Here is a 72,089-nt window from a genome sequence, read left to right as displayed (position 1 = left end):
CCCTCATTTGAAAGGTCCACTTCTACCATTGCGCATGCAAGCACACCTTGTAAGCCGCTCAGTCTGACTGCTCGCTTATGCTAAAAAAAAAAAAAAAAACACACACTGCAGAAACCGCCTTAGATGATTATCTAAGTCAATGCGAAGCATTTATTCCCTGCACGTGGTGCAAAGCCCGAACGAAATAACGTCCTCCCGGGGAAACGCTCACTTGATGACCGCCACATGCGCAGGCCGCGACACCCCGACGATGTACGATCGGAACCAGAGGTGGTTTCAGACCCTACCAGCCGCACCAAATTGGTCTTGGACAAAGTGCTTTCGAAAGTACGCTTCTGCGTCCCAAACGGGGCGGACCACCAATTGGCAGCACTTGGCCCGTTCAGCGGCCGTTCGCTTGGTGTGCCGCTTTTCTTCGACACGCGTCGCTTCTGTTGTTGCTCGCGCTCCACGGCGGCGCGTATCGCGTCGGACCGTCACTTTGCCTTTTTCCCTCGCCACTAGATTACGCATCGCATACCTCTGTAGTCTCTGCAGATCATTTACACTTATACGCCCGTCTTCCGCTTGATACTTTCGAGGGCTTATTCTTGTATCTGCAAGCGCCTAAGTGCAACATAGCGCAACCGAGCCACGTCTATCTGTGGCGCGCGCAACCGAACGGGCGAGGGCATCAAAGAGAGGATGTGGTGGGGAAAAACTTTTAATTGTACGACAAAACGTACAAGGAGGTATGCTCGGGACAACCCTGAAGAGGCCACCCCTTACAAACACTAGGTGGACTCCCTAGTACGGGACCCCAGTGGCGGTAGCCGCCGCTTGGGCGCGCTTAACCAGGGCCTTTTGGGCCCGTAGGTCTGAGCAGCCAAGCAGGGCAGCCTCCCAGTCCTCCCGGGTATAGTTGGGTAAGGGGGAAAAGGCAGGGTTGGATGGGCAAGCCCACACCATGTGGTAGAGGTCCGAAGACTTCTCCGCACAGTGCGGGCAAGCTCAAGTAAAGGCCGGATCGAAATGTTTAAGAGCCGCCGGGCACAGCATAGTGTTCGTGAAGAGGCGGAGCAGGAGACGCTCCTCCTCCTTTTTGAGGCCTCTACACGGGCGGGGGTAGAGTTCGTGGCCGGATTGATAATCAAAGAGAGGAGGCGCCAAGCCAGTAGCGGCGTGCGAGCGGGCGCGTGGAAGAGCGCGCTCAAGTGCGTGGAGCAACAAGGGACTGAGTCAATAGCGGCTAACGAGCGGGCGAATGTGGGTGCGCGCGCATCGGCGACAAGCTTTGTGACCTTGGATGGCTTCGCGTGTAACCTTGGCTCTGACTAGGCTAAGAAATGCTTGCGCGTCAACTTATATATCAACTTATATATATCAACTTATACGGTGACAACATCAACATAACCACGAAAACCTCTGGCATAATTAAAACATCTCGTTAACCAGCAGAACCGAGAAACCGAATTTGGTTGTTCGGCTGCTTGTGTAGAGCGTACAAAACTTTCTTTTTAACATGCGCAGATATATGCCAAGCTGAAAAGCTTGAACATTAAAGGCCTCAACGTGTTCAAGAGAGAGGAACTGCCTGAGTTGTACCACCTCAAGGAGACGTACTTGACGCAACCCATTGTCCTCACAGCAGATCCGGGTTACCAGATCAAGAAGGTAAGCTGTGTTGACTAAGCAGCGTCTTGTCCGAGTCAATTTCTTATGATTTTTTCTTCGGCAGCGGCGGCGGAGTGCACTAGGCTACTGGGTAAAATCGCGGACGTGAAATACGTTCCTGATAAACATAACCTGTTAATGTTATCCCTTTTAAGATATCTGAAACCTGCAAAGGAAGTTCCGGGTTCGAACCCCAGCTAACTGGTCCCGGCCCTTCCTGCGCTTCACTTCAGCCTCTTTTAAAGACAATGTCACTCTTGGCAAGTCCACTTTTCTTTATCGGGTGTGCATATTTCTAGCCTCTTTCATGGACTGATCCTGGAGATTGTACTGTCAAAAATGGGGCCGGTCCCGAAGGTAGTACAGTCTGAAGCCGTGCCCGTGAATTTGTGCTGCTAGTGCACAAATTGTGCGGAAGGTAGTGCAGTCTAAAACTGTGTGCCGATCCCGAAGATGTGAAGTAAAAACAATTACGGAGTCCGATGCACCTCCTGCTCTCCTCACACGAGGGGTGACGCGATAGAGTGCCGTGCTTAGTGACTGCGCCACATTTTTATCCCAACTCTCTCACGAAGACGTCTTTGATCGATGTGTATTAGAGGTTGAATCGCCTTTCAACTTTTGTACTTGGTAGCGATGTTGATTTTGCTGTTCGGCGAGCGGGCTTTAGTGGACACGAGCTCGTATAAACCTGGATGAATGACATGTTCGTTTTTTAACGTTGGTACAGAGTTCTGAAAGCCAACTGTGCCAAAAGTGACAAAAATCTTTTTTGATCCCACTTTCTCCGAACGTCTTGTTTTTTTTTTTTATCAGCTTCAAGAAACTGAGAAGCAAGTACCCCGGTCAAATAGGATATACAACGGTAATCACGGCTACGACCCCATGAAGCTCGAAGACATGCGTGCCATCTTTCTGGCCACCGGTCCAGGTATATGCCGTTGGAAAAGATTGTTTATTTGGAACGCACGGTTGATGAGCACGTTTCTACATGTACAAAAATTCTGGCCGCTCGTATAGCGACGCATACATATTCTCTGTGCAGGACTAAAGCAGGGCTTTCAGAGCGGACCTGTGCGCATGGTGGACCACTACAACGTCATCTGCCGGCAACTGGGCATCCAGCCGCTCGAGAACAGCGGCAGCCAGGAGAGTGTGCGGGACATGTTTGCCGGTGGAGCCAGCGGCAGCGCGGCCGCTTCACTCTCTCTACTCCTAGTCCCGAACATCCTACTCGCGGCGCGCGCTTACTTATATCACTGATGGTACACTGACCCACTGGTCGAAGAAAAAAAAATTGTTGACCGCTGGTACGGTCACTTGCCGTGTCGTACAAGCGCCTCATTTTTTTTTTTATTTTAGCAGTCGCACTTTGCATCCAGCGCTCAACGCGTTTTATTTGAGGTTCTTCTCATTGTGATCGATCTTTTTTTTTACCATTTGTCTCTCTGTGTCGTAGACTTTGCCAAACTGGCCTAAACAGGCCCCGAACAAAACGCCACAGCTCCTTAAGCCTATCGAACAGCCACTTTTCAGAGGTATGCCATCTTTATCTTGATGTTATTGTGAGAGAACTATTTTCATGTTTAACTAAGCCTCAGAAAATGATGGGAGATAAATCATACTTCGGTACGCGAGTTTTCACAAGAAAGTCATATTACTGGTGCCAAATCTTGCAACTTCAAGAAAAGGTATTATGAAGTGCAGAATGCAATGAATTTTTCAAATTAAGAAAGCATATATAATGTTTCTAAACGAATATAAAAAGAACAAATATGCAACAGGACTCATTTTATCGATGTGCAGTGCAGAATATTTTCACTGGTGACATGTTTACTCACGAAGTCACTCATTGCAACGCTCGGTAGCTTTATTAGGGTTCGTATGCATTGACTCTCACCGGTGTGACAGATATTAGGTCCGTTGGTTTTTAAGAATGGAAAGCTCTTGCTCACCGACGCTGTCAAATTTCGCTCCGTCCTCCCCGTACCTAATTTTGACCCAATGTGAATGCATCGCATTCGCAATCCGTTTCATTTCTTTACACATTGTCGTGCAATCTTTAAAACTATTGCACAGGTGATTGTGATCTCTATTCCTCTTCAGAAATCACTGGTTGTACAAGAGATGCTATCGTTCGCTGTGAATTTTTGTATTTTTGCTATGTATAGTCTGGTGCCACAATGACAGTTTGAAAAAAGGTATAATCAGTAAGGTAGTTCATTGAATTAAACCAGTTTACTATTCTTTTTTCCTACAGTGGCTCAAAATGAAGCTCAAGACAAGTTTGAGGGATGCGATTTCAGTTTGTTTTCCGATATTGATGATGTTGACGTGGTACGTCAAGCAGGCTTTGTAGCTCCAGACATCAGTTTACTTGGCCGTGATATATTTGAAAGAGTAACATATTGACCGCCAATTTACTAGAGAAATTATGTGTTCTGTGTGTCAAATAAAATGTTTTTGTGTTTTTAAACACGCTTGGTTTTTCAGAAGGGTCACGCGTCGAAATAACTGCTCGTCGAATATTTTGATTGTGTTAAGCCTGCGATAGCGTGACAATATGCTATCGTACCTTGGCGCAATTTTTCACGCTCAAACTGCAAGTGTTTTTGTACAAATTATTGCTTGCGAACTTCGAGATCGCTCGTACATTACAGAACGTTTACTAAGGCATCTCGTCTAGTCATGTCTATGAAGACTTTGCTCGTATGGCTGGTATGTGCGACCGGGTGAGCACTTATTCATTGCTAGGGTTAAACGAAACAGTGTTCATCATTGTTGGAAACTGTATATATTTTTAATCTTTGAACACACATCTTTCCTTCGGTTCTTTCGGATCATTCGTAGCACCGATTAGAAGGTCTCTGCAATAGGGGTAGCGTGAGGGCCTATCAAGTACCTAACTAGTGAAATGTGGCGCAATATACCTACACGCTTACTGGTCTAATACCATTGTAATTCTTGTTTCGTTTAGAGAGGCCCTGAACCACCATTTATCGTAGTGTAGAAAGACATTTGAAGTTCAAATAGGCTATTTCAGAAATAATTTGCCGCAAAACATTACTTCAATGCGTTCAGTAGAAGCGGAGTTATTGGCAATGAAACACGGCTTTCGCAGTGCTTCCGCTCTTTCTTCAATGCCCTGCAGGCGCTGCTAAGGCTACGGCCGAGCGGGACGTGCCCACAAGGCTTTGCCTTCTACATGTCACCGTGGCGCGCAGTTCAAATTTGATTTTGGATGTTAACGTAGAAGTCACTACTTTCGATTGTGACGCCTACGACGCGAGCCGCAGTGCGCTTAGCTAGTGGACTAGCGGCCGCACCCCGCGGCGGCCGCGGGATCTACGCTCCGTGACTGGCGCTCTTCGGCCATTCCAGGCCCTTGCGCCCAAAACCCCGATACATCATCTACGCTCCATAGCAAACCGCAGCTGTATGCAACTGTAGTGCGTATGCGCAGCGTTTGCTTTATACACGACATGAGCATAAATGCTCCAGTCTGACCATGCTAAGTGGTGCGAACAGGCTTTGTCATTCGCCAGCTTGACCGACCGGATAGTGGCCACATCCAACTTGCGCGTTTTTGAAGCGCTATCAAATAGTCTGCCAAAGCGTCTAACCAGTAGCGGCCAGGAGTGAGAACGCCCAGGCTATCTTCTTGATTGACGTCACAGGCTATCTTCTTGATTGGCGTCAGCCATTGGCCAATGTCATCTGCGTATGGGAATCTGCTGTATTGCGAAATGAAGCGTCCAGATGAGAGTAAGGAGCAGGCTTCTGTTGAAAAGAGAGCGTTTGAGAGAAAGGTGACTTCGCGCTCCGATTGCGAGCTCCTCACGTCGTGCACGACCGCAAAACTTGGCTGAGATGTTCACATCAGCGTATGCTGTCGGTGGAACAGGTTTTTTTCACCAAGCCCGAGGGGTGGTTCAGGACCCCTTTAAACAATGAACTCTGTATATTTTACTATTGCAAGGATGAGAAACCAATTTCGCGCAAGAAGACGTACACATATTTATACTTTGGTTTGGCGCACGAAACATACGCACGAAGGGAGCGACTAGGTGACACGAGCGCATACACTGGTACGTCGAAACAGCAACCGATTGAAATCATAATCGGCGCACAGGAAGGTTCCCGAATATCTCAAACGAAACTGCAAATTAACAACGATGTTTATGCGCAAGAAAGTCATAAAATCATAAGATACGCAAACAATCGTCCATCTATTCGCGAGTCGCCATCATCTTCGGCTAACATAACTGGTTTGTGAAGATTAGACTGATTGCTTTCAGTTCATTTTGTGGGCGGAGTACCTGAAAACGGCTGCTTCAATTCAAAGCCATGCAATTTGTGTCGGACGCATCATTAAGCTAAAATCACCATAATGCCTAAACGGCTAATCTGACAAATCTGACAAATCTGGTAATCTGACAAATTCGGCTGTTACAATGTAAGAATGTAAAAGGGTCATTTAGAGCTTTAGGCAGTGCTATTTCGATCGAGCGACCTGTTCTCGCCTCGGTGAAAAAAGCGCCTTACTACGTAAATCGCACCCACTTCTGTCGTGCAATTTATTAAAGCAGCGCCCGTGTTCTAAGTTATCACCAGCATACCCTAGGCAGGGATACCGACTCTAGATTATGGGGCTCTGCTCTTATTAGGAGAAAGACGCAAAATGGATTAAAGAAATATAAGGTGTTTCTAATGGAAATCAACTTTCACTCGTGAAGAACAGGGGGCTGAAAGTCACGGCGAGGCCGCGCGCGCTAAAGTGATTGTTTTCATATAGTCGCCGACCTATGTGCGCACGAAGATTTTGTCGGGTGCAGCTCCTTGAATGAGGAGAAAGGATAGAATACTCTGTAAGAATGTAACCCCGCATTCAGAAATGCGCCTTAACCTGCAGTCCATGCTTGACTCGCTCAAGATAACGCCTGGTGTGAACGGCCCCACGATGCTCATTGCCTTTCCTTAGGCGCCTTCACATTAGGCGTTCATTTTTTTTTTTTTGCGATAAAGACTTGCCCTTAAGGCATAATTCTTGATGTGTATATGTGTATTATATGTGTGCTGTGAGGCCTGTGTTGTGTATGAATTGAAGCAGTGTTTTGTGGAATCTGTTCTCTTGACGAAGTCAAGCATGGGCTTCAAGTTAAGTCGCGTTTCTGAATACGGGGTAAGACAGTGTGTCCACTCAAAGCGCCAAATACATCTTAAGCGCAAAATTGTTCAATCAATTCTGCATATAAGCGTGTAATGTACAGGAGAGAGATTCATGATAAAATTATCTAGCACTTAGAGCTCGTTTACCGTATTGAAGAAATAGCTGCCGATCACCTTAAATTCACGAAGGCAAGAGCGCGCCGAACGCTCTTGTGGTAATGTTGCATACTAGTAACGAACTTATGGCCGTTTTATTTCTTATCCAAACTACGTGTCTGCAAGAGCGCAGACTGGTTTGCGCTACCGGAACCATGAAAGTAATTAGAATGAGATCTGTTCAAGTATCACGTGATTGGCGATTGCCCCAGCATGCGCGCGCGGCAACAGCGGTCCTTGCTCGTATAGAAGCGATAATTCCCGCTCGGATTTGAAGTGCGCCTGGTATACACTACATCGCGCACACCGGCTGTATCTGTCGGCGTAATAAGGACAGAAAACACAAACAATTCATGATTTTTAAATGTAGCTCCGATTTGGAGGACGGGCAAAGGTAGCAAGCTGGACAAAAATCTTATGCTGACAGATGTGCTTTGACAAGCTTAACCGCATTACAAATGTGTACTGCGGTGAGATTATCTAACATGCGAAAATTAAAATCATACCGGCAAACGGAGGCCACGGGAGTGCGCCCGAGATTATAATAAAGCGGGCGGCACGGAACCTCTAGGGCACCCAAGGGGCAGCGGGGGCATCAGAGCTTGGACCCGGGTTGGTCCGTGGATCGGGGCCGTCGTGGCCGGAGCCCTGTGCCGGAAAATTTTCGCCTACAAGATATCGTGGACAGCCAATCGTCTACACACTCGGCACCCGGAGGCCTTGGCGAGCCCAGAACCCACGGGCCAGCCCAGGTTCCAGCTGTGGCGTCCCGGTTTAACCTTTGGTGTCCCGGAGGTGCCGCCAATGTATGCAAAGTCATGGCACGTTGTTTACTCTTGGTACCTGCAAATTCTCACTTCCCTTCACCGCAACACACTATATGCTTCACCCCATTAAATGATGTACTGCAGTGTAGCCATTAAGAAACGAGAAGTAAATAAATAAGATGATCGGTGCAATTAAATGCTCCGTGCACTACGTGGCACTAGGTCGCACTACGGGGCATTGCGTGCACGTTAAAGGACTCCAGGTGGTCAAAACTATTCCGGACTACCCCACTATGTCGTGCCTCATATCACATCTTGGTTTTATCACGTAAAACCGCACAATTTCATTTATTAGGCAGATGATTCGCGCGATGTCCTAATTTAGGACTCACGGGGCGGGGCGGCTTAACCCCACACATAAAGCCTGTTTCGGCATCATAGTGGTTATAGATACTTGCTTCCAACCAGAATACAGAGGTTTACGATATTTTTCGATTTTTCGATGGGCACAAAACCTACATCTGGTGATAGCCACCATATGCGCACGGTAAAAGTGGGGCAATGCTTTCTCGCAATACTCATATGACGTCTACGCAAATGACATCTTTCGAGAAGATTGTCTGTCGTATAACAACATGGTTAATTGAATAAATTTCGGTAAGGGATAATTAAACTGCTTCCTTCGTTACCTCACGGAAGTGGAAGAGGAGGAGGAGGAGGAGGAAAAAGAAGAAAGGAAAGGCAGGGAGGTCAACCAGACGCACGTCCGGTTTGCTACCCTACACGGGGGAAGGGGATTAAAGGGATGAAAAGAAAGAAGTTACCTCAACGATGTGCGCGATCACCGCCCCTTTGTTTGCGTCAGTGGGACCACGACTGCTACTTGTGGAGATTTGTCATTTCATTGGTATAACGTAAATAATAATAATAATAATAATAATAATAATAATAATAATAATAATAATAATAATAATAATAATAATAATAATAAAAAACGCTTAACCTTGCACTCGGCCGCGCAACGCCTGAAACAGCGAAGCCGGGCGATCGTAGCCCAGCATTTTCCGGGAGTGCGCGGCAAACTTTTCATCTTATTACTCATGATGATGATATTTTCTTTTCGCTTGTCTCGGACTTGCGGCCGTCACTGCGCGTTGCATAACGCAGCTTGCAACACCGACACCGCATTGCCATGCCGACAACGCGTTCCAGCAGAACCGCTCTGTGAATGCGTGTCTCTCTCTCTCTCTCGGACTTACGACCGTCACTGCGCGTTGCATAGCGCAACTTGCAACACCGACACCGCGTTTCAATGCCGACAGCGCCTTCCACCGCGTTTCAATGCCGACAACGTGTTCCAGCAGACCCGCTCCGTGAATGCGTCTCTCTCTATCGCTCGTATTTTCTTTATCTCTCTCCCGAGCATAGCGCGCAAAACCTCTTCTTCACCTCGGAGAGCATTGGCACGAGCGCGTGCCAATGCTCTGCCAGCTGTGGAAGAAGACCACGACGCCCAAACGCAATCATATGGTTCGCATAAATGCATGCTCTGCAAGCGTGGCTGTACAGCCACGCTTGCCTCTGGAGAGCTAGAATGTGTGATCGCCATGCCGATCAAGCCCGCGATCTACAAGATCATTCTTTCAGGAAAGTGCAGCTTATGTAAGAAGTGTGTACACTGCGCAGGAACCTCCACCTGACTGGATGCACTTGTTAGGCGCATGTGTGTGTTTGCCCGAGTTTTAAGTGTGTAGCTATGTCCGCACTGTAATATACCTTCAGTTTTGTGTTCCACGCATTAAAGAAAAAAAAATAATTACTCCATCTCCCGCTAAAGGAAACCATGTGTGGATGCGAAGCAGCTGGGAGATGGTTAGCTTGAGAGGGAGATGGTTTCGCGGCAGCGGCCCTAGCGCTCATCGCGGCGCTGCACAGGAGAGAGAATGAGGCGTGCGCGCTCCGTCATTTTCATACCGCGGAACTACCGTGGCGCCCCCAGCGGAGTATGCAGCTGTTGCACCACCTGTCGTGCGCGCCGCTCCGGAATCCTAGAGGAGAGAAAGGGGGAGGCGACGCCGCGCGAGGGACGGACAAAGCCCCCGCCATAAGCTGCTTCGCAAAAAAAAAAAAGTGGCTGTACAGCCTAGTGGTTACGACGCTCGCCTTGGGACCGTGGGTATACGGGTTCGAATCCCACGTCTGCAAAAATAGTTTACTTTCTTTTATTTATTTCTTCATTGCTGATGATGATAGTTTCTTGATACGAACCAGAAATTACGGCTGGCTTACACAGCTTCGCTATTCATAAAGCCATAATCTGAATGGGGCTCAACGCGCGTGAAATCTGCGCGTTACGCAAGGAGTGTGGCAGAGGACACCGCATACATTCTGGTCAACCGAGAATCATTCTGAAATTGGAAGTTACGCATCGCTTGGAAGGTTCGGGGCCGTCGAAAAGCATCTTTATTATTATTATTATTATTATTATTATTATTATTATTATTATTATTATTATTATTATTATTATTATTATTATTATTATTATTATCTGTGTTAGAGAACATGTTGGCGCCTGTAAACGGCGCCGGCTACTCCGTTTAAATGACATACACACACCACCACCACACACACACACACACCACACAACCACACAACACACACACACAAACCACACACCACACACACACACACACACACACACACACACACACACACACACACACACACACACACACACACACACAACACACACACACACACACACACACACACACACACACACACACAACACACACACACACACACACCACAAACACACACACACACACACACACATCCCCCACAACACACACACACACACACACACACACCACACCACACACACACACACACACACACACACACAACCACACACACACACACACACACACACACACACCACACACACACACAACACACACACACACACACACACACACACACACACACACACACACACACACACACACACACACACACACACACACACACACACACACACACACACCACACACACACACCACACACACACACACACACACACACACACACACACACACACACACACACACACACACACACACACACACACACACACACACACACACACACACACACACACACCACACACACACACACACACACACACACACACACACACACACACACACACCACACACACACACACACACACACACACACACACACACACACACACACACACACACACACACACACACACACACACCACACACACACCACACACCACACACACACCACACACACACCACACACACACCACACACACACCACACACACACACACTATTCCTGGAAACACGAATATGCGCAAATGCTGGAAAAATGAAGCACATTCATGAAGACAACGTTCTGACGCAATAAACTTAGCACAATGAGACTTCAAGAAGCTGGGCTAATGCACGTGAGTCATTGTGCTGCAGTTTTTGTTCCATCCTGTCTCAATCGAAGCGTTTCCATGGCGCTTAGTAACACTATTGGAGGGAGATTTCATCTCGGGACGACTCAACGTACTGAAACCCAACGTCGCCGAGCCCGGTCAGCCGCGTTTGTGTTCTACCCATCTGCTGGTGCACAAGAGCGGCGATACGCGCACGAGCGCGAGGCGGAAACCGTTCGCGAGCCCGACGACACGCACGAGTCAGCTGCGGGAGCCGCACATAGAGCGACGGTGGAGGAGCACTTTATCGCACAAGGCGCTGTCGCAGCAGCACAGATAGCTCTCCTACATTCGCGTGGTGAAAACGAGAAGCCACTATGTTCATTTGTGGTGATAGAGGCAGTGGCATTTTGTGGATTATGCTTTTCAAGTGCAGTGCGAGATATGGTGGCGCTGCAAATGGCGTCTGCGGTGACGTCAGCTATGGCAACGTTACAATCTAGTAACGTTGAGCTAGGGGAATCGCCTTTGTCGCGTGTACGCTTCGGCTGTAATATAGTGAAGCGCCTTGGTAACCATCCGATTGGGACCTCCAAAATTATTCCTTATACAGGTCGCCTTGCTGTCAAGATCGCGTCACTCGTAACAGAGCAGCATAAGCCCGTTCAGCGAAAACAAAAACTATATTTAACATAAGTTCAAAAGATGCTTAGAAACCACCAACGCTTTAGTGCACACTTCGTTCGACGAAATGTGCTACTGCCGCCGACCTTATGACATCTAAGTTATGGCATACTCTGCGGCGAAACCCAGCAATGCGCAAGGGAAAGCTGCAGGGTGTCGAGTGCTGTTAATGGCTCTCTTGTCGGCAGAATTATTGATTCGTGTACATCTTCTTCATGCCTTCTCATTTCGTCGCCTGCTTCTCGACCGTGATGGTTTCTACAATGTTGATCGTCGGTTCCGAACACATCCTCGCGTTGTGGTCGACCGCGACGCATATTCGTCAGCCGTGTCACCTGCTGCTGCTGCTGCATGGCAACAAGCGGCGTACAGGTGCGGCAACTGCGCAGCAGGACTGGAACACTCGCTGTCATCGGCACCCTCATCAAGCGCGTCGCTACAACTGTCGTGTGTTGTAGCAAATCCTGTCGTCCGCCAGAAAGTATTCGCGCTCCACTAAGCCCTCGTATATCATTTCAAAGGCTTGGCGAACATTTATCTTGGAAAGCTCATCCTCGTGCTCGGGGGGCAGGGGCGGCGCCACTACGTATAAGCAACATTCTTTGTACAAATAAATAAATTCGTTGCAGTGGCCTTTGCTGTAAAGTGGCTGGAACATACGAAATCCTTCGCTATACAGGTCATTTCGTTGTAGAGGTATTCGAATGTAGCTGCATTTTCATTCATTTGCTCATGCTTTCACTGCGTGCTCGCGAAGCATGTCAATCTCCGATCACTGTCTATATGTTTTTGAGTGTCAGTTTTACATGTATTGTTAACACGAGGCCAACTACCTCATATCTTTTATGTACCTTCCATAATAACAAAGGCGTCGAACTAAAAACATAATCTCTTGTCTCAGCCGCAAAACGTCAAGCCGAATGAGAAACTGGAGTCTACTAGTTTTGTAACCAAAGAACAATCTTGCGGCTCAAGTTCAATCACAAAATGACGCGTTGACTAAGTCGCAGCGTAGTTGAAAACAAATTTTACATTTTGTTCACAACTCCACTCATTTGGTGCAGCATAACTAAGGCTACATTGTTGCAGAGAAAAACCTCGTAAATTCACTGACACACGGTTACTGTCGAACTGTAGTTGCATCACATTTTATCATGTTTTGCAACCGTCAGGCATGCTTTACACTATCCTCCTGCAAAGAAATCTCATAAATTTTTGCGTAAAAATGTAATGTTAATTTGCATTAAAATGATGGAACTATTTTTGTTCAATGCACGTTTAAACATGTGTAAGCGGTCGAGAAGCTACGCTTCTTCAGTGTAAGAAAAAAATATTTTATTGTGGTAAATGGAATGAATAAGAACCTATTTTCAAGACTTGGAGTCGTGTTTGCGTAACAGTTATTGTTTTTGTGTGTGTACGCTTCCTTGATCTCGCCAGTTAACGCTTCAGTTGCTTATTTCATCGTGTGCAGAGAACCAACAACTTTTCAATTGGATCATTCTAGTTTAACAACACCCCTCTTAAAAGCAAAGAAAAAACTTTTAGGACGAAGCAGGCTGCACAAAGTATATTTGGCCTGGGTTTAAGCCTGTTTTCTTACGCGATAGTACTTTTTCGCATCGTTGGACAAATCTCGCCCGGAAACTGTGCGCGCAACTAAGCCATTGGAGCAAACAAATAACACTACGTCAAGCTTCGCGTTAGTAACCTTTATTTCTTGTTTATCACATGGACGCTTTCACCATTAATATACCGGGGCCGAGCTGAGTACATTTAAAGTGTCGCTGCTCTAACTATGCTGGCGCATGATGGAAGTTTAATCTTCCTGTGCATGTCAGCACTGCAGCACATGACTACGTAACTTTGCTTTACCCATTTTTTTTCTCTGCTCTTTACTGGAGGTTCCAAACATTTTGTAACTACTGGAAAACTTGTGAATGGGTGATCAGTAGTACACATTAAAATCCGTTTTCTTTCAGTCGATTTTCATTTACTAAAACCCTTTGGTTGCCGTTAACTCATACCATACTCTCATCCAACGTCACTTTTTATACGAAAAGCGCATGATCTTCGTATTGTAAGCGAAAGAAGCACGGAACTTTAGGCAAACCTTGAACCTGTAACTCAACCACACAGCCTCTGTTCTCACATTTCCTGCTTTCTGAGCGCGTTCGGCTTGTATCATGCCCGACCACTTAACATTGGTGATCCTTATTTAATGCCACATTTTGCTGCAGTGCCGCTAAAGCGCTGCAGTATGGAACCGCAGTAACCAATTAATATTTCGAGAACGGCATAAAAACTTTCCATCATGTGCTTAAAGCACTGGGGAGCGAAAAAAATGTAATATCATGTGGCCAACGGAACGTGCGACCAACCACGCAGGGCGCGCTGGACATAGCCAAACACTCAATTCATTACACACGGTAGTGCAAGATCCAATCGCAAACGAAGAAGAAGAAGAAGCAGACAAGCTATTCTGAGTGGGCCACCACCAAAAAAAAAAACAATATTTTCACAAGATATTCACGTCGTACACGCACGTGTACACACTGATGACTAGCAGACGACTCGATAAGCAGTGCTTGTCTCAGTCGCTGAGGCAAACCACAAGAAAGAAAACACCACAGTGAGGGTGAGTGAGGGTGAGGGAGGGGCAGAAAGGAAAGCTGAGAAGCGCGACAAGGTCTTCGTGATTCCGTACATGCATCAAGTGCCCCGTCGTCTGAAGGAGATAGGACAGCGCTTGGACGTTCGAGTGTTTTCTTCCGCTCCCTACAACCTGTCTCAGTTGAAGAGGAGGACGTACCCTGTAAACATACGCCGGTGTCAATGTAACGTGAAGCACAGAACAATGTTTTTGGACTGTGTACAAGACGTATACAATATTCCTTTATCTTGCGACGCTTGTTACGTAGGCCAGATACGCAGATGCCTCAATGAGCGCCTGCACGCCAGCAAATAATGTCCGTAACGGAAAGGAAGGCGTTCTCGCTCTACATTCCGGCACGTATGGCTGTACCACGCACTTCGAGTGGAACGCAGTAATTTGCCAGTTTAAGATCAACAAACATGCGTACTAATTGGCGAAGCAGCAAAAATTTCTAGGAAGCAGTGCACATGTGATAGTGAGCCACTGGATTCTATAGCATGCAGGAAACATGCGCAGTGGGCGAGAGTGGCTGTTTAGAGTTTTTGTTAGATGTTTTCTTATGTAAACTTATGTTATATTTTGTACGCATGCAACAAATAGTGTCTACCTAAGGATAAATCATGCTTTCGAAGTCAGTGCTTTCCCCGCCTCGTTTTCGTCTCCGAGTTGCTTCTTGCGCTGTTTACGCTTAACAGAGGTAAGGTTCACCCATTTTATTCGAGTGTTTGTGACCAAATGGAAATTGGTGCACGTGCTTTTGCACAATCGTATTATGCGGTGTGACGAAATTGCGAATCGTCTGAAAGAGCTACTTGGCTTTACAATATTGCCTTGGCGTTGGCACGAGAAAAGTATGCGTGCGATTGTGGCTAATGGTTAGATCATTGGGTTTTTGTGCTGGTAGAGGTTCAAGCCGACTGCCGGGTGCGTATTTCTCTTATTTTCTGTGTGCGATCTATTCGGCAAGACCACAGCAGCCGCCACAGTCATCAAAATATTGGAAGGCTCGCTAAGAAAAGTTCGCTTTAAAAGTCGAGCAAGAAAAGTTGAACGACCGGGTCAAGCAGCCTTCACGCATCGAGCACTCACGCGGGGTGGCGTGGCAGCGGAGTCCCCCGGATGACGTCATATGTGACAGGGTGTCACTCAAATTTCTCGGGCCGAATGCCTCGTGTAAATGGTGTGAGGCCCCCTCCTTTTACGCTCACCCTCCTCTAGCGCCACGCTTTCCCCACGGAAGTGCATCTCGCTCCTCGGGCGAGCACAAGATAGACACCACCGCATTCACGGAGTGGGCCGTGCTACCGAAGAAAGAAGTTTTCCGCTGGTGTTTTCAACTACCTACATTTTCCTGCTCACTCAGTCAGCAGACGAGTGTCTATAGACTGCTCTTTAGATGTTGTCCGGTCTATGCCTCCTTGCCAATAGTGCCAAAATCAGCCGCAGATCTGAGCCTTGTAAATAACTTTTCGCTGTAAATCTCGAGTACTCGCACTAAAGAATGAAACCACCGAGGTTAAACTCATTGCGCGGAGTCGCGTCCTCTCGTCTCGTTGAATGCGTGCTCGGCTTTCTACTAGTCTCCGCATTCGTGGTCTGCGAGTACCACGCGGCGTCTGCAGCGGGTGCGAGCCGTCCACGCGTGGTCCTTTTCCTGGTGGATGGCGTGCGCTGGGACTACCTGTCCGAACCGGACCTTCCGGGATTCGACGAACTCGCCAAGACAGGAGTGAAGGCCGAATACGTGGTTCCCATCATGCCGGCCAACTCGTACCCCAATTGGTATAGCATCGTCACCGGTGAGCTGTGTTTTCATGGTTTGAACGCTTTGGACGCAGCCTATTCTGCTTTGAAAATGCCGTTTCGCTTTCTATATAGAGGGCCTCGATAACCTATTGATGCATTACGCGGGAACGATTTTGAGCTTTGCTCAAATTAAGATGGACACTCACAATTATATGCCTCATGTTCTGAGGTTTACATAAGCGTGAGGCAGATTCACCCAACCTGCATCTCTATGAATATCCGAGACATGCTGCTTACAGGTCTTATTGTAGTGTGGATATGTCAAACCGGTTGACTGGTGCAATAAGTGATGTGCTGATATGATATGACCGTGGTTCCGCTTTCGGTAAACAAAGGTATCTATGTATAAACTTCTAATGTGTGTTGCTAGCGGCGGATATCGCAAGGGAGATTTGCATTCTGGTATAATACGTGTTCATTCATTAACAGGGTCGATATATGCAAGTACACTGAGTCCACAACCGTGATTTGGGTTACTTGTTGTTTTATTCGTTTCCAGCTGTAAGCATCAGCCTTATCGTTCAAGTTTTACAATTGTGGGCATACGAACGTAACATCATAGGTGGTAGAATAAATGGGCAGTCACTCACACTCACTCGCCAATATATATATATATATATTAGGTTATACATGCACCCGCGTCCATTCACGTCCACACTCACGTCCACTGACGGTGATGATCGAGTATTCATTCATAAAAGCTTGTGTCTCCGCAGATCAGGAAAAGCGGGTGTGCTGCTTATAAATGGTAAACAAAATGAACACAACTACATCTAACTCAATCACGAAATATACCTTTATTTTACGTCTCGTTCAGACTCACGGAGAGCAGATGTCGCCGGACTCAAATTTAGGCTCGCCAGAATCAGGCCCAGGCAGGCTCGCTCGGACTCACAGGCTCGCGGATGCAGGCACAGCACTCGATCTTGCTCAAACTCATAGAATCACAGACTGGTTCGGACATGGACTCAGAATCACCAGCATTGAAAGGATATTTGTTCGGTTATTCGCTCAGATCTACATGTACTGGCGCGGCTGGTTGTATAGGTGCGTGGTACCGATGCAAGCACATCTGTCCTGTCTAACTTTGGTGTCCCAGAAATGCTCCGAAATGCGCTGTTGTTGAAGTTTGCGCCTCCCTCCTTTCCCCACGTCGCATAATGTGTAACAAAGCTAAGAACAGCAGTGTACTTAGCTATACATTTGTGAGGACGAAAATTTGGAGACTGGTCCTAGACTGCAGATTTAGAAGAGCTATGAACGAGGCTATTTGGTACGACATCACGACCTGCAGGACTTCAATAAAGTTAATTCCATCCATCCATCCATCGTGAAAAGTGCTAAGTACTACAATGGACACACACGAACATGACGGAGGATTGACAAATATTATATGTGAAATAAATTTGTAGGCCTGCGCTCGTTGTATATATGCGTATGTGATCCTTCGTCTTCGAGTGCGTCGATTGTAATAATTTGTGCAGTTTTCAGAACTCGGGATTCCTACTCGGCGGAAATTCTTCGAACGGTGGCCAGATACAATTTCACAATCGCCCCAAGTATCCTAACTTATTAATTAAGACGTTAATTTTGAGATATGACTTATTTAGCTGATGAATGTTTCATCACACACTTACTCAATCCCGCCGCTTCTAGTAGTGTGTTGCCAACAAATAGACGTTCTCATCTCTACTGCACTGCCTTTATAAATGTTAACTTCTTTCCTTTGAAGCAGGTGGTGCGCACTTCACCACTTTGGTCGTGTAAAAGCAACAATATTTAAATTATTATTCATTCGCAAGTCAGCAGTGCGGTCACTGGCTTAATTATATTGTCTAAATTTCTTTCTGTGCCTCTTTCTATAACAGCACGCGATTCTTAGCGTTTCATAGATGAAAGAATTAACGTTATTTACGTATAACGATTACGCCAATAATGACTACGCCAAAAAAAAAAAAAAGAGCACCGTATTAATGGTTTTAGAGTTCGGGCGTGCAATATATTCAATACGTAAACGGCAACTAAGTTCTGGTATAAATAACTGCTTTTGAATAATAATTACATCCCTTTAGTAGTCAACAGAGTTTCGCTAATAGAGAAAATAATACGTGGAAGACGGCGTCTAAGTGTTCCGGCTAGAGGCGGGAATGCAACATCTGCGTGCGACCGCTGCTGCCAGAGACGATTCTGCGTGGAAGCCGACACGAAAACACATCGGGTCGAGGCAGCACCACTGTAAGCAAGGCTAGCAAATATGCACAGAGGGAAAGTGTCGCTCCAGTCGAAGTGCGGAACCATTCAGTGATGCTTTACACACACACAATACGAACGCCAAGAACAGAAAAATATAGCTGAAGAATGCAAGGACGCTAACGGTGCGAAAAATAACAAATAGAGAGTGCTCCTGTCGTTGTAAGTATAAGGGCACCGAGTCACAAACAAGACTCCGACCTTGAGGAGGCGAGCGACGACTCGTAAGAGCGCGCGTGGCACAGCGGTACAAATAGAGATTAGAAGAAAAAAAGAAAGGGGGCGGAGAGGGGGATTGAGAGAGAGAGAGAGAGAGAGACAAAAACGCTGCTGCCGGCGCTGGCGAGGTGCAATAACTTGGAAAAAAAAAAAAAGCACACACACACAGGGAAGTGATTGATACGACCGGATTCGTTACAGGCATAAGTAGCGGTGCAAGGTAAATATGGAGTTTTGAGGAAGAGAAGAAAGATTAAGGCGATGTATACAAAAATGCTAGAATAAAAAGCATGTATAACATGCCTGATTAACTCAAGCAGGCTAGGTGACTATTTTTCACCGCCCCGTTTCAAAGGGGCTGCCAATAACTCATCATGATAATCATCATCAACTGCACCGAGAGCAATGGTTCAATGTAGAGCACTGCACGGGCTCGGGCTTACCCGAAAACCCGGGCGGGGCCGGGCCGGGTAGAGCAGTTTTTTCACGGGCTCGGGCCGGGCTCGGGCACGGCGTGTGCTTTTTGACGCGGGCCCGGGCCGGGCTCGGGTTTTTTGAGGCGGGCCCGGGCCGGGCCCGGGCTTTCTGGTGGTGTGCATGTGACGTGCAGCGAGTTATTCTCGGGCGTCTCAACTCTGAAAAACATTATTTTTCGGTCTCGGGCCGGTTTCGAGTCGGGCTCGGGCCGGGCTTGGGCCTAAGGTAAAGGGGTGGCGGGCCGGGCCGGGCGGGTAACGTAGCCCGGGCCCGGGTCTCGTCATAAAAGTTTTGATCGGGCTCGGGGGGGCCGCCCAACGTAAAAACGGGCCCGCGCCGGGCCCGGGCTAAAAAAATCGGCCCGTGCAGTGCTCTAGTTCAATGTATAGCTACCGTTTTATTTTCGCCATGCTTCACGCTTGGCGCCAGTGGGCCGGTGGTTAGGTTATCCTATAGTGTTCCTGTTTATACTTCCGAAGGGCTACAGTAACTCTAGACGGGCCTAAACCCTTGGCGCCTTTCTGTCGACCGCAATGCGAACTGCGTGCGCACTGCGCAGCCGCAGCTGCCCCGGAACCTCGTATGTGGCATGTTGTTGTTGACCTTAAACGTCGACGGCCTTTCTTGAAGTGTATGTCATTTATCTGCTTGTCAGCAATCACTCTTTGTAGCTTGAAGTAGCCCTTCACTTTTTTTCACAACGAATGAGTGACTAGATTGGAAAGAAATGCCCGCTGGAAATGGCCGATGAAAATTTGTTACCTGAGTTATTCTATTGCAATTAGAGCAAGGAAATTGGAGGGGATGTTGGGCATGTCAAGCACGAGGAGGCGGCAAACCTATAACGGCGTGAGATAATTATAGGCGTTGTAAGAATTTATCAAATTCGTGTTAATTACAACTTGGAGCTGGTGCGGTTTTCAATATTGCGTCGTTCCTGAACTATAGCGTGTGTCAAGTTGAAATTCAGTATGAATAAAGCATCTTTCGCATGTAGCAAAGGGGCGAAATGTCAAAGCTATAAGTGCTTTGTGGCCTGTGTAGAAATGTATCAAACTAGTAGTACCTAAAAAAGGCTGTAAGTGTGTGTGTTCTAGACCTATTGACACCCGTATTAACTTTTAAGGGTATACATTATTCTACAGTGAGTGGTGAAGGTGCACAAGGGTTGCAAAAATGCTCCGCAGAAAACGGTGTCTCGTCGGTTTCTCATTTGTCATCGTATAAATCCGTCCTCTATGTAACTGTGCACCGCAGCCCAAACATGCAATCCAGTCTTACCTGACAGCATATCTGAAATCACTCAAGCACAGACCCAGTTTTATTAATTTGGATTCATTCTTGCACTCCGGCTCCTTGGAATAGTTGGCATTTCCTGAAAGATTTATGTGCCCCTAAAAAGACTCGCACAACAATTAAGACACATTAAGACACATTGCCGCCAGTGTCGTTGTTAATGTGCCGTCCTTCTTGTGTGTCTTTAAAGCGGCAAATATGTCTTTTACTTGATCTAGCTTACACAGATTCAATAAATGGTGGCGCATAGGCTAGTTGGTTAGCTAACCAGCCAGCTTGCGAGCCAGCTAGCCACATTGAAAAGAAAAACTCCCATTGATCCGTGTAAATACGGCCCCAGCACACGGAGTGAAAGTTTGGCTCTTTCATACTCGCTGAAAACTGCAGTGAGGAAAGGTGAAACTTTTTTTTTGCTCCGAAGTACTAAACTATGTTATATGACGATGATGATTATTTATGGTGTTTAATGGCACAAAGGCTACTATAGCCATAAAGCGCCAGAGCAATCGTGATTGCTCCGCTCAGGGCAATCACGTGTAAGATCCGTGTATTCCAGTGGGAATAAAAACTATGGCGTAGTGTGCCATATAAAAAGTAGAGTAATATAGAAAAGCCATTGCTGGAGATGAACTGAGTATGTCTGATGGTAAAATAGCTACAATTGATGTGACGAAAGAGCACTCATTAGCCATTGCATCGGCAATGGTAGCAAGGCCCAGTGTCATGTGAAATATTTTCATCTACACCAGTAGCTGCGTCATGAATGGCGCACTAAACTATGTTAGGAAAAGTATTTGTTTAAAATAATCGTAAGAAGCGTCAAGAGATTAATTTTGTGAGATTACAGAAAAATGAACACACAACAAATAGGAAAATTTATTCTAAGAAAAAACCTGAGAGGCCAGCTTGTGTGTTCTACTGTGTTCTAGCCTGCTACTCAACGTTGGGGTAAGGGTAACAAACTGAGAAGGAGATGATGACAAGGAGAGAAAAGTGGAGAAAGAAAAAAACAGAAAATGCATGTCAGTAAATTGTCGTAATTTTTCTGTTTTGCTCAAAGCAAATTTTGTTACTGGGCATAGTGAATCGCTCGACCTTGAGGGTATTTTCCTTTACGAAGGTAAATATCAGTCCTTTTTTTTTCTTTAATTCTCGCGCTTGTGTACGAGCAAACGCTCTTCCTTACCTTTCTTGTAGGTCTGTATGCGGAGCGGCACGGCTTCGTGCAAAACTTCATGTACGACGAGAAGTACGATGACTACTTTTTGATGGCGCCCCACCCGAATGTGTCACACCCGCACTGGTGGAACCACGCGGAGCCCGTCTGGGTCACAGCAGAGAAAAACGGGATCCGCACCGCCATGTACTGGTGGGACGGCTGCCAGGTACGCCCGCCCGGCTCCACGTACTCCATCCTCCTAGGCTGGGTCTTGCTCGTTATGCGCTTTGCTTCTTCGCTCTGAACTTTAAGCACGCAGCGCCAAAAGGCTCGACGGGGACGAGAGAATACGAACGCAGCGCTCCGTTTGTCTCCTCTCGTCACCATCCTGATTTAAAGTGATAGCAACAAGGGTTCCTTTAAGCAGAAAGCACTGCGTCGCCGGCGTTGACCGTGAGCGAAAATGATATACCAAAAGAGAGCGGCGCACTCGGTTTCTTGCAGCCCCACCAGATGGCGGTCGCCTCTGCGCATCCGCGGAGAAAGAGAATGGGAAGAAAGAAATTAGAAGGGAAAATCTGTACTATAACACAAAGGGCAGTACCTTGCTATTTGAAGGCCGAGTCTGTTCCCTAACCACTAAAACATACCGGTGCAAATATTCGGAACTAGATGAGGCATATGCATGCTGCAGCAAAGATCCGGAGACCACTCAACACATCCTAGTGAAATGTGAAGAGATTCACCCAGTGAGAACAGTAGGCAACGTACACCTTCCAGAAGCGCTTGGGCTTAAAGTGGTGGGAAGCATCAACCGGTCAGCAGTCGAGATAAGCAAGAGACGTTAAGAGTATCGGTGGGAAAAAAACAGGGAAGAGATTGATACCACCTGATTTGATCTCTTAGTCGTAGGTAGAGGTACAAGGTAGATATTGAGGGGAAAAAAAGATTAACGAAATGTATACAAAAATGCTAGAAAAAAATATGCATAGCAGACCTGATTAAATCACACAGGCGAGGTGACTATTTGTCACCGCCCTGCTTCAAAGGGGAGGCCATTAAATCACCATCATCATCACCACCATCATCCACGGCAGTGGCGGCGCCGGCCGTGCAGGGGACAGAAAAAAAAACTGAAAGCTTGTCTTCGTGCATAGCGTTCGCCGCAAGCGTTTCCCGGTAAAGATTACGGTTGGATAAAGTGCAGTTGCCAGGAAGCGTGAGGAGCAGACAGGGACCCTTTAATGATATCGCGTTCTACTCATAAAGGCGAAGCTTGAGCGTTTCACAAGGTGTTTAGTGCTGTTTCCTTCAAGTTCAGTAATGTACCAACCAGCCCAATTCAACACGATACTGCTGGTTTTCCGTTTGTTGTCATTGTAACCCATCTTGTTCCTTTTTCTTTCGCAATTCCCCTTCCCTCAACGTGCAGTAGCTCGCTAGAGGAATGGGCAAACCGCGTTCTGCATAAGCTGTAGCTCGGTACCAGTAGTCGAAGGGGCCCGACTCCACAGTTGTGCCCGACATACGACAAAAATTCAGTGCCATTCCACTTTGTGAAGGTGGATGACCAGCGAAGCAGTGCATGTGGTGATTGGTCGTTGCTTCGGTGAAAAGTTTCAAGTTTGCGGGATCTGGGCCACATGGACGGTTCGCATTTCTTTCCCCCTCGCGGTCCTGGCTGGCAGCACGCTTTTAAAGACGGATACGCCAATCGTAGCGCGCGTGCTAGCGCTGACGCGCTTCCGTGGCCGCCAGGGTTGAGCTACGTCACGTAATGACGAAGCAAACATAAGTTCCTGCGAAAAGCGTGGTGTGGTGCACGAGGTTTTTACGATCCCGAAGTTTAAAAACGCCGCCATCCCGACGTTTTCATACGACGCCACAAGGTGGCGCGACGCGTCTGACATTCTAGTAGAATGTGAAGATTTTAGGCACATCTGGCCTCTTTGAAGCCCTTGGGTTCAGCGAGAGCAGGGGAAAAGTAAACATGTCCACAATAGAGATTAGTAAGAGGCGATTGGAATATTGGTGGAAGTAGAGAAACGACAAACAGTGTACAAGAACAATGTTCCCAATAGGGGTTCAAAAAGTGTGGTGATGGACATTCTTCGTTTTTCTTTTTTTGGATGACAGGTACGACATTCGGCAATATATGAACGAGCTTGGTGGCACTACCCACCGCCCCATTCCAAAGGGGACGCGCCTAGCATCCATCCATCTATCCATGCATGTTTTACGATCCCGAAGTTTAAAAACGCTGCCATCCCGACATTTTCATGCGACGCCACAAGGTGATGCGACGCGTCTGAAATTGTTGATCTACATCCGGTCTATCTACTTCCGTTGCAGGACGCGATCTCCTGGAACCTAGCCTATAACAGCTTCGCTATAAAATGGCAGGACTGCATAGGTGCTCGAAATTAATCCCGAGGCCTCCGCTATGGAATCTGTAAAGCTCGTGTGTTACTTAACCGCAAAATTAGAAGCGTATATAATCACATGCAAAAAAGTATAATAAGTTCTGAGCCAAATGTCCCTCCACCCGAAGCGGTAAAATCTTTTTTTTTGGAATATCAAGTAATATTAAGACTGTTCTGTAAAATTTCTAGGCATAAATATTTCTATTAGGATTTTAATTAATACATGTGGTGAAATTTTTTTCAGGTTGAAATACGAGGTGTCAAGCCTACTATATGCTTGCCCTACAAGCTTTACGGGGAGTGGCTTACGGTTGAAAACGACACTAAATCTGCACTTTCTGAGGCAGTTGATAAGATGAAACAGAACACACTCGACTTCGCGCTCGTTTACTACGAAGCCGTCGATGCGGCAGGTAAGCCGGAGTTGGGTGCGTATTGGGTGTGTATTCTCTGTATCTCAATAGAGAGCTTTTTTTCTGTTTCTCTCTCTCTCTCCCTCTCGCTCACAGGACATGAATATGGGCCGGACTCAATGGAGCGACGAAAAGCACTCAAAAGTGCAGATTCTCTCATCAAGCATTTGCTTGACGAAGCCAAGAGACAAAATATGAGCGATCAGGTAAGAGGGAGTGTACACTAATGAAGACATCGTGGTTTAAACTATACTATAAACTCAGTAAATTACGAAGTTCCCCCGAGAAATCGCGAGAACACGCGTATAACGTTCTCAAGCGCTCTTCTCGTGAAGTTCAAACTTTTGCAGATATTTTGGGTTTTCACAGCGCCTGTGTGGTGAATGCTATTTGCTTACAACCTACTGGAGCATTGTTAAATTTCAAATATGGGAGAACAATGGTGACTGTCATGGTGTTCATGCTTAAGGGAGGTAACTCCTAAAGTTCATCACCTCGTGTGGGAATGCGAACTCAGTTCGTACCGTGAAATGTACCTACCTAAGGAGGTGCCATCTTTCGAGCACTGGGCCCGACCATGGACTAACGTCGAAGGTATATATGTAGCTCAGTATGGCTCTTCGTGTGTGAAGTTTCCATAGTAAGCCAAGCTTGACTCCCTTCCCCTTACCCACTTTTCCATATAGGCCTAGGGTCAACATTTAACTACATTGTTATCTCTATCTCTCTCTCCTTATAGGTGGGTGCAATAATCTAACGAGAGAAAAAGTCTATGTTAGTCACATGGCTTACTCGCAGCTCATATTCGTAGTTGCGGTGTGAAAATTATGGTTTACAGAGAGGTGCTATCAAGCGTGTATATGCCTTAAATACTCGCAAATAGTAGTAAAATAATGAAAATAACGTTCCTCAGAATACGGGCTTTTATGGGTTAGTTCTAATTTGCGCGAACGCACATGCCCTATCAAGCGTCCACCCATGTGCAAGCAGACACTCGCCCACCCACCGAGCGCCTGCGTTGAACGACGATTTGACGCAGTACACAGAAATGAATTAAATTCTTGGGTTTTACGTGCCAAAACGACGATTTGATTTACGTGCCAAACGACGATTTAATTACGTGCCAAACGACGACCCCCAGAAGATCTTTAAGAGGTCCCCAACGCACGGGACCCGGGTGTTTTTGCATTTCGCCCCCATCGAAATGCGGCTGCCGCGGCCGGGATTTGATCCCGCGACCTCGTGCTTAGCAGCTAAGCCACCGCGGTGGGCAACAGTACACAGACGCGCGAGGCATCAGTATAAAAAATCACCGGCTCATAGTTGGCCAGGCAGATAACTTGCAAACAATTCCTTTAAAATTATTTCAGAAACATGTTCTTTATTTGTTGTCATAGACTGATTGAGCTTCCCATATGAGATGACACAACGCGTCTGATATGTGGAATGCGGATTCTTTGATAATATTAATATCTGCTCGTAAATGGACCGCATTTGGGGTCTTTAATAAATGGTCTGCGTGCAAATGTTTGAGCTTGATATCATTCCTTTCGTAGCTTAGCATCATCGTGGTGTCCGACCACGGCATGACCGACACAGGCCTGGACAAGAACGAGATGATCGACATCGAGCCGCATCTTGACGCCAACGACTTTCATTCCGTGCTCGACGATGGGTCGCTCTCAATGCTTCGGCCCCACCCGGACAAGATTGAAAAGGTGTGCTCGATGTCTTCACGTACGGAATTTTTTCTTGCTCGTCAAAAATTTCATCGTTACCTCACGGAAACTCTGCTGTAATTCTGTTAAGAAATGCGTCAAGTATTTGCGGTCGTGACAAGGCAGTGCAGAAACAACTATAGGCAGTATTAGTGAGGGTGAGGGCGTTAACGTTTTGCTTGCTTGCTACTCCATTTTGACTTCTAATTTCTACACACCGGCCTGTTTGTGAACAGGACAACTTACACTTTTAAAACTCCTACTATGGAGCATGCTTTATTAGCATAACGAAATCCGTGAATGCATTTACTGTATGTGAGATGGCGTGCTTTTTATTGGGAATAGGATTACTAATCATGTATGTGAAAGTGTGGGGACACAAAATAAATAAAATCGGAGCTGTGCATAACGCATCATTTGGTTAGGTCGCCAAACAATCAGACCTAAGTGTACAATCATATGGTGACATTATTTAAGAGTTTAAATAATACTTTAATTTAAACAGTAGTTTTCTCCCTCCTGAAATAAATATTCTCCAGAACTGCTTGCTTCTTCATCGTATAATGTTTCGTGCCATAAGCTTTGATGGTGTTGAATTATGCTACTGGTTCTACGGAGGTCTTCAATGTGAATACTTAAAAAAAAAGCATGGTTTTATCAAGATTGAAACGCACCTTGCAATCTTGTCCGGCACCCTTTTTGTTTTGAGCAGTGAGGTGTACAGTAGCAGGCAAATGTTTGTGCGGATCAAAGGTGCCGGCAAAACGTTCATTTCATCACCACCAAGCGGCACAGCGTAGAACTGCTGCAGTGCAATACGTCCACAAAAACTTTTAGGTAGCACTTCTACATTGCGGGAAACACGTTCGCATGGTGGGTAAACTGAGCGTTTTCGCCGTCCCTGTGGTCCACAATTGTCTGTATCTTATATGTCGCACCGGCACAGACAAGCTTTTGGTACACATAACGAGGAAAAAAAAAACTAAAATTTATACTTTTCTGCAATTCTCGAATTTTCCGCGATGAAAAAGTCCACTTCAACGGTCGCGCAACTCCATCGTTTTACTTTACGATTATGCAAGAAATATTCGACTTATGTCGACTTCGTTCAACAATTTTTGTGAGTATCTACACGGGCAGGTCAACTTATAATTCCGTCAAGTGTAGCATCGAGCAAGTCGGTTCTGCATAATTACGACCAGCGCCTGATGTAACATAAAAACGCCCCCTGCAATTACACTCCGAAGGCGACATTCGTTTCCCAAAGGACGTGCACGTAATCCTCAACCTGGGACCGAAGTTCATGTTTGGTCCAGAGCTTTTAATCTATGTGAAGCGCCCATCCTCGTCTCCTTGTGTGCTTTCGTCTTCCGTCACGCGCTGGTCTTAATACCTCATCAACCTAACCCCGAACATATTTTGTAGCAATCAAAGCTACTCGTTCACCAGAGTCGAACACTGTTGAAACCGAAGAGTCTGATTGTTCGGCTGCTTGGCGTAGAGCGTACAAATTGTCTTCCGAACACATGCAGGTGTACTCCAAGCTGAAAAGCTTGAACATTAAGGGCCTAAACGTCTTCAAACGAGAGGAACTGCCTGAGTCGTACCATCTCAAGGAGTCTTACTTGACGCAACCCATTGTGCTCACAGCAGATCCGGGTTACCTGTTTATGAAGGTAAGCTTCACTTCATCCTAATTAAACAGCGCCTTGTGTGGTCCTTTGTTCTCCTGGTAAGTTTTCCATTGGCTTCCACTTCGATAAGCGGCGGAAGTTTCTGGCTAAAACAGCACATTAAATCTTTCCCTGATAAACCTAACCTGATGATGCTATTCCTTCAAGGTACATTTAAAGTACCTGAAACATTTGGCAACCATCGAACGTTTATTGATACTTTGGTAAGTTAACAATGACAGAGGTGATAATAATGCTTTCTTTTTTACACAACTTGCTTCGAACTGCCGTTTTCTTTGCAGATTCGGCTTCAAGAAAGCGAGAAGCAAATACCGAGACCCAACAGGACAGTCGGCGGAGGCCATGGCTACGACCCCATGAAGCTCGAAGACATGCGCACCATCTTTTTGGCCACTGGTCCAGGTTTGTCGTTCGAAAATATTCCTTTTTTTTATTTTGAATACACGGCGGACGTGCACATTTCTGCGCACGAAAATTTGACGGGTTCGTTTAGCTACGCATACACATTTTCTGCGCAGGACTAAAACAGGGCTTCCAGAGCGGACCTGTGCGCATGGTGGACCACTACAACGTCATCTGCCGGCAGTTGGGCATCCGGCCTCTCCAGAACAGTGGTAGCCAGGAGAGAGTGCGGGGCATGTTTTTCAGTGGAGCCAGCGGCCGCGACGCGGCCACTTCACTGTCTCTACTCCTGGACATCCTGTTCGCGGCGTACGCTTACTTATACCACTGATGGTACACAGACCCACTGGTGGAAGTAAAAGTGAATTATGGGCCACTGGTATACGGTCATTTCCCGTGTCGCTTTGGAATTCTGTCTTCTGAATCTTTCCTTTTTTATTTTAGCTGTCTTACTCCGTGAATTTAACACACAACGCGTTTTACTTGATGCTCGTCTCATCGCAATCGTTGTTTTATTTTTGAGCTATGTCTGTTTGCGCCCTAAACAGGCACCGGACAAAACGCCACAGTTCCTTGAGGCAATCGAACAACTATACTGTTCAGAAGTATGCCGCCTTTGTCTTGAAATTGGAGTTATACCGTCAGATAATTCGCTTAAAATTCAGCAAGGTTGTCACAGAGAATTGACCAGAAAGGCGGGGGCGAACCAGAAACCAGAAAGACCAGAAAGAAAGGGGGCGAACTTTAAGTTGGCCGAATTATAAGGAAAATTAAGTTATTGGTACTTTCGACTTCTAGAAATGGTACTGCTGCACTTTTACAGGTATGAAGTGAAAAATAGAACCAACTGTTCAAAGTGTTCTAAGCAAGCAAATTATTTCTTTGTTGTATATGTAGAAAGGACATATCTGCAGCAGGACAGTTTTTCTTTTCTCGTTCAATTCAGAATTTCGTACTTGTTTGCTTACATAGTCACTTCAACGCAAAATCTTTAACGGCTATAAACGTCCGTACACATTAAGACTCTAACCAGTGTGACACAATTTATAATTGTTATATTTTTTAAGAAAAACAATACAGCACTTTACCGACGCTGTCAAATTTTTCTCCATCGTCACCGTATCAAATCGCATGGGTAACTCAGTTTCACCTCCTTACTCTGACAACGACATCTCTAAAAACATTTCACAGGTGGTTGTAATATGTGTCCTCCTACAATACTTTTCGGTCGTACAAGCAATCCTATCATCGGCTTTGAACATTTTTCTTAATGTTACGTTTTTCGCTGTCACGGTGGAGTTTAAAAAGTTGTATAACCATTACAGTTTTTGATGAATTTTCTGCATGCCGCGCCACTTTTTCTTTCCCTGCTGCTGCCTAAACCGAGCCCCGGGACTTGTTGAAATTATAAGCGATAAGTTTGTGAATTTCTAAATTGAAGAGGATTTTCGCTCGGCTTTGTAGCTCCGGATTTTAATGTGATCGGCCGTAATTAAGAGGTGAAAATAGAGTTGGGCAGAGCATGCAGTGCGCGGAGCGGACAACCACTGGTCTATGAGTTACAGGATGGTTACCAAGGATGGTAAACCAGAGGATGGACCGCAGACAACTAGGTGATGTGCTGACGTCATGAAATGTGCAGGCATACAATGTGGTCAGCTGACGCAGGGCATGAGTGATTGGAGATCTTTTGGACATGCTTTCGTCCTGCATAGCACGTAACGTACGCTGCTGATGATGATATATACGAGGGCGTAAGTTTTGATCGTGTTCTTTATGACAAATAAAATTTGTGCTGTGTTTTCAGTCATGCTTGTTTTTCGAGATGCGCATGAGCCTGAATTGTCGATTATGAGTGTGGATTCCTAAAGCTTGACAACATACAGTAGTTTTCGGCGCGGCTTTTTGAGCTCTCAATTGGAGGATCTTTGCACACTTTATGGATTGCGAAGTACAAGCTGGCACATAACATTGCATTAAGTTTGGTTTCGCATTTCCTCCGTCTAGTCATGTCCAAGAACACCCTAGCGAGACGGCTGACACGTTCGACCACGTGAGCAGGGCATTTAATAAAAAAGAAGGAATTACCGTTCATCATTGTTAAGCAGATGACATCTTTTGAATCAGTCGGGTCAATAAAAATTGGAGGACGCTTAAGCTTCGCCTTTAAGAGTAGAACACGAAAGCGTTACCGAGACCTGTTCGCATCGCAACGGGTGGCTGTAGGTCTGGTAGAAATGCTGGAAAAGGGGTTTGTGTTTGAGTTTCCTCGTAGCAGAATTAGGTTTTCTCGTACATTTAAATTACACCCGACGCCGATTGGTAAACAGTACGACGGCGAATCCGACGCCGAATGGTAAAGTCGTACTTTACCATTTTCACTGTCACTGTCGTAAATTCAATTTTTGTTCACCAAAACCTTGCACCACGTGGGGGTCCTGCGCGGTCGGGGTGGTTGGGGATGATTTTCTCCGCCACCCGCAGCGCACGCCGGTTGCTGACGCCGGATTTTCTGCGACACGGGGCCCTTAACGCTGTCGCGTTAATATAATTGTTTTCCTTCGAACCTTTTGGAACGAATAAGTGTTCATGAATGTTGAAAACGCAACATTTCTTTTTTTATTCGTCGGCTCTGCAATTGTTTTTCTTCGAACATTTATTTCGGTTCATTTGTAGCTTTCAAAACTGGTCTTAGGGATATAGGTCACGTTCGTGTGACTATCAAGAGCCTATCTAGTTAAAAGCGAATAAAGTTAGCCGTTTACCGTTGTAATACCATCGTACGCTTTGTTTGCATGTACTGTATAAGGCAACTAAGGTAACATGGCAAAATCTTCCACGAACGTTAGTCTAGGCATCTCTGCTCATTGCTTCCTATTAAGAGGATAAGAAACCTACTTATTGCAAAGGGACGTGCAGTTAGCCCGTCAAAATAGCAAACAATACCCGAATGATATTTAACCATCTAAAGGTAACCCGCAAAAAAAAAAATCTTGGACATCTTTTTTGATGTCGACCAGAGTGGCAAGATGGGCTTGTTGGTTCATCATGCGCTGAAATACAGCCTTTTTTGATGTGCCTTCTCATTTTCGTAACTTTTATAACAGTAGCATGACTAGATGGCGAAATCGCATCGCGACAGTTCATAACAGTTCACATATATTGAGACACTATATCTACATGAAATTGTTAACTATTGAAAATAATAATGCACAAAAAATTGTATGAGACTTGCTCATAAACTACGCGAACAAATGTCCTGCGATTGACTCCTCGCCGTTGTCTTCGGCTTGCAGAACTTCGCGAAGACTCGATTGATTGCCTCCGGTTGGTGTGATCGGCGAGGTACCTGAAAATAACCTTTCATTTCAAGGGCGAATAGGTTATGTATAATACAACATTAAGTTTAAGTAACACAAAAAAAGCAACTAAGGTTACCTCTAATTTCAAAGGTGAGTAGGTTATGTCTAATACCACATTAAGCGTAAGTTTTAAAATAGCCCAATAGAGTAATTTATTATTCAAAGGTTCAGATTTTGCACTGACAGCATGTTTTCTACAATCTTTCCAGGCCTATAGACATTGCGGTGTCACTAGCACGAACTGTTTCAACACAGTTGACTTATACAACATATAACGTAGTCACTTCTGCACTGCGTTATAGTTGGTAGAAACCGGACGCATATAGGCTAGTGAAACTTGCTTTGAAGTGTTTGTTATGGTGAAACTTTTACAGCGAAAGCTGTATATGGCTAGGCGAAACGAAAAACCGTTCGTCCCATGTTTCGATAAACGTCTCGATTGGCTACGCCGTCAGTTACGTCGTTCTCTACGACGCACCCAAGCGCGCGCGTCATTGGCAGCGCCGTTAGTGACGTCGTTCTCTGCGTCGTATCTGCTCTGCCCGCAACGCCGGCTCCTCAGCTCGCCGCTGTCGCATGCGTTCGATATCTCGAGTTAGCTCGGCGTCGTGGTTAGCAGCATCCGCCCGTCATTGGCGCTTGCATTCCACTAGAAACACAAACATGTAACCAATAATTGAGAAACGCTTTATTACAGCGTCGGGATTAACCCACTGCTAAACACCGGGAGCGCACGTTTCAGCTTCGCTGGTTAACCATCTGTACGGAGTGCTTGGGTGGTGTTTTTTTTTTATTTGCAGTTTGTGGAGAATGCTGCTATCGGAAAGGAACGCGCGCAAGATCATGGGCTACGCCGCAGGCACATATACTAACCTGTCTCTCCAGAGGGAGTGCTAGGCTGAGAGCTGTGGTGAATGGTGGGCATGCTCGGTGTTTCTCGCTTGGGGGGCAACGCAGTGAACCTCGTAGAAGGGCCGGGTGCAGCATCACCATTGTCATCTGCGACAGGAATAAAGGTTGAAGCAGTTTTACGTGGGAAATGACACGCGAGATCACGAGCAAATGCCAAAGCACCGCCGACCAATTTTCAGTAAAGTACGCAATGAAGAGCGAACTAGAAATGGCAACAGCGAACACATACTCTATTCAACGTCAACAGGGACAATTATCGTGCTTGTCATGTGCTTTGTGGAAAGAGGCAGTGCATCTTGAGCGTTTTCGCTACTCGTCATCTATGCACCTCCCTCCCGGATGCCTCAATTGAATTTTGGGGTTTCGCGTGCCAGAACTACGATTTGATTATGAGGCACGCCGTGGTGGGGGACTCCGGATTAATTTTGAACATCAGGGGATCTTTAACGTGCCCCCAATGCACAGGACACGGGCGTTTTCGCATTTCGCCCCCATCGAAATGCGGCCGCCGCGGCCGGGATTCGATCCCGCGACCTCGCACTTAGCAGCGCAACACCATCGCCATAAAGCCACCGTGGTGGGTATAGGATGCCTCAGTCTCTGAAAATGTTCTGAGCTTTATTGATATGATGTAACGTTTGCATGATCACTTGATTTCTTAATAACCCAATCGTTCATGTTCAGTACGCAAATGTTCAGTGAAGCGAAAGTTGAAGTTCAAGGATTCTGCATACAAGTTCGTCCTTGCGGTGCTGCACGCAACTTGCGGGGCGTCTCGGACTAAGCTGTTTCCAAAGTGCAAATCACACTTCTCCCTTCCAGGCGCAAACTTCTATCTAGCTATTTTCGACGCAATGGAATAAAACGGTGCTTGTCGTGCTATTTTGACGCAGCATGCTTCTTTACGCGAACATATAAGTGCAAAGTAACAATGGCGAAAGAGGGAGAAGGGAAGTGGTGTTCTGTGGTGCGACTACTGGGCTGTGGTTTGTTCACGCCCACTTAAATTTGTTGAAAACCACGCGAAAACAAGCTTATTTTCTGCTGTATATTCCGTTTTGTTTTCCTTTATATTCTGTTATGTTTAGGAATGAGGAAATTGTCCGTATTCTATTCGATACTTCAAGGTCGCTCTTTTTTTTCTACAATAATCGTATTCGGATCAATTAGGAAATGTCGCTATTTGAAAACCCCAACTATATATTTTTAATTATCTAGAACAACACAGTGCCTCGGGAACACAGAGACTGCTGCGGCATGGCGTCATTATTTCTCCGCTCTCTCGCGAAGTTTTTAAACTAAGTGGTTACGGTTGGTACAGCTGCACAGTCACAATAATTAATACTCCGTACCCATCTTCAGGTAGAACACTATCCCTCCAAGGCAGAGAAACAGAACGAGCGATGCTCCAATAGTGGCAGTGAAGAGTGCTTTCGCGTGTGGCGGCGACTGCTTCACGACTCTGCATGCACGAAACAAACAACTTCGTGAGCGCGAGTTGATAGTTAGTAATTAATTACCGCAGTGCGAAACACGTAAGAGCAACAGATGTACTACCTTATGAAATGTGAAAGTAAGAACTCAAATTTGCCTTTGAGACGGATATCCGTTCAGAGTATAAGAGATCCATAAGAGAGAACACTCAGCGGGAAAAACTGCTTGGTGAAAATTCACGCTACACGTTCCAGTCCACTCGTTACAGGTAACGGTGACTTAAAAACAAATCTAATGTTTCCTATGATATTCGTTAGTCTGCAGGTGTACACCGCGGTACGGAGCGTCCTGTGGTGCAGCGCCTTGGTGCAGGCTCTTGCTTCTTTTTGCCTGACACAGGGGTCCACAGCACGCGTCACAAATAACTATTGTCAGTTTGTTTCGCATTGAACCGAACAATCTGGCAAGCAGTCCAGTAATGCAACTTCTTACTAAACTTTCTAGCAATCATTGATAGAACATGACAGGATACGTTAGTGTAGTCGTAGTAGCAGAGCATAGAAAGTTCGTTTTGTTTCTCTTACTCGTTTTCCGTTGGCTGTTCTCCCGCTCCTGGCTCTCCTGCGACAAGAGTAAGTTCTACAAAAAACCGCTTTCACTTTAAGGTTTACTACTACCATTGGTTTCTGCTGAATTATTTCTTTCTTTTTTTGCGCTGATGCAATGTATATTTCGTTTCTGGTCAAACATTATTGGACTTTCTGTTAGCTACAACCATATAAAGCCAACAGGCAATGAAGCCAGGGAAAGCGCAAGAGAAATTTACTGTTTATTCTAAATGAAATGTGCAAATATTAATAAAAAAGGGAATAAAAGTGGATGAAAAGGCGACTTGTCGCAAGTGAGAGCCGAACCAGAACCTTCCGCATTACGCGTGTAATGCTCTATCACTGAGCTACCGCGGTGGCCTCGTTACTCATCAACTTTCCTGGGTATATTTGTGTATGTGTACTACATTTATAGCCACTGGCGTGTTAGGCAGCGCAACTCACGGTCATAGCGGTGGATGATGGAAATACTTTCAACTTCACGCGCCAAATTGCATCACCTGTTTTTCATTGTTATTATTATTATTTATTTTTTTGAGGAGCTCTGGTATCACCATTATCGCACGCGCCATTTCTGTCGTGTTTTGTACTAGCTCCGCTCGCACAATTTCCAACAGATCAAAATAAGCGGCGAAATGAAACATGCCACACAGAAGCACTTCTGCGCTGCTGACCATTTTCCTGTGGCAGTTGTCTGTGTTCTTTGAGTCATCGTGAGGCCCGTTGGTCCTGAATCTCACCTAGGCATTTCACACTTCCGAGCTCAATTTTCATTTTAGGAAGTGTGAAATGTCTATGTGAGATTTAGGACCAACTTCCGAGCTCAACTTTTATGTTTCGCTGCAGAGCACGAGGTCGCGGGATCGAATCCCGGCCGCGGCGGCCGCATTTCGATGCAGGAAATGCAAAAACGCCCGTGTGCTTGCGTTGTAGTGCACGTTAAAGAACCCCAGGTGGTCAAAATTATTCCGGAGCCCTCCACTACGGCGTGCCTCATAATCAGAACTAATTTTGGCCCGTAAAACCCCAGAAAGAATAAAAGCTTTTTACGTTTAACCTTCCTATTTACTTGGAAAAGTCTGCTCAGACAAAAGTTGCATGGCGTTATTACATATGATCCTCCAGTGTAGCCTGAGACTACGCAATAAGAGTGGATTTACAGGCGAAGACCTTCATGGGCCCTCTCGCTTGTTGAACTTACATATGTAATAACCAATGCAAAAAACAAATACTTTTTATAATAACTGAAATTGATCAGTACTTACGCGACTCTTCCGAGGCCATCGTGTGTACGTGTTGTGCACGCAGGTTTTGTCAGAATCTCCTCACAATCTTATAAACGTATACAGATATCTGAACATCCCAATGAAACTTCGTCTGTTTAGGGCCAGCCTTATTCTTCTTCTTCCTTCACGTTTACGTATCTTAATGGACAACAGGTAAACATCTTTGTACTATCGCGCTCAGTATGAGCTACAACGTGCGACCGCTTTGCCATGCGCTTTCGTGCTGCAGCTGATACTGACTGCGGTACTACCTTCCAACTTGTATTTCCTATAAAGCTCCGTCTTATAGACAGGAAATATGATTCGCATCGTAGATTACTGCAACACTTTTGCTTCGATCCACCTCACGCACTGAAAAAATAATTATTTCATATATCGACGAAGTTCCCACCATTGAAACTGGCTGTACCATTGCTTAAATTGTAGGACTTGTCGCATGAAGGTAATATAAAATAAAGCCATACGGCCCTGCCAGCTCGCTTTATTTCTAAACAAGATTGATTCGCTTGAACGTCCCAAAGAAACACACGGGCTATGAGGGATGCCTTAGGGAACGGCTTCGGATTAATTTTTGGAACCTGGCGTTCTTGAACGTTCATCTTAGTCTAACTGCATGAGTGCTTCTGCACTTCGCCGCCAAAAGTATGCAGCCACCACTGTATGGCATCGAAACCGCGACCTGATGCTGAGCAGGAGAGTGCTTATCTGCGGAGCCGCTGCGTCCTGACCTTATATTCACAAACCGTTTGCTGTACAGTGCGTATACTTACTGAAGGAAGTTGTTGAGGCAGGCGAGTTGCTATACGTATGCATATAAATGCACGTAAATAACAGACTTTATCGCCCGCTGAGTCGTGGTTTGTGACGTTGTTTTCATGTACGCACGCGCGCTTGTGCGTGCGTGTGTGTGTGTGTGTGTGTGTGTGTGTGTGTGTGTGTGTGTGTGTGTGTGTGTGTGTGCGTGTGCGTGTGCGTGTGCGTGTGTGTGTGTTTAGCGTTTTAATTTCTTTAGCTCCTTGGCCTCGTGTGTGTGTGTGTGTGTGTGTGTGTGTGTGTGTGTGTGTGTGTGTGTGTGTGTGTGTGTGTGTGTGTGTGTGTGTGTGTGTGTGTGTGTGTGTGTGTGTGTGTGTGTGTGTGTGTGTGTGTGTGTGTGTGTGTGTGTGTGTGTGTGTGTGTGTGTTTAGCGTTTTAATTTCTTTAGCTCCTTGGCCTGTAATATTGAATACTGTTTATGATGCCGAGTAGTGAGCATCGCCTTAAATGTATGGTGGTGAGACACGGCGTACAAGAAATAATCCTGTAAGTAGTTCATACACGAAAGTCTAACATTCGCGTTCACGGTTCATTATAAAATATTACGCGTGGGGCAATATTGTGTATATGCAGCCTTGAAGTCAGGATTACTCTATGATTATTTCTCGGATTACGTCACTGCGTCTATTATGTTTATATTCATTTATGAAGTCACCAGCAGGTAGGTCCAAAAACTATTTAAATTTCTAGTGTTGTCGCGTGGAAGCAGAGACAAAGAAATTTAACAGTCGCAGGGTTGGAACACTGATCAAAAAGATCGCTGACTCAACGACGATTTCGTCAGGCCACGAAATACCGTGTTTTTAAACCGTTTAATAAAACTGTCAGTCCTTCCACTGGGGTGGAGATGGAAGACCAGCGAAGCTGTACTATGGTGGGAATTATGTATTTCCAATTATGACTATTAAGATGTGATGGTGTAATTGGTTATTAGAACTATTAAAGAATGAGAAATATATATGATCCGGTGGTTTTCATTTATTTAGTGACCACAGGGACCATGGCCTTACGGTCGCTACGGTGCACCGCCATAGGTGTACGGCAAAGGTTGGCACGTTCTTCATAAACACGTCATCAACGCCGCGCGCGTTCGGTCCGAACGCGGGCAAAACGCCGCCGCCGTCGGCAACAGTAGTGCGCGTTGTTTGTGTGACCGCACACAACCGCTGTCAAAACGCTGGCTACGTGACGGAACAGGTAAACGCCGTTTTCGACACTCCTAGGGGAGAGGCGGGCGAGACCCTAGAGAGAGTCGGCGGCACAGGCGGCAGAGGCCAACAGGGCTGCGCGCATGTGCCGCAGAGGAAGAGCGGGCACGCACACGCACAGTCTAGGGTGCCTCGATGCCTTCCTCGCCCACCGCTCCCCTTCCACTGGGAAGTCGCGTTTGCTCTCCGCTGTGCGTTCGCTCCCCGTGTAAGCGCGCGTCCCTCGCCCTCGCGCGCTTTCACTCGCACATACAGCATGCGGCAAATGAGAGTTTCTTTTTATTGTGATAGCAATTATATGGACACTTCAACAGGATTTCTGCCGTCGCCGTTGCCTTGAGGTTACGTATAAAGTCCAAGGGTGATCGTCGCCGTGCGCCGTCTGCGCGAGTGGAAGCGCGCCGGGCGCGCGCGCTATCACGGAGAGCGAACGCACAGCGGAAAGCAAACGCGACCGTGGCGCGAAAGGCCGTGGGGGTATGGGAGGGAGGGAGGGAGGCGGGGCGACGCTGTGCTGCTTCACCAAATGCTTATCTTGCAACCGGGCGCAACGGGAACTGGTCACTCAATCTCCCACGCGAAAGCAAGAAAGCGGGAAGGCAGCGCGGGATGGAAGGGGAGGGTGCAGCTTCCCTGCCAACAACTACTCCTCTGCACAACTCCTCTGCTCTTTGCCCGGCGGTGGCGGTCGCCCACACCGTCTCTTATCTCCACACGGCTCTGATCTTTGTATGCGCTGTGCATTCGCCGCTCAGTTTCCGTTGAAGCGCTAGACCGCGCGAACCTTCGCCCGCTGCGGCGGCTGCGCTTGCTGCCAGCGTTTTTACAGTCGTTGTCTGCGGTCATTCAGTGTGATCTATTCATGTTTGCTTGTGCGCGCTGACACTACGATTGTGAATTCAGTTATTAAGCGAATGTGTCCAAGTTTATGCAGCCGATAAAACTACTATCTACTATCCCTACTCCGAATAGCTCTCTACTAATTTGCTATCGCAATCGATGCTTCGCCTTTCGGGCGAAACTGCGACATTTTTTCTATTGTCGGACGCGACCATCGCAGAGTGAGCCCTTAACAGCTTCGCTGTAAAAAGAAAGGTAACAAAGAAAAGTTTCCAAAAAAAAGCGAGTTCCAAGTCAAGGTTAATTCACTCCGAGGCCTTCGATGTTTACGGCATCGTAGACGACATTTGGGCCGAGGTAAACCAATATTGGAAGTCAGTCACGCAGTCGCCAGGGCTGGAAGCTCCGGGTTAGCTTAAGTTTTTATCTTGGCAGAAACCATATTTAGCCGGTTACTGAAGATCATAGAACAATGGCAAAGTCTTCGTGCACAGAAACACACCCGATTTGACTATAACCGTGGCGTCTTTAGCGATGTGCAGTAACGTGGTACGTAAACATACATAATGCCGGAGTACTGCGACTTGTAGTAATTATTTTAGTTTTGCACCGGATTCTTTATAAATAAATGAAATTCTTTCATTCGAATTTTCCATATTGATCTAGACCTTCTGAATGCAAGAGCTATACTCGTGAGATAAATCATCCAACGTCCTGGTTAGTTGCTTGGTTCTTTAAAGTTTCCAGTATAGTTGCGGAGCCGTGACTTGATTCAACACATTCGGTGCAGCGTTCCATAAAGGGTTCTGCACATGGGAGTCTCCAATCACGTGAAGAATCCACTGCGCCAATGCAGAGGCACTGGTGAGCACAAGAGGCAGCTGATGCGTCCTGTAGCAGTCACCCCGGGATATTACGCCAGCCAGGAACCACACGTGATGGTCAAAAGTACACTGCAGTGGCCCACCAGAGTCACCCTGTGCACGAAAAGAAAGATAACGTGCAGCTGTCATCCACAAAAAGATCCGCAAAAATTATTTTTGCACTTGAGATATGTCGATAGATTGATATGGTTTAGCTTCCCAGCGCAGCACATAGCATGAGGGATACTTATCACATACGGCAGCACGGGAGACTTACACGCAAGAACAACACAGCTGCTGGTAGCATCGTAGGAGCTGTGTTCAACCTTATGCACAAGAAAGGTTGTGGTTAACATATACATATATATATATATATATATATATATATATATATATATTCATCACTAAGAAGATATCGCGGTGATGTCGCTGCCTTCGTCGTCCTAAATGCATGAACTTTGACACGCAGGAGTTCATTATTCGTGGGTAATATGCTGGAGATATTATTTTAGTTCCTGAAACTCCGAACTCATTCTACGCATCTTTGGAGTGCAAGATACCAACAGCATGGTCTGAGAACAGCTATACAGCAAATTTTACTATCACTTGCATGCCTTTGCCAAAGGTACTCCGTCGGCGGCAGAAACACCAGCACGTTGTCCGCGGACAAGTCCTCTTACGCGGGCAGTGGCACTGATACTTTTGATAAAGACTACATACGAAGGCGTCGACTGACAGGAGAAGCAGCTATGACCTTCGGGTAACAAATGCCAAAATTTTACGTTGAACTGCGCGTTATGCAGGAGATTCCGACTCACAAAACAGGCTCCTTGCTGTTTTCCCAGTTGGCCAGCACACATCATGCCCTCTGCAACAGCCCTTTCACCGACGAAACGGGCGCAGTATTCGGGTTGTAGTACAGGCATAGGAACATACCTAAGCGTCCTTGGCTGAGTGCCATCATCTGAAAGTACAGTACATTGAATGCGGCATCCTCTTGCTATAGCAGTTTTCCACTAGTTTCCTACTATCAGTAACACCATCGTACACGCATTCGAGAGAGGACGCCTCAATCATATGAAAAACACACACACATTACTCACACCACACAATACGCATTACATTAACAGGGTCCCAGGCTACCCCACTTGCCAACAGTGCGGGGCCTATCCATCAAATAAACCCACCTTGTGGGAGTGCCCTGCAAACTCGATCTTCAGAAAGACATTACTTTCTAAATTACCACACAACCAGCGTACTGGCAGCTGGGAGGAGTAGACCACTCCCCCACGAAAATTGGAAAACATATAGTGGCCGCTTCTCGTACAGCACGTCAAGAACGTGCTGGGCCAGGAGGCATGAGCCTACCAGGAGGCCCGGACTTGGGCTTTAGTTCCTTGGGGCTAATAAATTTTATTTCTCTCTATCTCCTATCAGAACGTGTTCGAGCTATTCAACGTATATGACAGATTAACTAATCGAATACGCACAAGCCGCCCCTGGAAAATTCGGCTGCAACCTGAGAGCGTTCATTTTTGTGAATGTACGTCGACCTTGTGGATATTCGCAGGAGTTCACTCCATTACTATAATACGAGCACATCGTTTGAATGCTTTGTGTCTTCTAAAACGTGCTTTGCAAATTATCTCATAAAGTCTAAGACGAGGTTCTAATACAATCTGGCCCTAGATGTCGCAGAACTTATGGACATTGCCCAACAAAGGGGCCCTCATGCAATTAAACTCCCAAGTGCTACTTCGGCACCGGAGTCGGTAAGGCAATGAACTTGCTGAAACCCAGACAAGAGCAGCCTTGCTTGATGGCACCGTAGTACACATTGCCCTTTTCAAAAACTGATACTAACTCCCTGCCTGCTCATCTGATACGCAGCTTCACATCCGATCGTTGGGCACAACCATACCGTCATCATCGACGTCTGCATAAGTTCGACACTAAAATTAGTTCGTGCCTGCCACCTAATCTGAAAGGCTGCGACACAGGTTTGGTGCTTAGAATAGGACCGGCGCACCTCATCAGCTGAGAACAGCCCTGATTACGACCACTCCCATATGCCTACACGCAAGAGAAAGAGAGATAGACTGGCATCTTATATGGCAACCATCAACGCCAGATTATTCTCGGAGTGCTTATAAGTTTTTTTTCTCTCTCTCTATTTGTATCATCATCATGCTGCACGCCTTTTTCGTTTCTCTTTTCCTCTTTCCCCTCTCGGATTTCTATAAATAAAGCCATCTCTCAGTTCAAATTTTTTCTCTCTTTTTTTGCGCTTGGGTTTCCACTTGGCATAACGTCGTAACGGAGCTAAATATAAGCGTACAGGCCCTTTTCATGGAGATACTGCAACAATGACTTATAAAACGTGTTGTCCATAGTCCATATTTCATAGTCTTCTATTACTGTTCAATTTCACACCTTGAAGAACACTTTCACGAATTGTCTTTGTCCCAGGACACGTCCAAAGTAGATGGTGAGCATCCGCTGCAGATGCAGGAGCAGAGCACTTCGGACACTGGACAATGTCTTCGTGTGGTTGACCCCTGTTCAATTCCACTCCTTTAGGCACACTTCCTTTTGAATGATGATATCTCGTGAACAAGCACTGCGTTGTACCTATCTAGGTGACTTCCATTCTAAGATAAGCAATAGGACATGTTTTATCACCTACTCTTCAAGAAATCTCTTAGCTTTGGCGACGCTTAGTAACCAGGCTAAATTTGCACCTAAGTGGTTGCACCTATAAGTCATCAAGGCTTGGCATCATTATACATAAAATTCTGACTTGCGAAAGGTGCGTGCTAACAGCGATAGCGTCGTGAGACTTCGTACTTCTTTTGTAAGAGTGGCATTATAACGTGAAGAGTAATTTAACACGCTCGAATTACAGGAGAGTCATCTAGCGCGCGTAGGCAAGCGCATTCGTCTCACTTTGTATTCCCGATCCAGTGATCACGCAGTAGGCGCCGACGAAGTCTGCGTTTTGAGAAGGCAAGCAGAGCGGAGTAACGCGAGACAGTATTTCCACGCCGTGCATCGTCTGTTCAATGTGCAGAAGTGCGACATCGCGTGACACTCCATTATAGAAGTGGTAGTGTATCTGGAACAAAAATTAATAGCATGAGAAAAATGCGCCGCATTTAGAGCATGTTGTACGTCGACACAAGTATAGGCAGTGGAGATACATGGGCACAATCTTTCTTTTTCGCATGGGTTGCCACACAATGAAATGAAGGAACAAAATTAAACGCATGCAGACCTCTTTCATGCAGATACTGCAGATATTACTTATAATTGATTTCCTTATAAATGTCCCTTTATAAATGATTTTCTGTATATACGCGTTATTTGAGTAACGCGTGGTGTCCCAGATATTGTCCAAAGCCGTTGATGCGCATGCGAGGCAAGCGCAGAAGACCAAGACTTTAGATATGGTCTTCAGACGGTGGTCTTCTAACATAAGTGACTGCTGCTATAAAGCCGGTGCAATCAACTGTAAGGCAGCTATCGTTTCACTGCTCTTTCCAAACCATCATATCTCTTAATAGAAATTCTTCAGTTCTTTCATGTATCATGCAACACCAAAATATTGTTTTTATAGTTTTTATAGTTATGAAACGCTCATCTCTCACAGTCATTGTTGTTTAGTAGCGTATTATTATCTGTAATTCCTGTAAAATGTTTAGAACCAAAGATTCTATTATACAGCATTTTTAGATGTCTATAACTTCGAATGTGTCTTTTCTTTATATATATGCGGCCCTCAGTGATATCGTACCGCGGAGAAAACTTTAATGAGGGAACTACACTCAGCATGCTCTGAATGCAGCTGATGCAAACTTTGGCTATTGCTCGTCTTAAGGCAAGAACTTAGGCATGAAAATAAAGAACATGTGGAAACGAATGAATATGCGCAACACGGTAAAAACGAACTTCAGCGTACTGTGAGGACAACGAGAGGACACTGAAAAGGGCGCCTTTTTGGCTGCTTCTTTTGTTGTTGTTTTTTTGTTAGAATAGATTTGTTTTGTTAGAATATAGTTTCCTAAGCTTCATCTACCAACAGGTGGGCTTTGTCTGCTTTGCAGACCATATTAAAGCAGTGGCTAAGAACGTCGATTCAAGTACAAACTACCACTTTCTCATGTCGCCGATATCGCAAGATACTGTTTTTAAGTTTTCTAGTTTAAAATATAGGTTTCATTTGCTTTGTATAGGTAACATATATTTCCAAACAGTCTCGTCTTGGAATGACATAGCGGATGCCACATTTCTTAGAACGGGGCAAGTCACCGACCTACCTTTCCTGTCAAGGAATGGATCTAAGAGCAATAGAACATCTTGCTGAATGTTGCGTAACAAGTAGTGGGCCACCGTGGTACTTTGACGCTGATGCTTTCGCTAAAAGTATCACTAAAAGTCATCGTTCAAGGATGCTTTCTCATAGCTGTGTGAGCCATAAGTGAGAAAATGCGAACGTTTTCTCTGAGGGACGTGCTTCCCTGAACAATCGTAGGCTTGGCAACACCGATCTTACCGCATCCGGAGAGAGGACTTCGGCTTCAGGCCTCGTGTAGTTGCTGTGGTTCCCATGAAGAATAATGGCGATTTCGCTTGGTGTGATGCCACTGAATGGATTATAAAAGTTGTATGAAAATTCATACATGCGACTGAAGATACGACAGTGGTAGCGCGAGTGTAAATATAGGGTTCTAGAGCGAATACCATATCGCAATTGCACATATAACTAGTGTCAAATTTGTTGAAGAAATTGGGAGGAGGCGGATATATCTAAATTATCTAGAATTTGATAAATTATTGTTGAATCCGCGATATAAAACACCTTGAAAATCCCAATGAAAAAAGAACATCAAATATATGAACATCCATATATGAGTTACGCTCGTGATGCCACAGATACACAGACAGACTTGAGGCAATTGATTGCTTCATATGCAGTGCTTATTGAGTGATGGAAGAAAAATTACCTGCTGCTGTGACCAACGGCCGTAACCCCCTCGCCCAAGACGAACACTTAATTAAGCACATTCTGGGGCAGAATGCAGGTCATGAGCACTCGTAGTTCCCAAGTGGTCTCCTTCCCGATTACAGAGCGTGCATAAAGCTGCTTAGCTTCGGTCATGTGACATGGCCGATGGCTGCAAGGTAACAGTAGATTGCTTCTTCTTTTTTCATGGCATTTATTTCAGCTCATAAACTGACATTTGCAAGTAACATCCCGTGGTGAAATCATGCAGCAACAAAAACTGCAGTGCACTTTAGCGTCACGTTTTCACTTGGGGGAGGAGGAGGGGAAGGGGATGTCTTGCGATGTCACGGCTTTTCAACCGTTGTGATGTATAATGAGCCGTTAGTCTCATATTTGATGGTGAGTCTGTACGCACCCCGGTGCATATGTATTGAATAAAAAAGATCACGAAGGATAGAAATGACAGCAAGGGTTAACATTTGCGTTGCGGAGTCCATTTAAGGGATCACTACCTAGGGTAGTTGGTTCACATTCGGGGAAGATCCAGCTCCATCGGGACCAAGACAAGAGAACAGAAGTACCCAGGAATCGCGCTACCTTGTAAATGAGCGGTATAGTCCTTTTTATTTCTTTTCTCTCCATTTCCGGGCCGACTTCTCTACATTTTCCAATCAATAAACAACTTCACTTCTCTTTTCTCCGGCCTTCGTCCCAATCTCGCTGCATTCTAAAATTGAATAGAAATAATTCCAGGGTTTTACGTATCAAAACCATGATTCGATTACGAGGCACGCCTTAGTGGACTACTCCGATTAATTTTGGTCACCTGGTGTCTTTTAACGCATACCCAATGCACGGTACACGAACGTTTTTGCATTCCCGCCCCCATTGTAATGCAACCGCCGCGGCAGGGATCGAACCCGGGACCTTGTGCTCAGCGACACAACGCCGCAGCCATTGAGCTGCCACGGCGGGTACGCTGTGTTCTCAACAAGTACATCAACGCCGTCAGAGCTATATGCGGGCAAGTTATCATCACGAAAGCCAATCACCTGTCTACGCAGTGCGCCGCAGTCACTACCCACTGGTGGCTCAGCAATGTGCCGCCGCAGAAGTGGTTGCCGATACGCCTTCCAGGAAGGATTCGCCTCAGGGCCACGTTCCATTCGAACACGCCGGCGTCAACGGGTGCTCCCCCAATGATGCGGCTTGTGACCGGAGGATTGAACAGGCCACAGTCTCGACAAAGAGAAATGCACAAATGCAGGAGTGTTTCACGAATCGAAGTAGCTGCACGCATATAATACAGCTAGCTATGTTTGTTTGTTCGTTCGTTCGTTGTTGTTTGTTTGTTTGTTTGTTTGTTTGTTTGTTTGTTTGTTTGTTTGTTTGTTTGTTTGTTTGTTTGTTTGTTTGTTTGTTTGTTTTGTATGTTTTGACGTATTGGTGAGTGTTACCAGCAAAATGTAATTTTATTGTTGACATGCCATAGGCTTCTACAGAGACTTACTCATCTACGCTGCAATGGAAATGACAGAACTTGAAGCAATCGCAATTCAGCCTCAGCGAGCGACCGAGCTGCGTAAGTATTTTATTCGCGGACATGAACGTGGTCAGGCACCTTGTACTAGTGCGATGAGAACGTTCCCGCAAGAACACTGGGCCTTGGGAGGCAAGTACTTTGGCTCGTCGAACGCAGGTTTCCGAGTACATTACATGAGGAGAAGGATGAAAAAAACTTTTATTTAAACCAGCTGTTTAGTTGGCTGGGCCTAGGCCTCCATTACACCAATTTTTTTTTTTTCTTGAAGCGAAAGCTTCATTACGCTACCTCGGGTAGCCGTCGGCGACTCAACACTTTTCACCTTAAGAGCTAGAGGTCAAACCACAAGAGAATATTAAGGCGCGTTTATAGTCCGACGTTATCGGCACGCGGGCGAGCGTCATCAGACGCCGGGCGCGTCGGAGCGCATTGGCCGCGCGTCCGGTTACGTTGGCGGCGCCAGTACGTCGAACCATCGGTTGAACTATAGCCGCTGTTGTTCTCGCCAACGTGACCTAACGTGTGCGCGCGTTCACGCTACGTCGGACTAAATTTAGGCCTTTACGGAGCCCTGAAAGGAGACATTGCCACCGTTGCCCGAGTAGAGTTGGGCCCGGCTGCGAGTTGCAACCAAGTCTCACTACTTTACTGATCACCGCAGTGTCTTCATGGGCATAAAAAATGATGAATAAACGCTGGATTTATTGCAAACATGTCTGTATACATTGCGAAACCACACCTCGGCCACAGCTCGACAATGGGCCTAGCCAGGGCAGTGCAGCTTTCGCTATCATCCAGGGTTAACCAAAGCTAAACCACGCCAATTTTGTAAGTGGCCTGTGTAAGCCTGTTTTGTAAGTGGTCACACTCAGGACCGTCTACGATTGCAAGCATATTTTAAAGCAGCTGGGCAACTGAACCATGCGCAGCCACTGTAGAATGTGCAGGCCGTCAGGCTATGCCTTGTCCCGTTCCGCTGCGCCCACAAAAATTTGGAGCACTTTGCAGCTGTCTCACCACTCAGAAAAGGTGAGAACAATATGGCTATGGCTTTCATTGCGCATATTCGTGTGCCTATAAAGAAAGCATTATATCTACGACAAGTTAAAAAAAAGAGAGGGAAAAAATGAGTAGTTTGCTGCAACGCAGTTTAACCGTATGCGCCTGCGGTTACATCACAGCAGAGGTTGACGCTTGGTCAAGGCTGTAGAAGTGCGATGATAATCCGTGTGCGTCAACGTTGCACATCGGTGCTACGGCGTTTGTTGTGTTGTTTACATATAACTGCTCCTGTGTGTCTTAAGTTTCCAGCGTGCGTGATGATAGCCTCATTGGAAGGCTGCTATTCAGAATGGTGCGAAATTTAAGAAATAAACCTGTTATCGCGCACCTTAGCACCCGTTAGATTCAAAGGCTGTGCACATAATGAATAAAACTGCCACACTGTTTGACTGCACAATGTTCGCGCTCAGGAACTGAGTGATTAGGCACGTCTCGTATAGATCAGTAATACATATAACCGAGAAATTTTGCCTTTAGGAAGCTCTCACGAAATATACATGCTGCGGAACAATCACAACAAGAAAGGATAATACGATTAATAACACTTACTAGTTTGGGCTTGCTGGAAAGCGTTACTCAGGTATAGATACCAAAGGCCGAAAGCAGCCAGCGTTATTCGACTCATTGCCAGCGACACCGGACATGTCGCTCCACAGTTAGGGAACGAACATTCGTTTTCTACGACGCCACCATTCCGTTTCCGTTATTTCTGCTCACGCACCCTTTTTTTTTTTTCTTGCGCACGTTGCCACAGAAAAAGAAACCGTCGGGGCCAAGGTCGGCATGTAGAAAAGCCTGTAACAGGATATTAAAACGAATGAGAAGGCTCAAGAGTAAGCTGACGGTGGCGAAGCAGAGGGAGTTGGTGTGCCGCTGCTTTTCTGAGCAAAAAGCTTACAAAATTCGTCGTGAGTCGGGCGCAGCTGGGTCGCCGTTTTTGTATACGGAAGCTGAAAACGTGCCGCGAATGGTCGGTCTTAATGCTGGCGGAAGAAATACACGTGGCAATAAAGAGAGATATGGTAGCGTGGGAGGACACAGTTCTCAAGTGCTAAGACATGCCTTGAGTTTCTGGGGGAATGGGCCCCTCCTAAAGAAACTGAGGTAAACCTACAGCAACGCATTACACTTTTTGGATTGTGCAGCCATTATGAGCAACAGGACGTGAATACAGCGGCCCCTTCAGAGCTCGAAATGCTCACAAATGCAGCAAGAAAAAAAAAAAAAGCACCTTCATCCGGCAAACAATCTTCAACAGGCTGGGTATTTTGTCGGAAAGGAGAAGCACGCTATTTCGTGCACTTAGTTTTTCCAACAAAATGCGGACTATAATGGCCACTTAGAGCATATAAGAAGCTCTATAAAATAAGGGGGGTGTGGCGCAAGGTTAAAATTAGCGGTAGAAATAGGAGGATGCAGAAAGAGCGCATTGTGTGGTGTTCTATCTCTTCTTATTTCGTCCGGTCATTTCAACCTTGCGCCACACATCCTGCTTAAGCTATGTACCAACTAGCCCAACATTATACTCTGATAAGATCTGTAAACTTTCGCGCCACAACAACAACCCGTATTTATCTAGGAAACTTTATTTACTTACGTTTTTTTCCTCCTCGCACCAAAAGTTCTAACGTCCTACGAAAAACCAAGTCGAGCTTTTCTGTGCTAGTTTGTAAAGTCATTATCTTTACACTGTTTCATTGTTCATAGACGAGTAACACGCGAGATGTCTAGGCTACGCACATGGTATTTGTATTTATAAGCGTGCTGTTTGCATTCGTAATAAAGCGATTGCAACTAACTTCACAAATTTTCCGTCATCGCATTTTGTAAAGCTGCTGTGTAATACATTAATGCTAATGAATCCTTACCATCGACAACTAAGCAAAAACAGTGAATTTATCGTGCATCGCTACGCGAGTCATGGTATTCCCTACCAATAAATAAGTTGTCAGCTTGTGAATTGAGGCTTTGCCGTATCATTCAGGGTAATGTCATAGTTATGACACACGATATTACGTTTTAGTGATCAGAAATGGCCGAACAAGGAATGTGAGCAGACGTTTCGACAAGGGGAGTTGTCTGCGTCAAGGCCAGTTACGTAACTTTGTGCACATGCCACGCAACGTAATATATCAACAACAGAGAAGTAGGCAGCAAGATAGAGACTCCGCATGATCAACCGTGGCTGAACAAGAGATGTCTCTAAAACCAACGTTTCGACAAGTCCCCTTGTACAAACGTTGACGCCTAAGACATCTCTTGTTCAGCCACAGTTGATCATGCGGAGTCTCTATCTTGTTGCGTATACCTCTTTCTTGTTGATATATTACGTTGTGTGGCATGTGCACAAAGTTACGTAACTGATGTAATTAAGCGCTTGCAACCCGTTGTATAACAACACGGTTGCACGCACATTGTCAGTGTGCTCTTTCTGATGAAATTTATAGAACTGCGATGCCTGACCTTCCGCGGGAATAAGTTAATCAAAATTTTAAATGCGAAGCATTTCTTTGCGAACATTTGCCACTTTGACAGTATCTATCTATCTATCTATTTAGCCGCCTACGTCTTGGTGCTCTCATGGTCGTTTCGTTAACTTGGTAGGTATCAAAATTGGCATAGTATGATAAGCGTGTATGACGAACATAAATGGTAGATCATGACATGAATATCATGACATGTGTGTCATGCAGGTCAAAAAACAGTCGCCTACGTCTTGGTGCTCTCATGGTCGTTTCGTTAATTAGGTATCTGCCAAAATTTGCATAGTATGACAAGAATGTATGACGAACATAAATGGCAGGTCATGACATAAATGCCATAACATGTGTCATGTAAGTAATGAAACAGCCCTCTACGTCTTGGTGCTCTCATGGTCGTTTTGCTAACTTGGTATGTCACTAGAATGGGTGCGGACATCTTTACTGAGTGAAGGAAACACTGAACGATAATGGTAAAAGTCATAGTCATGAGCATGACTCACCAAGAATGACAAGGACTCAGCGAAAAACTATTAACACTCAAAAACCACTGAAATGGGTTCGGACGTGCGCACTAAGTGAAGGAAACACTAAAGGATGATGGTAGAAGTCATAGTCATAAGCATGACTCAGCAAAAATTACAATGACTCAGCGAAAAAAAGATTAACACTCAAAAACCCCTGGAATGGGTTCAGATGTGGGCACTAAGGGAAGGAAACACTAAAGGAGGATGGTAGAAGTCGTAGCCATAAGCATGACTCAGCAAACATGACAATGACTCAGTGAAAAAAGGATAACACTCAAGAACCACTGAACTGGGTTCGGACATAAATGATAGGTCATGTCATGACATACGTGTCATGTAGGTAATAAAACAGCCGCCTACGCTTCGGTGCTCCCATGGTCGTTTCGTTAACTTTGATCCCCGCACACCGCTTCGCACAACATCGATTCCTACATGGCGTGGGATGTGCCGGCTTTTTTATAAAGATTTTTTTTATTTTACTTAATGAGAATATATCTGCAGTTCGCGCCTACTTAAGCAAAAAAAAAAAATGGCAGCACCAAAAAACAAATTGGGAGTGTGCGCCCTTCAGGCCCCTTCTACTGACGTCACTGCCTAGTAAACATGTCACTGCGCTTAAAATGGACAAAACCACGCTAAAGGAGGGCATAGAAGGCAAGTACCGTGGTAGCTTCCTTCACAAAATTATATTTACCGTGTGCTCAAAATCTATAAATAATTTTATATAGGTTCTTCAGACAGCATATTAAGTCATCACGCATTTCACAAATGTTGCTGATTGAAAATTGGGCATGTTGAAGTGTAGGTATCATGCGACTCTATGCGACTCTCAATGCTAAGAAGGAGCAGTGTCTAAGAAGATAGAGCAGTTTACTGAAAATCTACAGATAATCGTACACTGTCTCATTTTTATAAGGAATTATGGCATGGCTTCTAAAAAAAAGGAGCTCACGCCATCTTCTTCCTTTCAGAAGTGATAGCACTTATTTGTCTGAAATTCTCGATGTTGTGCCTTCAGTTTCCACTGCGCGAAATTCGTGTCTGTCACTGTTATCAAAAGCAGGGGACAAAAGAGGATTGGGTTTTGAGATAAGGTGTATTTCGAACAGATTACCGTTTAGCCAGCATAGCTATGAGTGTTTTTGTATGTTCATGTTGCGGCTTAAAATAACATGCTTCAGTTTATGTGTCGAGAACAGTGCATATGTGTCCTTAGATCATTTATGATCGCAATGCGTATTATCTCATTAAGTAAACGTGGTTGGTGAGAATGAAATGTCACCTCATTATATTGTCCCAGAAGGCGAAAAAGGAGGGAGCGTGACGGAATAAATTGAAGTAAAGAAATGTCGGCCCCGCACGTGATCATGTCGCAGTAAATTTAGGTGTCTCCCACCGCCGCTCTCAGCCATCTCAGCCCGCGCTCTGCCAAAAAGACACCAGGTGCGGCAGCAAGGTGCCGCAGCCGCACTTGCAGTCTGCAACGAAGAAAATACGTTACGTTCAAAGAAGCAACCGAAGTTGCAAAAGAATATCGGTAGAAAATACGCGCATGCAGAGCGGTTATTAAAGCACCAAAACAAGTGCGCATTGATTAAAACCTGCTGGGAGCCAAACACACAAGGTCGAGTCGGTCGAGCGCTGGATAAAGCCGACACTTAAGAGAAACTGGAGAGAAAAAAGTAGCAACGAGGTGGCTCCACGGATAGTTGGCTCGCGACAGCTGGCTTCATGACTTTAGGCTCCCCGCTTGTTTCTTCCTCCATGGCCACGTAGCGTGGGCTTATGTAACTATGCCGAGGTGCGCCTTCAGTGTCATGGAACAAAAATGCAGAGAAAGAAACGCAATCGCGTGAAAGAAGCGGGCTCGCCATGGGAGCACTGGAGTGTTTTGCCAACGTGTATTTATTTCGCTCGACGTAACGGCGACAAGGAGATCGCGAGAGAATGGAGATGGGAATATATCGACAGTTTTATCAGGATGAACAGGGGACGCCTCCACCTGAAAAGAACATTTGGACAAGACAACTTGTCGGACGAATGCAGGTCCCCTCGCCCGGACAAGCCTTGCGCTGACGAAGAAGACTCTTCTTATTCAAACGTTGATTCCGGACTGAGGTTTCGCATGATGATCTATGCTTGATGAAAGGGCGACAATTGTCGCCACCCAGATTCGAAAGGAAGCGTATCTTATTTAACCTGCTGCACGAAGGCTCACGGCATTTCTTTTGTCATTGCGCTCAGCAACAGTCATACCGATACGCACAGTGAGGAATCGGGCGAGAAAGGCACAATCAGGAGGCCTTGAGTGAAGCGATTTCTCTTCTAGAAAAACGAATACCATGACAAAAGAAATTGATTGAGTAAAAGTTTCAACTTTAAATTCAGGCAATGCTAGTAAACTCGTTCATACAATATGTTTGCAGCATGTTCAAAGGAACTTCGCAAATTCTTTTTTTTTATTCTTAGGTGGTTCCTTATAAGGGCCAATGACAATGGCCTACCGATGATGTTCTTGATGAACAGGCAGATTCCTACTTGAGTTGTTTTTGTAGCTTGTGGAGTGCATTGTTTGTAGTTCGGCAAAAAGTTTTCTTGCGGCGTTTTCTGCTTAGAAGAGAGTAACTAAAATCATGGCACATATTTTCAGTACATGCACGTGTACGCAATTGTCACGTGCAAAAAAAAAAAAAGACGCTATCATTGATGCCAATTCTTTGCCTTCTGCGGGTACGTACCATAGCTGAGGTTCATCGTCATCATCTTTGCATCTTGATGAAGAAGAAGACAAAGCCTTCGCAATCTTCCGCCTTGTCGTGTTCTCGGAGTAAGGTGCTTCAGTCTCACGGAAGACCACTTCTGTTTCGCTACGATAACCCTGTGTATTCATCGTCAACTGCCAGCCAGCCGTAATAGCTATCTTGTTGCTTCGACTAGGCGAGCAATTACATAGCACCAAATCTGATAGCCATGGCTGATGAACGGAAGGAAGCGGCCAAGAGTCACAAGACGCCCAAGGGATTCTTCCGCCTCTCCGGATTGTTGAACTACTTCTCGCCCAAGGCGCCAGATAAGCCCAAAGCAAAGGCTCGTAAACTATACCGTTATTCTCCACGCGAAGACAGCGATCCCGTGAGCCCCATCATGTCCCCGAAGAAGAGAGAGCATACCGGCTGCGAGCAGCGCTACAGGTACTCAGACGAGCCACTTTCACCGCCTGCAGCTGTCAAGTCGTCAACCAAGAAGAAGGCAGACCAGAGTTACAGACTGTCCGATGAGCCACTCTCACCACCCGCAGCTGTGAAATCGTCAACCAAGAAGAAGGCACACCAGGGTTACAGGCTTTCCGATGAGCTACGTTCACTACCTGTAGCTGTGAAGTCGTCAACCAAGAAGAAGAAAGACCATGGTTACAGGCTTTCCGATGAGCTACGCTCAGCAGCTGCAGCTGTGAAGTCGCCAACCAAGAAGAAGGAAGACCATGGTTACAGGCTTTCCGACGAGCTACGTTCACCGCTGGCCGGGCTTACGTCTCCGAGGAAGAAGAATACGCGGGGCCAGCCTTACAGGTACTCCGACGAGCAACTCTCGTCACCTGCGGCTGCCGGTGTGTTGTCGCCGTTGTCTCCGGCCGGAAGGACAAAAGCAGCGGGAAAGTCGGCGAACAAGCACTACACGAGAACTGAGAGAAAAGGTACCGAGAGGGCTGCCGTTGAGCCAAAACCCGTAGCCGAGCGCAGGGCGGGCGCGAACCGACACCAACGAACCACCCATGAGCCGAATGCCGGGGGGGCTGTCGAAGATATCAGGTCTCCGTTAAACTTGTCTCGACACAAGGCGGCCATTCAGCAGTTCGACACCTGCACAGACATGACCGGCGTCGCCTCTCCGCCCGTCAAGTCTGGCCAAGGGCGCCAATACAACAAGCATACGTGGCAGCTAAGAGCTCCAACTGTGGCCAGGGAAAACATTTGGTTCCCTCAGATGCTGCCGATTTACCAGGCAGCTCAGCAGCAGCGACAACAGCAAAAGGCGCCGGCGGCCACCGATTCCACGTGGGACAACGCGTGGTGTGCCATTTTCTCGCTAAGTCTCCTGACCTTGTTCATCGGGACGCTGACACTCATCGCGACCCTGGACGGCGGCGAACCGTTCAGCACCACCGACATCGGCACAGAAACCGATGAGTATCTCGGGTACGGGCAGAACTTCTACCCGGGCAATTCAATGCCGCAACCCCCACAGACCGCCCCATCGACGCCGAAGGCTATATCCGAGAAGTTGCCTAGCACTCACGTCTGCGTGTACAGGGTCTCGGCAGAAGGTCGCAGAGAACAGCCCGGTGCCCCGCCTTACGGTGTCGACAGGCTACCGCTCGACTCTTGCAACGTGGTGGTCTACTGCTGCGCAAGGCTGAGCGACCAGTACGCTCCCGAGCCGAGGGCGGCTGAGAAGAACAACTTCGAGCGGCTGCGGAACATGACGGCGGCAATCCGGCCCTGGCAGCAGATCAAGGTTCTCATCGGCGACGGCGTCGACCAGCCAGATCGATTCAAGCTACTGCTGGAAAATGACGTGGTTGCTGCGAAGCTCGCGCAGAGCACGGCCTCCTGGTGCAAGAGGCTGGGATACTCGGGCGTGTTCGTTCAGTGGCCGCGTGGCGGCATATTCACGTGGAACGCCATTTTTGCTTCACTCACCAAGCTGCAAGAGCTCTTCCTGAACCATTTGCTCACTGTGGGCACAGTGGTGTCTCAGCCGGTCGACTACGGAGTTGATGATCAACTTTACGGGCTTGCCGATGGGCTGGGAGACGCCTCTATACTTCTGCGGCCGCCCTCTTACGCCAGAAGTGACTTCTACCCTAAGACATTTAGGTGGGTTGCACCAAGATCTTACTATATAATAGCTATAGCTTTAGTAGACCATCGCTTATGCTTCGCTCCTATTACGTTTCACCCTGTGAAGCACTGCAGGGAACTGCGTAATTTCGCATGTTTAACAAGCGTGTCTCGAAGACGCGCTAGCGAATCGCAGTCAGTTTTGCTATACAATAAGCCAACTGGACGAATGGACGGAAACTGCTCTGTAGCCAAGCGAGGGCAGTGTTCTACGTTCCGCTGCCGGTATGATTGTTTGGGGTTTGTTTGGGGCGTTCCCAAAGAGAAGTTAGCCCTAAGTTATACTTGATTTGGCTCACGGAAAGTACTAAGCAGTTGAGGTTTTTCTATATTTAGACATTGGCACTCCGCCGAAGCAAAGGCCAAGTGCAAGGCCAAGCGTCAATCTGTGGGCAAGTGCGACAGGAGTAACGGGCGTACCTGTTGAAAGCCGGGCCACTGTGGGATTACAGGATGTCATTCTGAGAGATGAGCATGGGTGCAAGAAATCATCGAGTACAGCGGACTTCTAGCTCCCCCTGTTCATCTCTCATACGGGCGTTGCGCGCCTATATGCGTTAGCGCTCCCGCTGATCGGCGATGTGCGAATTGTTAGATTATAAATGATAGAATATGCGTGGAGCGCACCGCAGACGCTACAAAAACGGGTTAATGTAATTGTCAACTTCCGACCACCGCACACGCTGAACTTGTGTTACGGATGTGCTATAGGGCGGTAGTGGTTCGAAAATCTGAATATGTCGCTTACACGAGAAGGAAATGGTTATAAATGACCGCAGTTCAATGTCTCGACAATAAGAACTAAAGGAGTCAATGACTAAAGGGAACAAAGCAATGCATTGCATGCGCAAATATATCAACGTCGCCTCAAGTGCTTGCTTCATCCAAAGTTCTTATAATATATTTAAGGTCGTTCGTTTCTGGGTAAAGCCCGATAATGCCCGAATTTCGCACCCCTAACAAAATTTATGAAAATCTGGTTAGACCTGATTATTTCACAAAGTTTGCCCCTTTTGGGCGGCCCACCTTTTGTGAGCAAGTGGTTAAGATAATAATAATAATAATAATAATAATAATAATAATAATAATAATAATAATAATAATAATAATAATAATAATAATAATAATAATAATAATAATACTTAAGTATGAAACACTCGAGCAATAACTGGTATATAAAAATATATATTCAACGACTACCAACGTTGATGGAACGAATCTTGTTGCTTTTAATGCGAAGCAATAATTATTTGCCTCATTTCTTGGCACTTTGTGGTAGGCAGGTAGATTCCTGTCTCGCCTCGCTTTCAGAAAGTTCTGGGAATCCAGGCTCTGCTGTTGAGCAGAGTAGCCGGTTGTTTAGACATTAGGCCACGATCGCTTTTTCTTTATTGCGATAGCAATTATATGCGCACTCCAGCCGCATTTCCGCGGTCTCCGTCGTCGTCGTCGTCGTCGGGATGGACCGTATGACGTCCAAGCGCAATAACATCCAGGCCGCGTGCCATATGCTGTGTGTGCGAGTGTAGGCGTGCGATGGTGAGCTGCCGATGGTGGCTCGATCTCTCGTGCGCAAGGGAGGAAAGCGGAGAGGGAGCGCGCCGTTTTCCAAAGCACGCAAGGTACCAGGAAGGGGAAAGGGCTGGAGGAGGGGGGGGGGGGTACGTTCTACTCCGGCGGCGGCTGCGTATCGGCGATCTGCGATGGGGGAAGCGATCTGTGGGACAGAGTGCGCGGATTGCTGATACCTTCTGTGCGCTGAGTTCTCGCCGCTTAGTTCGCGTTGAAGCGAGAGGCAGCACGAAGGTGAATTCGCTCGCTGCCGTCGCGCTTCCTCACGCCAGCGTTTTGACAGCGAGTTTCCGCGGTCATCGAGTGAGATGTGTTCATGTTTGCTTGTGCGCGCGTGACAACATGCTTGTTAATTTTGTTAGTAAGCGAACGTATACAAGATTATACGGCCGATAAGACTACTATCCTTACTTTGTATTGCTGTCTAATAATTTGATATCGCAATCGATGCTTCGGCTTTCGGGCGATACTGTGCGTTTTTTAATGATTACCTTCTGTTGAGGTTCTATAGCATACTTACACACGTACAAAGCAGGTTACTTGGTGCTAAACAAAATTAATACATCATTTGGCGAGACTGTACTAATTTAAAGGCCGTCAGAGTGGCCATGACAGACAACAACCTGTCAAATTCCTGAAACTACTCTTATCGGTTCAATCATGTGTTTTAGGGATTCGCGCGTGTACATCAGACATTCAGTTAGGTGTTGCCTCGCAGACCTTTCATCTACGGGGGCATTCCCGACATGCAAGCGTGTTTTCTACACGCTGCTCAGTGCTCACACACAAAAGTATGATCATGTCAGCCGGTACTACCCCTGCGTCTACGCATGGCAAGAAACGATCAATGAAAGGGCTTATCAGTGGTTCATTTTAACAGCGAGGCTGTTCAAGCCGGTGGTTGCGCCGTTATGTGTACGCCAAAAAACCTCGCCGAGCGATTGCGTCACATGCGTCGCCTAGCAACGCCTCGCACCAGCTGCGCCGAGCCTCACAACAGTTGCGGGAGCCGAGCCATGACGTCATCGCGCGTGCCGCATCACATCGCCTTAGCTCTGCCTAGCCATGAGGTCACCACGCCGTGCGGATTGGTCTCCGCCGTGACGTCAGGGTCCCGCGGGGTAAATATAGCTCCGCGTCGCCGCCGCGTGGACATCGCTGCGGAGGGAAATGGGGCAACCGAAGAAGATCGTCACTCCCGAGGAAGAGAAAGCGCGGCGCGAAAGACAGCGCGCCGCTAGTCGAGGGTGGATGAGACGACTTCGGGCCGATCCAGAGTATCGCGCCGGCGAAGCGGCGATTAAACGACAGCGAATGGCAGGAGATCCAGAGTTTCGAGCCCGCGATAGGGAGTAAAGCTGTTTGAGCAACCAGAAGTGTCGCCAAAACGATCCGGGCCGGCGAGTCCTGGATAATTTCCTGCGGCAAGTGCGGAGAGCCACGGGACGAGCCGACGGACGGTTTGCCCGCGAGTTTCTGAACAGTGAGTTTGGACACAGTTGCCGAGTGTGCGATTGACTGTGGTTCGACACGAACTTGTCTACGCTTAGCTCGGTGCGCGACTGCGAAAAGCAAGAGACTGCGGTGCGGATCGTATACTAGAAGCGTTTCCCGACGAAGCTAGGTGGGGCCGCCAGCTTCGCTGTTTGCCCAGTCTTCGCGCCACTTGTCCCACAAGAACACGGGAGTCGTGGCATTCCAAAATATGTGCGCAAAATTAAATAAATTCTTGGGTTTCACGTGCCAAAACCATGATCTGATTATGAGGCACGCCGTAGTGGGGGACACCGGAAAAATTTCAACCGCCTGTGATTCTTTAACATGCACCCAATTCACGGTACACGGGCGCTTTTGCATTTCGCCCCCATCAAAATGCAGCCGCCGCGGCTGGGATTTCATCGCGTGATGTCGTGCTTAGCAGCGCGAGGCCAAAACCACTAAGCAACCATGCGGGTATGCAGTTAACGGACCACGGAACAAAAAAACCCTGGCTTTGTAGCCATGACTTCACAGGGAGAGTGCCAGAACGCAATCCAAAAAGATAAGGTTTTCATTGAACATGCAACCGGCATTTTTTTTTCACGAAATCAGTTGCTTAATCAATTTACTTGCATAAGCACTTTAGAGCGTTGCGTGTTTTAAGAACGGTGTAGAGTTAAGCTACATATATTGGAACAACTATAACAGCCGCCGAAATCAGATTGGGTAAAATGGGGGAGAAGTTCTAGATGATGTGCACGCGAAGTTACAAATGTGTGGGTGAAGCGCGTCTTTTGTTCAAGTTAATCTAAACACGTGCTCAAAGAGTTTTATGTGAGAATGGCTGAGTCATATGCGGGCAGCATTTTAAAGTGTGTGGCTTAACTACAGGCAACTAAAATGTTTGGTGCAACCGATTGAAAGAAGCAGCTTCGGCTGTGGTAAAATTGAACTGTTATTCCACAAGGTCGCACATATCTGGAATTATGCATGGCACTCGCATGGTGAGCACAAGACCACGTGTTTGATTACCTGCGGCGGCGGTGTTCCGTTGCCTACAATATGTACAAACACTCGTGTACTTTGTTTATCCCTAGGTGAACTTAAAAATAATCACAGGTGATCAATATTAATACGGAGCCCTCCAGCATGGCTTCCTTCATATAGCCCACGTCTTGCTTTAAACTCTATAATTCATAATTTAGATATATAATAATGCACTTAAAATGTTCGGTCTCTTGCATGCGGGTGAGCACTGGTTAATGTACATTGTGTACCTTAAAGGGTCAGAAGAATGCAAAGTTGGTATACGCAAGCACATCATACCACCACTGTCTCCTTAAAACATTTTGACGACTTGCATGCAAGGACAGGTCGGCCACGTGGCTGTTACTCTACGGTTGCAGTTTTGACTAACTCGTAGTGTCCTGTTTCTTCCGCCGACGTTCTATTGCAGCTACTACACAGGTCAGAGGCTAAAAGCGTTGGCGTCGATTGCAAATTCAATGAACTCGGCGACAAGCCGGCGCAGCCTCTGCCTCATGGTACCAGCGAATGCTCTCGCCTTCCTCGTAGACGACCCACAGAGTCCCGCCTTGGGCGTGCTTGAAGACGAGGCTTCTAACGGCCCTGCGCCACCAACCAAGACCTCGCCTTCGGGCCAGAGGTCGTACTACGAGGTGTGCGCCGCGACCGCCAAAATGAGCAATGTACGCGGCGTCTCCTACCACGTTCTCGCCAGAGGACATGGCTTGTGGCTCTCGTACACAACGCTCTTCCGCCTCGGTGAGTCGTCGTTAGCTTGCCTTTTGAATCGAAGCTTCCTAGGCAACCTTCCTGGACTTCGTTGAACGTGGCTGATGCTGCTACTGCTGCTGCCGCCGCCGCCTTGCCGAATAGTTAACACACAGGAAAGCACTCATACAACGAATCGGCTTATATGTAGCCCCATCTGCATTACCACTGCAGATATGCCGGTGGCCGGCTTTGTTCTCTACGCAATTACGTAGTGAAACAACAAACGGTACCTAAATATCCTCAGCGCAACAAATGTAAGCATTCAAGCGCATAATTCCTTTATTAAAGCGATTCTTTCCCGGGTATGGTGCGTCTGTTCGCCGCGCTTGATCGCCTTCTTTACAGATTAACATAGGTCGGTCTTCGAGATAGTGCAATAGCAAACTCGGCGGGTCCCGTGAATGGTTTTGATGAAAGGTGGACTGATGCTGGAGACAGTGTAATCCGCGGCCACGTCGATCACGCGAGACGCTTGGTAGAGTTTTCTGCGTCTTGCTGATTTATTCTTGTTTGGTTGGTTGGTTTTCGCGTCTTTCTGATCGCTATGCTGCAAAACTCGTTGCAGCTGTGAAGAAGACGTACACCATACTATGAAGATGATGCACACCACCAACAGCAGCAGCATCGCGATCGCACCGCGAAAGGCGACGCTGAAGTTACGGTTCAGAGCGCTGCCCGACGTTACTGTTTTAGCCGCCCGTTCCGGGCCAGTATATCCGAAGGATCTACATCCAGCCTGTTCCAATAAACCTCAATAGGTGGACGTGTGGGGTACGACCTGCCAAGCTTCCATCCAATAACAATTTTAGAGCATTTATTTACCCGCTACACTAAAGGTTCGCTTCACATAGATTCCGAAATGTGTTCTGGATCTGCACATTTGTTTTCTTTTTGTTCTGTTTTTGTCCTGACGTTGAGGGTAAAGCTCAGGATTAAGATGTCACTTGACTACGACAGCGACGTGACGACGACGGCGTAATGCAATGTCGTTCACACTCGAACTATATTTGCACGCAATTATATTTCACGTTGCACGTGATGCTTCTCCATATCTACCGGTCAATCTTAACAGTTTTGTCAAGGAATTAATTATGTGCTGTGGCCTGCAGTGGGCCCAACGCCACTGAAAGCGCGGGCGTCTCAACCTCACAAATGATGAGGATGGTGATGAGAAGGTGAGACTTTATTATTGTGTGAAGTACAAGCACAAAGAAAGACATGAATATTTTAGTGTGACAGGATATATCAGATTATATATAACTGCCAGGGGAACTCCTCTTATTAGTGGATACATAATTATTATGATAGGCTGTGGTTTATACCGGTACAAAATGATCACTACAATTTCTCAGAAAGAAGGACATGAAATACATGAACCACAGAGAAAGCCTTTCTCTAGCGGAGTGCACTACGTTAAGACGTTGAATTGAATTTATTCTGCAACAAAGTTGTCAGGATTACCAGGCGAAAACACCTGCAGGTTGGAGCTTGAGGGGAACTCGGTCACCTCATACACAGGGCAGCTTCGTAGCGGATGACCGAAAGCAATTTTATTTTTTACATAGCACTGTTAACAAAAATTTAAATAAAAGATAAATTCATACAGAAAGACACAAAAATCATGATCAGATTACGTAAACAAATAATAGCGGAAAGATTTCATACAGCTTTTTGAAACAGGTTTGATAGAGATGAAACAAAGCAGAACATGAACTTGTCACGGTGCTTAATTTCGATGCTACGACGTTTCTGGCTAGTTATGGCTAGTTATGGCTAGTTCTGGCTAGTTCTGGCAGCGCTTAGCAGTGTTCACTTCAGAACATCTTGTCAGTACTCCTCATCTTTCATAACGTGCACATACATCCATTCGTTATCCCATATTCATCTTTATCCATCTGCCGACTCATCCTCCTAGGTACAGTCGACTGAACCGTCACCTATATGTGAAAGCGAAGGGTGGCCTAGTTGCTGTCGTAGTTATAGCAAAGCGACCACGTAAACTAATATTTTTGTGCGCATGGGGAGTCTAAGATATTGACTTCCTGCGTTTGGCATTTAATTTATCCACCGAAAGTTAGATGCGATGGCAGCTTGTAAACACTGCGTGGTTCAACATCACAATTTTATCATGAGCCTAGCGTACTTGTTATAGTGAAACTTTAGAGTTATGAAAATGTAGACCTTTCTTAGGCACCGTCTGCCACGGCGAAATATCTATGCCGAGTCAAATCACTTCACGCTTGAAACACATTTTATTGTTTATGTTTTATTTTATTTTTTTCGTAGTGAACTTAGATTTTTTTGCGCATATTTTGCAGGCGCCTTCCTTGATGAAGCTAAGGATCATGGTTTCAGCTGCGGCGGAGTCTGGAACTCCGAGATGGATGACTTCGCCAACCTGTGCGACAGTGGTGGCCGTTACCCGCTGGTAACGGCAGCGGGCCACCAATTTTTTTCAGACCCCGAGCAGTCGACGCGATAAAGTGTGTTATACGCGGCCGCGGGCATCCCATGCCAGCAATTTCGAAATGGAACATACCATGGCTGGCCGATTAGTTTCGGCGTTCTGGTTGTCTTCTTTGTTGGTTTATTTATAGTTGAATAATCATCTTGTTCCCTGTATTGATCGCGCGATTTACGAAAATGGAAGACCCTTGGGAACGTCTTAAACAGAATTGCTTTGCACCTGAATTTACTAATCGTTCTTTCTTGCTTTTTATGTTTTCTACAATCCAGTGTGTGGTTTGTTACACAGACAGACATTACAGCCTACAAATCACAGTGGATTATACATGCGAAAAAAGAAGAAAAAAAAAGCTTTCCATTCGTCGCATCTATTTGGCGGGCACCAACTGATTAATATTTAAACTGACGTAGCAGAAGTTCAAAATTGCTCATTAATTAAAAGTAGCAGCTGTTTTTATTTGCTTCATACAGGTTGCGAGCTCTCACTTTCAGTTCTTTCTTTCTCTGAATGTACCATATATGGGATGTAGCATATAAGGGGAAATACTAGCTACAGCTTGTTCATTAGAATGTCAAGCCACAATTTGCCTGTGTAATTAACGCATTGTATACGCGGAAAACCTATCTTGTCATTTGAATCGCTTTACGTATGACTCACTCTGTTAGGAAAGTGCTTAATCGCGTTGCGTTGTCAACCATTAAACCAAAGCGCTATGTTCGCGCTAGCGTTGCTGTTTGTAGCTTGAGGATTTTGAATTTCAACGACAACGCAACCCAATGGCGACCGTTCATATGTCCCTTTTTGCCTGCTGCGTCCACATTATGGCGGTGCTAGCAAGATAAATCTGCCCTTTCAGAAAGCTCATGCCTCGTGTGCATTCGCCTTGTGCTTTGCCCGCTTATAGTCGCGACTACTGTATCATGTAATGGACAATATCTTGCCGACAGTGTTGAACAAGTACATGTTTATTGAACACTTTGAGGAAGTTTGTTACACCGCGAATCTTGCTACTAATAAATAATGAAAGAGGACGAGGTACTTTTCCTCTAAATATTGCGGCTCATTGTGCTCGTAGTGCACTTTGTGCAAGAAAAAGCTCTATGTCATAGCAACACGCTTCTGCAGTTCCGCAGAAGCTTTTATCCTAATTGATGTTTCCTTTGATACACAACAGGCAGTTGCAGTTTTTCTGTATGCGACAGTAATGTTAGCAGCATTATTGTAATGACGCTGATGAAAAAATATGACAGCAAGAAGTGCGCTTACTTGGCCTAACTGAAACAAGCTAGCGCTGTTCAGTATGTATTTGTGTTTATTGTACGTTGTATTTGTCCGTCACAAGGTACATGTTAAAGAAGTCAATGTATGTAGCTTAACTGCATTGCTTGTGGGCTAACATTCACGATTTCTTCATTATTATCCACATTATTGCCTCACTGGCTAACTTTTCTTCACGCTTCGCTTCGACGAAAAATCAAACAGTGGCCCCCCGTCGCCTGCACCTTTTACGTTTATGGACTTCACGTATGTGAGAAAGACTAATCACATTATCACTATTTTTGTTTTCGGGTTTGGTCTCTCTCCCCTTCACCCATCGTTGCAGAAACATCGTAGTATACGAGGCATCAAATTCAAACAGCTTTGAAGGGGAAGGTAGCAGTACACATTTGGTATGTAGCATGCATAATAGTGTCGTGTGCAGCGTTTTCGCATTTCCATCGCACTCCAGGTGAATATAGCAATGACAAGCCACCAGCATGCACTTATAAAAGCACCCATGTTTGTGCTCAACGATGGGAAAAGGATCCAAATGAACTGCTATACTCTAGTGCACTCTATGAAAGCTTCATGTTGTACAATGCCACCTATATAGTTCGCCCTGTGCAGCAGTGCAGCGTTCCCAATAGTGGTTCGGAAAGTTTGATGCTGGGAATTTCTTGTTTGTGTTTTTTTAAAGATAGGTAGGACATTGGGCAAAATCAGAAAAGGACTTGGTGGCGCCACTCATCGCCCTGTTTCAAAGGGGACGCTCATAGCATCCATCCATCCAGCCATCGCCCGCTTGAAACTTTGAAGTCCTCAGCCATGCAGTTACTGGGAAATCAAATTCAAAATTTGTGCCAATTGGAAGCTTCAGCCGGTACACATGATCAGCGCCCACTTTTGTCGCTATTTGCACAACGTACTCTTCACTGCTACCTGTCCATGCATAGATTGGGTTGACATATGCAACGGATGCTAAAGACATCGCAGCTACGTCGGCATCTCAGGGCAATGAAACTTTCTGGGTTTTTCGGAGCGGACGCTCGGCGAACATTCATGCAGTCCGTTTACACGAGGTAGTCTTGTCTCCCGGGTTTGTTCAATCCCTAGATGCTTGAAAGATCGGCGCACTTTTCGGACGATCTGGAACATAGACTACTCTCTCGAGTGATTGTTGGGTCACGGGTCCGTCGGTCTGGGTTCCGGTGGTCCCGCGTCACTAGACCTGGTCTCGGCGTTTTCACTGGTCCGCGCAGGAGTGCTCGTGCTGGGTTTTTTTACCTCCTCGTCTGGCGAGGATGCCATCTGTTCACGGATCCAGTCGAGGAAGTACGGCACCTCGGTGTAGACTCCGGGTTTTCCGGCGCGGGCGCACCCTTCACCCCAGGACACGACGCCGACGAGCACGGCCCGGCCGTCAACAGTACTGCACTGCGGGTCCTCCCGAGTCTCCCTGCATAGACCATGAAAGCGTTGCTAAGAGTAGGCAGAGTCTCCTGCCGCGAATATCGTAACTGGTTCAAACAAGGCGCGCACGCAAAATATTTTGCGACAGACAAGACGCCATCAGCAGCAGGTGCTCCCAGATTGGGTCCCTCTAAGTGATGGGCCAAGGTCAGTGGTTCTCAGCTTCTCTGTAATGTGTCGAGAACTGATGTATCCTTTCAGTTACAGTGTTCACATTTGTCGACGCGGCTTCTTTTTGCCAATTATGTCCCGTAGTGTCAAGGGAGAAACGCGCGGAAACTGAGATGCATGTGAATTGATCCCTCTGCTTACCCAGTGTTACTTCAGTACACTTCAGACTGCAGAGCCTTGCGGCACATAACTTTTCAAAAGGTAATACCATGCTTGACAGTATGTTCGACGTGCCGCGTTCCGTCAGCAATGGTGAACAGTATTTTTTCTTTCCTCGTTACGACTGTAGCCAGTAATTACCTTATACATGTGGTCACGACCGGTGATTCAATTTTTTTTTATGAAGTGCCACATTACTGACTGTATACCACGCCGACATTTACCTACTCTGTAACTACGAGGACTTATTAGAAAATACAGAAAGGATCTTCCTACCATCTTTACTTTCTTCCAAGGCAGCACCTTGAGTTAAAATCATGTGACTGACACATTTATTCACAAATCATCAAAATGTATGACTGGTGTGGTATTCTTAGTCACATATGTCGATAGCCAAACATAAGCAGCCCAGAGATGTGCACATACAATATGCTGCGTTGTGGCATGTTGTATTTTTGCGTAGCTCTTGTAACTCTTTGGTAATCTACCAATAAGGCCAATTGGAGTCGATATTTACGTTGCTGGAGACTGTTTAATATGTATACGTCTGATTACGTACGCTATATGTATGCGCATGGCAGGTTGTATTTTCGTAATGGCATTCGACTTATTTTTCCAAATGGAACAGCACCATCACGCTGTTGCACACAATATATATATATTTGCCTAGCGAGCACTCGGCGTTTCGGCTATGGAAGCTACCTGCAAACTGCGCTATGGAGAAGATAGGTTCTTAGAAAGTTCTAAAAGTATTCATCCCGCCGCATTCTCGATAGTAGCCCTAAGCTAACACATGTACCAAAATTAATCAGCTTCGTAAACACACCTGGCAAGAGTCCTTCCCGCCACGCCTCTCACCGGCGCAGAACATGCTGTCGTAGTGGATGTTGCCGCCGAAGATGAGCGACAAGAAGGAGAAGTAGCGGTAGTAGCATGTGCCGTCACTGACCGTGGGCACGGACACAGCTTGCAGCACGTCCGACGCGTAGCCACCTGCAACGTTCCAATTATTCTCCCACCATGAATGAATACGTCGTTGAACGAAGCACGAGAACGGCCCGCTAGTCTTTAGGACAGCTCTCTCCGAAATCCACACATGGAGAACATTTCTTTGAGCATGGAATAAAAAATTCACCACATTTCTCCTTTTCACCTTTACGCTGTTTCGAGTATCCCCAGATGCTAGAAACAACAAGAGGATGGCACCGTAACCTGTCCTAAGATTTTTAATTAGAAACGTTTCTGTTTCCGCGCAAGCGTATTTTCCAGCGAAGCTGTCTGTGGCTAGGATCCCGGTATTTCTTCGAGGCGTAACGTCGACAGAAAACTATCATCAATGGATCATACCCCCAAATGCAAAAGCGAACAGTGCATACATTCTTTGGAATCGCGCATAAAACATACAGAACAGCATACGCTTAAATAAAGAACAAGCTCAAAACAAGCACCCGAACCACATCATTATATGGCGCGCCTGCATGTAATGTGAAGCACGTAGCGCCCCCCGCATATGTTGCCGGTAAAGAATACTGCTGCGTATGCTGCCGCGGCAACGGCAGCTTGCGACGGGGGGAGAGATGTCCCTAGCCTTTCGTATATAAAGTAACCAGTCTATCAACTGATTTCAATGTGGTTGCAGTACCCATATGGGCCGTGTCGTGGTGTCAAAATTACCATTACTCCCGTTACTACCATTACTCTATAATAGTATTACCACCATTGCTCTAAAATGGGGGCGAAATGCGAAAACACCCGTGTACTTAGATTTAGGGGCACGTTAAAGAACCCCAAGTGGTCCAAATTTCCGGAGTCCCCCACTACGGCGTGCCTCATAATCAGATCGTGGTTTTGGCACGTAAAACCCCATAACTCAATTCAATTCATTTCTCTAAAGCCATATCACCCTCAGTATTTGTATATTGGTGGTTTTCAACCGCTTCGTTGGACATCCACTTTCGCAGGGCCGGGATGGCGAGTTAATTTTTTTATTTTTTCCCACCATCTTTCAGGGTCGCAAACTGGAAACTTACATCCAATTCCCTTCCTTCCTTATATATATATATATATATATATATATATATATATATATATATATATATATATATATCACTCTGAGCATGAAACATCTAACATGAAACATCATGAAACATTGCTGGAGCGCCGTCGCCACAATCTTTCTCCCTCTCTCCTAGCCGTCTCCATCCCTGTCCACGCGCCGTGTCCCCGATACGGTCATAAGCCGCGCAGGGTACCCCCTCACCTCCTGGGAACGGGATGGATACGGGGGCTTGAGGTGAACAGCTTCGTTGTAAAAACTTAATCGAGGTACGTTTGTGCGTACGTGGGTCAGCCTTTACTCATTCACTGAAATTGAAAGTTGTTCATCTAATAACAGATTACCGCAATCTCCCCTATGGGCCTTAGTACAACGTAGGACCTCAGTCTAGGAGCGGCCCTGCCGTCCATTTGGCGCAGTCGAGAAGGGACGTCGAGTGGACCTGTGATTGTGAATGCGTTCGTGTGCCATTCGTTGTTCACACGAGTCTGTGCGATGTGACACCGATAGCATGCTTCGCCTTGTATATTTAACTCTTTAGGTTCCTGTAGCAATGATTTCGGTCATATATTTTGTTTCTGAAAGGGTTTCACCTTCTCTCGTTGTACCCCAACCAGCGATGACGATGTCGCCCTTGATGTTGTACCCTTTTGGAGGAAGGCATACGGTGCCGATGTAGCCCTCTGAGCCCTCAATGTCGACGGGCGATTCAAGCTGCAGGAGACCGATGTCATTCCGAAACGTCCGAAGACGAAATCCTTTGTGGGCGAATCTTTTGAGTCCCTGAAACGACACCCCATGAAGTGTCTGAAGAGGGCAAAAAAGTATATGTGGTGCTATAAACCACTTTTTGTTTCATAAGCCTATTTAATAAGCATATTCAGACTTTCGAAACACTTTGCGGAGTGCTGACAGTTTCCATTCCCTCCTCTGCATAGCTCATGTTTCATGACGGGGACGAAAAAAATGACCCAGATATCGCTTACCTGTCTCACTTGCTTCTGGGCATTGTCGAGGCTGAGCTTGTGAACGCCCGCATCGATACTATAGTCGCCAGCATCCCTACTGAAGAAAAAAAAGAGAAGGCCATTGTCAGCACAAAAGTTTGACTCTTTACTCTCAAATGCTTAGTCCACTGTGGCTGCCAAATTTGATAATTTGCTTTCATCGCGTTTTCATTTCGCTGTCAAAATGATTCTAGTGTTTTCCCATAAGAATTTCTTGCACGTGCTAGCTTTGTCGTCTTCCGGCCTAGACATGCACTTAAGCCCGTATTTCTTGAATCATGGTGATAAAGATGTATTGCAATTGTAGGGGGACTCATCGGCTTACTAGACGTAAGCCGGCGTAGTGCGGCAGCGAAAACAAGAGATGTCGAAAGGCCGGCTAACGAAGAATGCTCTCCGCACGATTACGTTATGCGGAGGATGGCCAATACCGCAGCAAAGGCGTACAGCGCTCGGAGGCCACTGTCGGCCTCCTTGGTAAACAAATTCACTCTTCGAAGCCGGCCACTTGGCCCCGGTGCTTTCGTCGGAAAGCGGCGTTCTTGGAGGCACTCGCACGTTAGGTGCCTGATTGTTGAGGTGGCTGCCGTGTTGCACGCTGCGGTAGCTTCTCCGCCGAGTTATTTTAGATGCGAAGCAGCTTATGGTCGGGGCCACGGTGTAAGAAGATAAGTGTTCCGACGGCGCGCCCGCGCTGGGGCGAGAGAGCGGCCACTTCGTGTGACCGGAAGTGAGCGCCGCCGCTAGGGGCAGCACGTGTTCAGGAGGCCTTGGAGAAGCGGCACAACAGTGGATAATTTACGACCTCCGTCAGCATTTAAACACCTATACCCAAAGATATGCAATTTTTCGTTATTTAGACGACAAATCCTGAGCAGGTAGAAAGTTTCAGCCAAAATACCGTCATTTCAAACACGAGAGAGACGCGTCGTCTGCTCGAGCAGACGGCGCGCTGCGCTTACCGCTGCTCGCCGCGTCGGAGTCAATCGGAATGTCGGCAGGGACGTTGCTCCAACCAAGTAGAGTCGTTTTAAGCAGGCGAACGACATATATTCATCGAAATAAAGCACTTCTGCCGCGCTTGCCCATAAAAGCGCCAGAAAAGCGAGCGAAACAGTGGCCCCCAGAACAGGTGCTGCCCCTTGCGGCAGCGGCGTGCGTAGAGTCACACTAAGGGGCCGCGCCTCGCGCCGCCGTCGGATCACCTTCCTTTTTTACACCGTGGTCGGGGCTATGCCCTCCCTCCCTTCGCCGTGCGGCGTCCACTTCCGGTTCCGCTTTTGGTTCCGGAAGCCAGCTTCCGGCTTCCAGAGAACGCTTCCGGCGTTTTGCCCGAATCATCCCCCGGTGCTTCGCCCACTCATCATCATTCACTTCGTCCTCTCATTCTCCTCATCTCCTCTCCTCTCGGCATTCCTCCTTCCTCTCCTCTCCTCTCCAGATTGCGCAACGAATGGCAACACCTGCGGCTCCGCGCGCGATAATGCGAAGCAGCTTAGGTTAGAGGCGCGACGGTAGGCGCCCCAGAGGCACCGGCAACAGTCACGTTCGGTGCGAACGCGGGAAAAACGCCGACGGCGTCGACAACAGTTCTGCGCGTTGCTGGTGCTGCTGCATGTCCAAGTTTATACAGCTGATAAAACTACCTTGAGTCGACCCCATGGCTGCTTCGCATACTACTCAGGGTTCCCCTACGGGAAGATGGTGTAATTTTTGGAATAATAATGGCACTACAAGGGTTGTATTGTATCGGTACCACTCCCTATAGGAGCGGACGTGCCTTTTCAGCGAAAAAGAAAAAAAAAAAGAAATTGAGAGCACTAGGCTATTTCTTCTGCTGTCCGAGCCGGTTGCCCGACACGCAAGGCCATGAAAAAAATCATTGGTACAATTAATCTTTCATTAGTTATTTGCATAGCTATTTGTTACACGTGTTAGCGCTACTGTGAGAGAAAGCACTTCCTGTCTTGAAATTTAGCTGCGTATTGCTTCCAACCTCTCCACGACGTTCCCCCTTCTCATTTATCTAGTTATGCTCAAAATTCAAGATGTGCTCAGTGGCGCTTGGTTTACGGGCCTGCGTGGAAACGGCTGCTATATTACGCGAGTGGAAGGAAAACATGAGTGCTCACTTTCTTAGGCAGTGCGCCGCTGTCAGCACCCAGCGAGGAGCTATGAGAACTCCACCGCACAGATGCCGCCTACCCAACCGGAGAGAAACCTGCGGCAACAAAAAGCAGGTGAGATGTGGTGCTGCCATATATGGAGTGGGAAGGTAGAAAAATATAAAAATTCAATAGAAATTTTGCATTAATGCTTTAACAGGGCACCATGTATGTCTTGGGAGATGGGCTAAATGTGGTGTCATATTTTGTTTCAGTAAGCAACGCTTTCAAACGCTGTAGAAAGTTAGAAAGTGGCGGTAAAGAAATCTTGGTACGCTGGTACGAGCTTCTAACATCATAACTTCGTTCTTTGTTTAAACGACGAAATGAACGCCATGAGGGAGATTTTGCTCGACAGGTTGCGTTTGCACAGCGTCTTCCGCCGGAAAGCCTTTTAAACAACACTTCTTTTTCTCCCCGATGTACAATTGTTGTTGTTGTTTCAAAAGAGAGTGTGACAATTGATAGGTGATGTTTAGTTGCAATCTACGCGTTCAGTCTACGTTTATATGCCAATTTTCCAGCCGATATAGTATATGTGTCTGTAAGGAAGGTATATACCTGAAGAAACCTTCAAGTTCTTAGATGTTACCAATCAGATTTGCATTTCCTGTCGTACGGGAAAGAGATAGTTCAATTGAAATCTATTATCTTCTTCTTAAAAAATGTGTTACTAAAGCCACAGAGCTCACTTTTTCGCTGATACACTTGTTCTTGGCCACACTCCCTGGTGGACCCACCAGTCATGTTGAGATATAATCATTCGTTCGATATATCCAATATTTTTGCTCAGCTAATACACTAGTGGGTGTTAGCCGAGAGGATCGAAGAGCAGCGACGTCTGCGTGCTTCGCTTTGCCACTGGAGACGGTAGCCGTGGTGCGTTACGCGTCCTTGATGGCCCCTCCCAGTAACTATGTAACGATTCTGAGAACTCATTGACCGAGAACGTACCTGCCACGGGAATTCCTTGTAGAGCGCTTCCCGTCCTCCAACGATTCTTTCTGAGGCTGTTTGCAGTAAGTGGAGGTTAGAGTGGCTGACGCCGCATTCTTCGCCCCCTTGACAGAAAAGCAAACATACGCGAAAATCATACGTCACCATATGTACCCTTCGATTGATTGATTGATTGATTGATTGATTAATTGATTGATTGATTGATTGATTGATTGATTGATTGATTGATTGATTGGTAACTTTCATTCACCGATGGTCTACTGTCGACATAATTTTCCTTGTACAAA

The 72,089-nt window shown here is 46.4% G+C and overlaps 3 protein-coding genes across 5 annotated transcripts in view; 2 read left to right on the top strand and 1 right to left on the bottom strand.

Annotated features, from left to right (window-relative positions):
- Positions 1-4,129, top strand: part of LOC119456236 (glycerophosphocholine cholinephosphodiesterase ENPP6-like) — a 21,683-nt gene extending 17,554 nt beyond the window's left edge. Inside the window, 3 exon segments of the mRNA XM_037717884.2 lie at positions 1,510-1,653; positions 2,470-2,584; positions 2,699-4,129. Coding sequence (XP_037573812.1) covers positions 1,510-1,653; positions 2,470-2,584; positions 2,699-2,916 — 477 coding nt within the window. The 3' untranslated portion in view covers positions 2,917-4,129.
- Positions 4,130-14,824: 10,695 nt separating this feature from the next.
- LOC119456235 (glycerophosphocholine cholinephosphodiesterase ENPP6) lies at positions 14,825-31,380 on the top strand. Of its 3 annotated transcripts, none has more exons than XM_049669616.1 (9): positions 14,825-15,238; positions 16,164-16,340; positions 21,787-21,974; positions 24,416-24,584; positions 24,681-24,790; positions 26,141-26,302; positions 27,835-27,978; positions 28,278-28,398; positions 28,515-31,380. In XM_049669616.1, the coding sequence occupies exons 2-9, from the start codon at positions 16,298-16,300 to the stop codon at positions 28,727-28,729; spliced, it is 1,152 nt and encodes a 383-aa protein (XP_049525573.1). In that variant the 5' UTR covers positions 14,825-15,238; positions 16,164-16,297; the 3' UTR covers positions 28,730-31,380. The 3 variants fall into 3 exon arrangements, with proteins under 3 accessions (XP_049525573.1, XP_049525572.1, XP_037573811.1); XM_049669615.1 differs by having other exon boundaries at positions 16,122-16,340; XM_037717883.2 differs by lacking the exon at positions 14,825-15,238 and having other exon boundaries at positions 15,251-16,340.
- Positions 31,381-39,215: 7,835 nt separating this feature from the next.
- LOC119455183 (brain-specific serine protease 4) lies at positions 39,216-42,834 on the bottom strand. The gene is made up of 3 exons (XM_037716621.2): positions 42,671-42,834; positions 40,543-40,688; positions 39,216-39,838 (listed from the first exon to the last, which is right to left on the bottom strand). Exons 1-3 carry the CDS (start codon positions 42,774-42,776, stop codon positions 39,596-39,598), a joined length of 495 nt encoding a protein of 164 aa, XP_037572549.2. The 5' UTR covers positions 42,777-42,834; the 3' UTR covers positions 39,216-39,595.
- Between the last annotated feature and the right edge of the window lie 29,255 nt (positions 42,835-72,089).

The sequence above is a fragment of the Dermacentor silvarum genome, chromosome 6 (genome assembly GCF_013339745.2).
Source record: "Dermacentor silvarum isolate Dsil-2018 chromosome 6, BIME_Dsil_1.4, whole genome shotgun sequence".
Classification (NCBI taxonomy): Eukaryota; Metazoa; Arthropoda; class Arachnida; order Ixodida; family Ixodidae; genus Dermacentor; species Dermacentor silvarum.
The sequence above is the reverse complement of the archived record's forward strand: the minus strand, read 5'-3'. Positions and strand labels throughout refer to the sequence as shown.

Bases quoted from the DNA above. Each gene is read 5' to 3' on its own strand.
- LOC119456235 (XM_037717883.2), top strand. From the start codon at position 16,043: ATGAAACCACCGAGGTTAAACTCATTGCGCGGAGTCGCGTCCTCTCGT. The intron at 24,585-24,680 runs GTAAGCCGGAGT...TCTCGCTCACAG, and splicing joins CGAAGCCGTCGATGCGGCAG to GACATGAATATGGGCCGGAC. The intron at 24,791-26,140 runs GTAAGAGGGAGT...TTCCTTTCGTAG, and splicing joins GACAAAATATGAGCGATCAG to CTTAGCATCATCGTGGTGTC.
- LOC119455183 (XM_037716621.2), bottom strand. From the start codon at position 42,776: ATGCACGGCGTGGAAATACTGTCTCGCGTTACTCCGCTCTGCTTGCCT. The intron at 40,689-42,670 runs GTGAGACGAATG...CTGTACTTTCAG, and splicing joins CACTGGATCGGGAATACAAA to ATGATGGCACTCAGCCAAGG. The intron at 39,839-40,542 runs GTGAGTCGGAAT...TTTCGTGCACAG, and splicing joins AACAGCAAGGAGCCTGTTTT to GGTGACTCTGGTGGGCCACT.